Genomic DNA, 72,089 nt, shown 5'->3' with positions numbered 1-72,089 from the left:
GATTGTCATGAATGTGTCACTGTTTTCCTCCTTCACTGGGAAGGACCGATGTATAGGTGACTTTATTATTTTAAGGAAAAAAGCAGCCAGTCACTTTTTTATGTATTTTGATTTAAGCTAATCCTGGTTTCGGACTTTCACCCGTCTTCAGTTTGCATAACATACTCTTAAATAAATTAGGTTTATATGGTGTCACGGGCAGTGCTGCAAAATGGTTCAAGTCATACCTCGCTAACAGGAAGCAAAGGGAGACAGTGCAAGGGACTAGTGAATTAAGTCATTAGTCATCATCAGAATGGGAAGAGATTACATGTGGTGTCTCACAAGGATCCATCATAGGTCCATTGCTTTTTCTTGTGTACATTAACGATCTCTCATCAGTTACACTGCCAGAAGCAGAGTTCGTTTTGTTTGCAGATGACACACGTATTGCAATAACTAGTATGTCGAGTGCAGTTCTAGAAAGATCTGCTAATGATATTTTCATGGATATTAATAAATGGTTTAAGGCCAACTCACTGACATTAAACTTTGAAAAGACTCACTATATGCAATTCAGAACGTTGACAGTCTTAAATTCCTGGGATTACAACTTGATAATAAATTCAGTTGGGAGGAGCACACCAAAGAAGTGCAGAAACGCCTTAACAAATCTGTTTTTGCAATTCGAGTGTTAGCAGACATAGGCGACATAAAAATGAAAAAGCTTGCATACTTTGCCTACTTTCATTCCATAATGTCATATGGTATAATATTTTGGGATACCTCTTCAAGTCAAACAAAAGCGTGTAATACGTATTATTTGTGGAGACTGGGTATGCTAACTACTGCCTCTCAGTATATTTACTCCTTAATGAAATTTTTCCTAAATAATATATCTCTTTTTCCAACAAACAGGTCAGTTCATACATACAATACCAGGAACAAAAATTATCTGCACAAGGACTTAAAAGCACTTACTTTAGTTCAAAAAGTGGTCCACTACTCAGGAACACTCATCTTCAACAATTTGCCAGCAAACATAAAAAATTTTGTTACAAATAAAGATCAGTTAAAAAGGAGCCTGAAAGACTTACTAGTGACCAACTCCTTCTACTCCATTGACGAATTTTTTAATAGAAACAAATGATGTATTGTATATACTCATTCTATTAGTATAGTTATTTCGGCTTTAAAAAAAAAAGTGACATGTTTCACATCCACGAGGATCTCCTCAGCAAGGATCTATGGAACGAAAATTAATCTAATCTAATATAATCTAATACGTTGTTAAATGTTCAGTCAGTACGTCGTTACAACATCGACAGCAAAGTGGATGCTACAGCTGCTCTGTGCAAAATGAAAAGTACACCTAATCAGCAATATATCGTAAATATACAATACTCGAAGTGTAGTAGCTGAACACAATTGTAATGGTTATGTTACGCTACTAGAGACCATCTGCAGCCATTCATGGACTTCTTGTTCCCAAACAACGATGGAAGTTTTATGGACGACAGTGCGCCATGTCACAAAATTCTGGACAGCTCAAGACAATGATTTGACCAGGCCGCCCAGATCGCCCGGCATGAATCCCACCATACATTTACGGGACATAATCGAGAGGTCAGTTCTTGCACAAAATCCTGCACCGGTAATTATGGACGGCTACAGAGACAGCACGGTTAAATATTTCTGAAGGGAATTCCAACGACTTGTTGAGTCCGTGCTACGTCAAATTGCTGCTCCACACCTGTAAAAGTAGGACCTACGCGATATTAGGAGGTATCCCATGACATTTGTCATATCAGTGTAAACGAGTGCCGGAAACCGCCTGAAAGTCATTCTTAGGCTTGCAGGTGCACCAGACTCGGTCATCAATCCGTCGCGTGGATTCGAACCGGCTATGGCTCACCTTACAGTCTCACAATTTAGCGCTCTGCGCGACACGCTGCATGGGCAGGTAGCTAACCTGATCAGCCAGATTGTACCTAATATGTCCATATTTGGCAAGGATAACAACGGCGAGGCATCGTGACATGGAAGCAATAAGGCCTTGGTAGATCGCTCGAGGGAGCAGGCAGCACATCAGCACACACAAGTTACAGTGAAGTCCGGAGAGGGGGCCGATGAGCAATGACGCCATTTCAATTATATCCTAGATGTGTTCGATCGGGATTAGATCTGGCGATATGGGTGACCAGTATATCAACTGGAGCTCGCCACTGTGTTCCTCGAACCACTCCATCATTCTTCTGGCAGTGTGACATCGCATATTACACTACTGGCCATCAAAATTGCTACACCAAGAAGAAATGCAGATGTAAAACGGGTATTCGTTGGACAAATATATTATACTAGTACTGACATGTGATTACATTTTCACGCAATTTGGGTGCATAGGTCCTGAGAAATCAGTATCTAGAACAACCACCTCTGGCCGTAATAATGGCCTTGATACGCCTGGGCATTGAGTCAAACAGAGCTTGGATGGCGTGTACAGGTACAGCTGCCCATGCAGCTTCAACACGATCCCACAGTTCATCAAGAGTAGTGACTGGCGCATTGTGATGAGCCAGTTGCTCGCCCACCATTGACCAGACGTTTTCAGTTGGTGAGAGATCTGGAGAATGTGCTGGCCACGGCAGCAATCCAACATTTCCTGTATCCAGAAAGGCCCGTACAGGATATGCAACATGCGGTCGTGCATTATCGTGCAAAAGTGTAGGGTTTCGCAGGGATCGAATGAAGGGTAGAGCCACGGGTCGTAACATATCTGAAATGTAACGTCCACTGTTCAAAGTACCGTCAATGCGAACAAGAGGTGACCGAGACGTGTAACCAATGGCACCCCATACCATCACGCCGGGTGATAGGCCAGTATGAAGATGGCGAATACAGGCTTCCAATGTGCTTTCACCGCGATGTCGCCAAACACGGATGCGACCATCATGATGCTATAAACAGAACCTGGATTCATCCGGAAAAATGACGTTTTGCCATTCGTGCACCCAGGTTCGTCGTTGAGTACACCATCGCAGGCGCTCCTGTCTGTGATGCAGCGTCAAGGTTAACCGCAGCCAAGGTCTCCGAGCTGATAGTCATACTGCTGCAAACGTCGTCGAAGTGTTCGTGCAGATGGTTGTTGTCTTGCAAACGTCCACATCTGTTGACTCAGCGATCGAGACGTGGCTGCACGATCCGTTACAGCCGTGCGGACAAGATGTCTGTCATCTCGACTGCTAGTGATACGAGGCCGTTGGGATCCAGCACGGTGTTCCGTATTACCCTCCTGAACCCACCGATTCCATGTTCTGCTAACAGTCATTGGATCTCGACCAACGCGAGCGATACAATAAACTGCCATCGCGATAGGCTACAATCCGACCTTTATCAAAGTCGGAGAGGTGATGGTACGCATTTCTCCTCCTTACACGAGGCATCAAAACAACGTTTTACCAGGCAACGCCTGTCAACTGCTGTTTGTATATGAGAAATCGATTGGAAACTTTCCTCATGTCAGCACGTTGTGGGTGTCGCCAGCGGCGCCAACCTTGTGTGAATGCTCTGAAAAGCTGATAATTTGCATATCACAGTATCTTCATCCTGTCGGTTAAATTTCGCGTCTGTAGCACGTCATCTTCGTGGTGTAGCAATTTTAATGGCCCGTAGTGTATTTCGTTGGACAATGCCACCGCCGTCGGGAAACATTACGTCATGAAGGGGTGCACTTGGTTTACAACCAGTCTATGATACTCCTTGGACGTCATGCACGAAGTCCACTTGACCCATGGATGTCCAAGTGAATGTTTCCCAGAGCGTAATGGAACCGCCGCTAGCTTGTCAGCGTCCTGCAGTACAGGTGTCAAGGAGCTGGAAGACAACGGATTCGCGCCCTACCATCGTCATGATGAGGAAGGTATCGGGATTCATCAGACCATACAACAATAATTCGACGTCTGACCCAGCCGTCTCGTTTACAGCCTGATTGGAATCCAGGCAGGGAGTACACGTAAGACCAAAACTCGCAATACCTCAAGAAGACGGCTGGGTCGGTCATCGAATGCTGTGCATAAGATGGGAACAACAACTCGGCAAAACACCCAGAAGCACACCGCCAATAAACTATGCCCAGAAAACCTGAGATATCACGTTCTGTACGTTGCCTGTCTGGTGCGGCACACCTGTTTCTGCGAGAACTCACACAGATTAATTTTACATCTATGGGCAATGTTATATGCGGTCGTCCTCCACGGTAGCTCTGAGAGGCATATTTCATAGCTGGAACCTCTTTTTCAGTGTGATCTTACGGATCAATGAAGGACGAACGCCAGACTACCTTGAAACATCGAACTCTCTTTGGCCACTTTCCATTTTCCAACAACGCACCTTCGTTTTTCACTGAAAAAATGTTGTTTTCCAAAATTTTCTACTGTTTTCACTCAATGAATCGTTGTGTAAACAGTCAGTCAAAACTGTTTAGTAGTTCCAAGAAGATGGATTAGTGCACACACGAGTCTATACTGTATTTTGGCACAGATCTAAAAGTTATGTTACATATGTTTCTACACATTAATATGTATTCTTCAGTGTTAATGGCACATTAGCTTAGTTTCCTTGTACCCTTTGAAGCTAGGTGCAAATATGTATTTGTATTATCCAATTTATGACGCATACAGGTTATTCCATTCCGCTTTTTACTATCCGTCTGGTCCCGGCGGAAGTTCGAGTCCTCCCTCGGGCATGGGTGTGTGTTTGTCCTTAGGATAATTTAGGTTAAGTAGTGTGTAAGCTTAGGGACTGATGACCTTAGCAGTTAAATCCCATAAGATTTCACACACATTTTGAACATTACTATCCGTAGTCACACGAACAGTTTTTTTTCTGTTGGACAAGTGGCAACTAGATAAGTAACAACGTGTTGACATGAAACAGAACCTTATTCTTTCTCTAATTGAGCTATTTTGCGTGCTTTAAAATCTACATCGTCGACTTGAGATTACACCCTCGTCTTCTTTCTTGCCTCCCATCCTTCTCTGACGTGATTTTATATGTTCATACACTCCTAGAAATGGAAAAAAGAACACATTGACACCGGTGTGTCAGACCCACCATACTTGCTCCGGACACTGCGAGAGGGCTGTACAAGCAATGATCACACGCACGGCGCAGCGGACACACCAGGAACCGCGGTGTTGGCCGTCGAATGGCGCTAGCTGCGCAGCATTTGTGCACCGCCGCCGTCAGTGTCAGCCAGTTTGCCGTGGCATACGGAGCTCCATCGCAGTCTTTAACACTGGCAGCATGCCGCGACAGCGTGGACGTGAACCGTATGTGCAGTTGACGGACTTTGAGCGAGGGCGTATAGTGGGCATGCGGGAGGCCGGGTGGACGTACCGCCGAATTGCTCAACACGTGGGGCGTGAGGTCTCCACAGTACATCGATGTTGTCGCCAGTGGTCGGCGGAAGGTGCACGTGCCCGTCGACCTGGGACCGGACCGCAGCGACGCACGGATGCACGCCAAGACCGTAGGATCCTACGCAGTGCCATAGGGGACCGCACCGCCACTTCCCAGCAAATTAGGGACACTGTTGCTCCTGGGGTATCGGCGAGGACCATTCGCAACCGTCCCCATGAAGCTGGGCTACGGTCCCGCACACCGTTAGGCCGTCTTCCGCTCACGCCCCAACATCGTGCAGCCCGCCTCCAGTGGTGTCGCGACAGGCGTGAATGGAGGGACGAATGGAGACGTGTCGTCTTCAGCGATGAGAGTCGCTTCTGCCTTGGTGCCAATGATGCGTGTTTGGCGCCGTGCAGGTGAACGCCACAATCAGGACTGCATACGACCGAGGCACACAGGGCCAACACCCGGCATCATGGTGTGGGGAGCGATCTCCTACACTGGCCGTACACCACTGGTGATCGTCGAGGGGACACTGAATAGTGCACGGTACATCCAAACCGTCATCGAACCCATCGTTCTACCATTCCTAGACCGGCAAGGGAACTTGCTGTTCCAACAGGACAATGCACGTCCGCATGTATCCCGTGCCACACAACGTGCTCTAGAAGGTGTAAGTCAACTACCCTGGCCAGCAAGATCTCCGGATCTGTCCCCCATTGAGCATGTTTGGGACTGGATGAAGCGTCGTCTCACGCGGTCTGCACGTCCAGCACGAACGCTGGTCCAACTGAGGCGCCAGGTGGAAATGGCATGGCAAGCCGTTCCACAGGACTACATCCAGCATCTCTACGATCGTCTCCATGGGAGAATAGCAGCCTGCATTGCTGCGAAAGGTGGATATACACTGTACTAGTGCCGACATTGTGCATGCTCTGTTGCCTGTGTCTATGTGCCTGTGGTTCTGTCAGTGTGATCATGTGATGTATCTGACCCCAGGAATGTGTCAATAAAGTTTTCCCTTCCTGGGACAATGAATTCACGGTGTTCTTATTTCAATTTCCAGGAGTGTATATTTACCGAAGGTTACAGAACGAAGTTAAGCACGTTAAGAGCTGATACAGTGAACATAAAATATTATGTAAATATATGCTCAATGGTTTACAAGTTACAGCTATGTGTAACTTTCAGAAGTAGGACTGATGGTAACGAGTGTCCGATAGATATCAGCTTGCGTTTCGCCAATCTCCTTTTGCAGCTTATACAAATATGAACTACCGCCCACCTCACTCTGTTTTGTGGTTTGTGCAAACGGGAAATGCGTCTGGATACCATATCCAATTAGCATCACAGCATCTACGTACAAGATCTGCAAAATACCTTGGTGTCGTCGGTGGTAATTTTGAAGATGTTCTGTAAAGCGTCATTAGAAATAAAACACAATTAGGAATCTTATGATGTATATCCATGTGTAACCAAGTGTTATCATCTCGTAAATCGGTACCCTCAGTTTAACAGCGGAAACCACATAAAACAGAGCATATGCTTTCGTGCTGTTTTCCTTCAAGATATTTCATGCTAGTACATCTGAAATAACGTTCCCATGTACCTAAGTTGAAAATCCGTCTTAGCCTATTGCTTTAGCTCTTGTTTCATACAATACCTATTCTTCCTTTATCACACTTGGAGTTACATGACTCCATTCCATTTGGTCGTGACTCACTTCGGGATACAGAAGGCACGGTAAAGCCACTTACTGATTGCCTCGGAACGTGGCTGTCTGGAAAGACAAGTAACTGTTGTCCCCGCCTACCATCAAAACTGTCGGTTTATTTGTCTGAAACCTATATCAGGTATTATATTAATTACATAGCACTCGCTCTACGTAAAGATATTTTCATTATTCATGCGTCTAATTATTTTAGGTGGACTCAAACCTAATATTAATTTGAACTCACGTCGAACGATATAATACACCGTCTGTCCAAAAAGTTCCAAGAGTGTGTTTATTCCTGGCGTATAGGCGACGTCAGAGCAGTAAATACGGTGGCAGCTTGAACTAACAACTATACACAACGTACGTCCATTCGACCAGACAATTGTGAACAGGCAGTGTTAAGTAATGGACGTGCGGCCGTAGTGTACAAAACTTGTGTAACGAACCACAATGCTGCAACGTATCTAAATCAAATGTTCGTAACATTTTCCAGAATGTTTTGGAGAAGTGAAATGTGTTTGCAAAATTTCTCCCACACAATAGGACTGTTGATATTTCTAAAAATATGGTGAATTCGATATATACAGATACTTTTAAAAAATATCATTTTCGGCCCTCTATACACCGAGGAGTAGTATCGATACATCGATACATCTACGGGAAAAATATCGACGCACCGGACTACAAAAATATCGGCTGCACATTGTAAATACACTGCCGGTTTTAGAACTGTATAGTTAAGTACAGATTTATTAGTAGATATTCAGCACATCAACAACCTATCAGCTTTCTTATCCCCCTTAGAACAAGAATTGAAAGAAACCGATGCACATTCACGCTTGGCGATAACCACTTTGCTAACAATGGTAACTGCATGTAAGTGGCACAATAAGTGTACACGTGAGCCTTGTAATGGCTGTAGTTTTATATCTGTTGTTAGTTTCCATGCCATCTACAATTTTAACTGATGGATTTTGGTGTCTACCCAACATATATTTCTGTTTTGTTTTAGTCACGCCGGCCAGAGTGGCCGAGCGGTTCTAGACGCTTCATTCTGGAAGCGCGCGACCGCTACGGTAGCAGGTTCGAATCCTGCCTCGGGCATGGATATGTGTGATGTCCTTAGGTTAGTTAGGAATAAGTAGTTCTAAGTCTAGGGGACTGATGACCTCAGATGTTAAGTCCCATAGTGCTCGGAGCCTTTTTTTTTTAGTCACAGTCTTATCTTCACACCAAATCTTAATTGCATCTTCTTACACCTTCCTGAAGACATTTCCCCATGCTTTCTTTAAATCAATTTATTATATCGTTTCTACATTATTGTTTGTTTGGCATTCGCACGTTCTCTTATATAGCGCCCTCTTTCAGTTGGAGACTCTCCATTCTTTTGGATTTTTCGTACTGGCAACATATTTCGCTGTTTGCTTAAGTACGTCTGTCAAGCAAGTGTTGCTTTAGCCTATGTCTGTATGATCTCGTAACTGAACATTTTGAATTATGTAATTTGGTGTATCTCACTTTTATGCATTAAATCTTCGCAATCTACATATGTCTTAGTGCCTGATGTGTTCTTTTCTCTGTATCGTACGATTCTACGATCTCTTGCTCTGCAAAAGTAGCTTAGCAACGTCATATTTTATGTAATTTTTATTATTACAGTGAATGTGTGCAACTTTGCGACCGAGGTATTATTTTGTGAGAACAGCGTGCTCCAGTTTTTTGTTTTTAAATACTGCATTTCGGGTCAATATTCAACGTATAGTTCTACTGCAATGTGTTCTTACAGTGCTGCCATTAGTGATGTAAACTACAAGTAGGCCCTTCGTGCATTAAACATGAGCTGGTCATAAAGCCATGTTACTGTAAGGTGGAAAAACGTATTTGTAAATTTCTTGAAAACTTTCTGTTGCTTCTGATAAATTTGAAGAGCTCAGTAACGGAAGACAGTTGATGTAAGTAAGTTACATGTGCAGATCATAATGTGTAAGAGTTAAATTTTACGAAAAATTTCTTCAGCCATTGGAAATCACAAAAAGTTATTTTCGTAGATCATAGGGGTAACTTCGTGATACCACACATACCTACAGGAAGAAGTGCGGCAATTGAAACTGCAGAAAACAAATCTCATTAATGAAATTGGGGACATTTGTGAATGGTTTAGTAAAAAATGTATAGTTTTATTTTGCGTTATAACTTTTTTTTCTAAATATAGCATGTATCTGCTCAGACTATGTTATTGAATATGTCATGACCTTCTTTTTTTTCTCATACCACTGAACTTGTAATTGTCCTACAATTTGAATTACCTTTCTCAGAGGATTTTATGTTAAATGTAAGTTTAGTGACCGGTTTTTTCTCACACGTTTCCACTGAACAGGTGTGGGAATAAGTGTGTAAAAGTTTTGTGTTATTACTTCACTTAGTACATGTCACTTTTTTATTCTTATTTTATATCTGTTAGGATAGAGCAGTATATTAGCAAACGTTGTGACAAATGTTTTTCAGTATAAAGCTGTAATAAGCTCAGGAAACATGGCAAATTTATTACAGAGTTATAGCTGTGTGTCATAAAGAATCACATCGTCAGTCCATCGTTGTGACAGATGAATTTAACTCTACTACCCGCGTCTTAGACTTCATGTCACAGTGCACTGGACTCGCATTCGGGAGGACGATGGTTCAACCCCGCGTCCGGCCATCCTGATTTAGGTTTTCCGTGATTTCCCTAAATCACTCCAGGCAAATGCCGGGATGGTTCCTTTGACGGCCGACTTCCTTCCCCGTCCTTCCCTAATCCGATGAGACCGATGAACTAGCTGTTTGGTCTCTTCCCCCAAACAACCCAACCCCAACCTCATGTCACAGTGCTGTCTTGAGCTGGGGGGTAGCTTTATGACAAATAATATTTCATATTCCAAATACCTCATTGGACATAAAAGCTTTAGTTCTGTCATAATTAAACGGTAAAGATTTTAAAATACTATATACGTGTAAATTAAATGTCGCAGTACATATTTGTACACGTTATGTTACAAAAGTGCTAAAAGTGTCACAAAGTTACCCACTCTTATGGTACTGACACAATTAATTTAATTTTTAGTTCGTTTTGTCTTTGCTAAGTCTATTTCCTATTTTTTTTCTTCTGAAACAAATTATTAGGGTTAAACATCCTTCTGATAAAATTATCGTATCCCATTTGTTGTTATTTTACTGGTCTTTCAACTATATTTACCTAACATCAGATCCAGAAGTAATGCTACATATTGCCCCCAATGAAAGATAATAGTACAAGTGAATTTATAAGTTCCATGTCATTCTCTACTTAGATAAACGTCGTGTAGCGAGGTATGGGTGCAGTAAGATCACTCACTGTACTACTTACAATATTCGCATGGCCGGGACAGAATAGCAGCATCTCTAGAAATCGCACGTGCTAGCAACGAGTCTTCCAGAAAGCTAACCATTGATAAACTTGCCTAACAGGGCATGCAGTGTTTGAAGAGACACATGAGCACCTCTAAACTTCAATAGAGATACGATGACAGCAGCCTCGTGCCAGGTCTAATTTTCCTAACTCTTATCCTGGAATCAGCCTGATTAGCTTGTATGCTAATCATGTGACAGCATATGTGTCAAGTTTCAAGTCAGTATCGTCATATAGCAGTCAGTTAATGGAGTCATAGTCCCTGAGTCACGACTCTGACAACAGTTCGAGTTAGTGAGCAGCCCATGGATGCTTGTTCCCCATACAGCGGTTCATATTGATATGAGAACTATCAGATGCATAGTGTGAACGTTTGGATTCGACGTTGGTGACTACCCCGTCCGTTGCCTTGAACCCTCACTAAGGTCTAATTAAATGGTCTTACCTCCAGTTCTCTGCTTTGCAGCCGATGTAGTGGAATTGAAGTACAATTTTCATCGGTGGGCACATATTCTAGGACGAAACCATTTTCCAGAGAAAGTTGTAGAATGTCAAAAAAAAGTCTGATGGCTAACTACATGACAAAAAAAGTTAAGCACCCCGAAAGGGAGAAGGAAGCTAATTGAAATTTAATCAGTGGAGAGGATTTTTGATGTTATTTAAGTGATTACAAAATCTACTCACATTTGCAAAGAACTTAGCAGTATAAACTCAATTATCAGTACGACGTTGCAACCTCTGGCGTGGATGCATGCACTGGTTCGGTTGACCCTTCTCCTGAGGTAACTGGTCCTGTTTCAACTGGTCCTTGATATCCAGGATATCACGGATACTAGAATATACGGTAGAGATCACGAGGTGTATGCGCAGTAGCAAACTGCGCCGCTGACGTCAGAGTGAACCCAACCAGCGCTCTATAGGCAGCAATTGCCATAACATATTGTGTTGAAATTGCATTTAGGAGCGAAAACAAGGTTGTTTACGGCATTGTGAATTTTTATTAGTGACTAGCTACTCAGTACAGAGTTTTGACATAATCAACAGTGTACTGAGGGACTTTTTTAGGGAAAGTTTTTAAGTGAAAAGTAATGGTTTGCTGCACGATCGCAAATCGTACTAAGCATAGCAGACAAGTATACTATGTCTTCAAGATGCAATCAAGATATTATTGAGAGATAGTTTTCCATAGTAAGAGGAAAGAGGAAATTCTATGACCACCCTTTGCCTACGACCGTCTCCCAAGAATGAAGTCTTTGATTTGAGGCATAATGCGAGCGAAATCCTATCAAGTAATACATGCACGAACGAGAAAGAATTTGATACTTTCAGCGCTAATACATTGGCGGATACTCGAGATACGACTGTAGAAGCATTATATTCTGAGAAGAAAAACACTCATTGTCTATAGGAAAATGAATGTGACAATAAGGAAGTTGACAAGATTGTTTCAGAGGTGGGATCAATTTTTGAAAATTGCACCGAATACGAAGGGGAAAATGTTCCTGATTTGAAGGAAAGTGTTGAGCTGTTAGAGATAATTCCAGAGTATGTTGCTTACAGAGTTGAGTGCAAACACCTCGAATTAGCACATTGTTGTGTATCCTATACGTCAGATGAGTGAAGATTTTCAAATTATCTTTATTGTTCTTATGTTGACTGCCAAGAAATGATTTCTTTTTTCGTTGCTCGTTGGAGTAATTTTCATGATTAATTGATAACATCGAATGTACCTCTTTGAATGTAAAGGAGATGCGTTCCGCGAGAAAACAACTTACGACTATGAGCCTCGTTTTTGTGCAGCATTTTTCCTTGTTCTGCATCGGCAGTATTCAGACGTGTTTAAAACAAGTGGAGAAAATACTGAAATATATTAGTTTTAATCAATTAGAGAATATTTCTTTTAACTTATTTCACCACATGGACGTCTTATAATCTCCAGAGACGAAATCTGATACCTCGAAGAAAAGAGCTGCAAATAAAGGCAGCATATTATGTTACGACGACAGTATATGTTCATAATAAATTTTGGTGGTGAAGTGTAGTAAACCCCGTCCACAGGTCTGCTCTATATTGGAAATTTACGTCTGTGTTTCACAAAAGGAAATATAATATGCACTGAAGGTATAGACATGCGTATTCAAATACAGAGACATGTAAACAGGCGGAATACTGCGCTGCGGCCGGCAACACCTATATAGTGTCTGTCGCAGTTGTTAGATCGGTTATTGCTGCGAAAATAGTCGGTTATCAAGATTTAAGTGAGTTTGAACGTAATATTCTAGTTGACGCACGAGCGATGGGACACAGCATCTCCGCCCGCATCTCGTGGTCGTGCGGTAGCGTTCTCGCTTCCCACGCCCGGGTTCCCGGGTTCGATTCCCGGCGGGGTCAGGGATTTTCTCTGCCTCGTGATGGCTGGGTGTTGTGTGCTGTCCTTAGGTTAGTTAGGTTTAAGTAGTTCTAAGTTCTAGGGCACTGATGACCGTAGCAGTTAAGTCCCATAGTGCTCAGAGCCATTTGAACCATTTTGAACCACAGCATCTCCGAAGTAGCGATGAAGTGGGGTTTACCCGTACGAACATTTCACGAGTGTATCTTGAATATCAGGAATCTGGTAAAACATCAAATCTCCAACATCGCTGCGGCCGGGGAAAGATCCTGCAAGAACGGGACCAATAACGACTGAAGAGAATCGTTCAACGTGACGAAAGTACAATCCTTCAGCAAATTACTGCAGATTTCAATGCCGGGCCATCAAGTGTCACCGTGCGAACCATTCAACGAAAAATCATCGATATGGGCTTTCGGAGCCGAAGGCCCACTCGTGTACCCTTGATGACTTCATGACACAAAGCTTTACGCCACGCCTGGACCCGTCAACACCGACATTGAACTGTTGATGACTGGAAACATGTTGCCTGGTCCGACAAGTCTCGTTTCAAATTCTATCGAGCGGATGGACGTGTATAGGTATGGAGACGACCTAATGAATCCATGGTCCTTACATGTCAGCAGGGAACTGTTGAAGCTGGTGAAGGCTCTGTAATGGTGTGGGGCGTTTGCAGTTGGAGTTATATGGGACCCCTGATACGTCTAGATATGATTCTGACAGCTGACACGTACGTAAGCATCCTATCTGATCATCTGCATCCATTCATGTTCGTTGTGCATTCCGACGGACTTGGGGAATTCCAGCAGGAGAATTCGACACCCCACACATCCAGAACTGTTACAGAGTGACTCCAGAAACACTCTTCAGAGTTTAAACGTCTCCGCTGGCAACCAAACACCACAGACATGAACATTAGTCAGCGTATCTGGGATGTCTTGCAACGTGCTGTTCAGAAGAGATCCCCATCCCCTCGTATTCTTACGGATGTATGGATAGCCCTGGAGGCTTCATGGTGTCAATTCCCTCCAGCACTACATCAGATATTAGTCGAATCTATGCCACGTCATGTTGCGGTATTTCTGCCTACTCGCGGCGGCTCTACACGATATTAGGCAGGCGTACCGATTTCTTTGGCTCTTCAGTGTATATTACGAACAGCTAAGGAACCTCCGAACAGCCTCAGATGTAGTGTTCTTCAGAAGCGGAAACCATCACAAAAATTAACTTCCCTCTTTCTACGATATTGCTCCCGCATAAAACATTGGTATGGTCAACTAACTGACCAGGTAAAATTTTCATGGAATAACTGATTTTAGACAATTTCAAGAGGATTTTTAAGGAAACCAACTGAAAATTTTATTGGATTCCCTTTAAAAATGGCAAGAGAATTTCAACAATTCCACATCAGTTTCATTGATCGTAACCCAATAGTATTTGTAAGGTTAAAGTACATTATAAAATAGAAGTATCCAGGAATGAAGGACTTTATTGCAACGTATTTCGTAAGGACACACATTTTCGTCGGAATGAAAGCTATCAACAAGGAAAAAATACAGTTTGTAAACGAACTGAAAAAAATGAAAAAAAATTATCATTAACTTTCCACAATAATTCGAAGGCGACTGCCGAACGATTCTACTACCGCCAACATACATAGGGCCTTCAGGCCCTCTCTTATACTGTGAATGGTATATAGTACACATACCTCTTTTTCTTAGATAGTAGTTACCTAAGAAATAACAATAATTTTAATATAACAAGTAGTAATAAAATGACTTGAATGTACGTAGAAAAATTTTAATAAGTGGTACTGACTGTGATCTAGAAAAATTAATTATAACGGTATTATTACTACTACTGCTCTTGCTGCCATTAATAACAATAATCATATTGATAATAATAATAACGATGATGATGATGACGGTGGCAGATATAAAAAGAATTGATGGGCATACAAGATAGATATTTTCTGATATAGCGCGTTCTGGGTAAGGGAAATTTAAGGAGACTGTACCAGATAAGAATATTGGGAAATGAGGAAGACCTGGTTGGAAACAAAGCTGTAACGGGGTAACGAGTGAAAAACATTGCCAAAATGAAGAGACAGGATGATTGAATACATATCCTAACATTATGGAATAATTAACATTATAGTAGAGGGAGCTGTATAGGGTAAAAACTATAGGGGTAGACTGAGATTAGGATATATGTGACAAATAACTGGGAACGTTGGAAGTAAGAGCTACTCTGGGACGAAGAGGTTGACATAAGTGGTGGACCCATCCGAAGACGGATGGTCAAAACAAAAAGATGTAAAAGAAGTAAATAAATGAAAACCTGCCATATAATGAAATAAATGCATACAGAAATACAATCAACAGGTACACTAAATAAATAAATAAATCTAATGGAGTGTCGTTCCTAACATTCATCGACGTGATTTTGACCTAGAATGAAATTGTACTCAAACTTTACGAGAGGATTCAATAACGTTCTTTTGATAAAAAATCGAACTGCACACATTAGGAGTGATGATAGCGTTAGTCTTCTCCACAAATCACCAGTCAGGGCAATGGTTTCTTTTTTCAACGATCGATGACTTGGCGGAGATCTTGGTTGCAGAAATCTGTGTTTTGGCTATTCGGGAAGTTTTCTACCTCGGAAGTCACCTCGTCGTCGTTCTCGAATTGCTTGCCACGCAATGATTTCTTCATCCGAGGAAAGAGGAAGAAGCTACTGGGTGGAATGTCTGGAGAAAGGGCAAAGTTTGGTAGCCCAAACAAGCTGGATGTGTGGCAGTTTCCCGTTCAGAATAAAACTGGGGCGTTGTCATGGCGCAAAAATGCGCCCATGGAAAGCTTCCCGCAGCACTCCGCCTTGACAGCTTATCGTAACCGCGACTCGAGAATTCGGTAGTAAGCTCCTCTCCTAGTTTACGCCTTACGAACATAATCTGTTAGCAACTGATCGTAGCAGTCAGAAAAGCATCACCTTACCCAATGATGGTTAGGTCTTCTTCTTTTTCGGCTGTGGTGGTTCCACACTTAGCCACAACTTGCTTTGCTCCACTATCTCGGGCTTTTAGTGCTACACACTACTCTTGTCGAAGGTGACTAGGTGGTTGAAAACCTCAACTGAACTGGCCTGACACAGCAGCAATGTTTCCTCCACTGTGTCGGCTCGATGGATTTTGACATGAGTTCGAGCAGTCAAGGAACCCTGCGCGTGGCTACATTTGTCAAGTTAATTAATGTCTTGTGACTAGCGCCTCCCGTCGGATAGACCGTTCGCCGGGTGCAAGCCTTTCGATTTGACTCCACTTCGGCGACTTGCGCGTCGATGGGGATGAAATGATGATGATTAGGACAACACAACACCCAGTCCCTGAGCGGGAATAGAACCCGGGCCCTTTGGATTGACATTCTGTCGCGCTGACCACTCAGCTACCGGGGGCGTCGATGGGGATGAAATGATGATGATTAGGACAACACAACACCCAGTCCCTTAGCGGGAATAGAACCCGGGCCCTTTGGATTGACATTCTGTCGCGCTGACCACTCAGCTACCGGGGGGGACATTTGTCAAGTTTAAAATGTGGCGTAAGCTGCCGAAAACAGAGTCAGGATCCATTTTCACGTTTTCTACTTCCACATCTGCAAAAATACTCCGCAAGCCACCTGCCGTCGCGTGGTGGAGCGTACTTCTGGTACCACTAACTGATCCTACTTTTCCAGTTTCACTCACGAATAGCGCGTGGGAAATATAATTGTCAATAAGTTTTTGTATTGGCTTTAATTTCTCGAATGTTTTCCTCATTGTCATTCCGCGAGATGTTTGTGGGAGGAATATGTTGCCCGTCTCTTCCCGGAAAGTAGTATCTCGAAATATCAGTAGTAAACTTCTTCGTGATGCACAGCGCCTCTCTTGCAGCATCTGCCACTGTAGTTTGTCGAGGTTCCACGTAATGCTATCGCGCCGCCCAAAGGATACCGTGGCGAAACTCGCCACACTTCGTTGGATCTTCTCTTTCTCTTCCATCTACATCTACATACATACACACTCCGCAAGCCACCGTATGGTGCATAGCGGAGGGTACCAAGTACTACTACTAGTGATTTCCTTTCCTGTTGCACTCGCAAATAGAGCGAGGGGAAAACGACTGTCTGTAAGCTTCCGTACGAGTCCTAATATCTCTCAGCTTATCTTCGAGGTCCTTACGTGAAATGAACGCTGGCAGCAGTAGAATCGATCTGCAGTTGGTCTCAAATGTCGGTTCTCTAAATTTCCGGAATAGTGCTTCGCGTAAAGGTTAGTTGTGTTTAACGTCCCGTCGACAACGAGGTCATTAGAGACGGAGCGCAAGCTCGGGTTAGGGAAGGATGGGGAAGAATATCGGCCGTGCCCTTTCAAAGGAACCATCCCGGCATTTGCCTGAAACGATTTAGGGAAATCACGGAAAACCTAAATCAGGATGGCTGGAGACGGGATTGAACCGTCGTCCTCCCGAATGCGAGTCCAGTGTGCTAACCACTGCGCCACCTCGCTCGGTCTTCGCGTAAAGAACGTATTCTTCCCTCTAGGGATTCCCATTTGAGTTCGCAAAGAATTTCCATAATACTTGAGTGCTGATCGAACCTACCGGTAACAAATCTAACAGTACGCCTATGAATCGCTTCGATGCCTTCCTCTAATCCGACATTGTGGGGATCCGAAACACTGGAGCAGTACTGAAGAATGGGTCGCACTAGCGTTCTATATGCCATCTCCTTTATAGATGATCTACAATTTCCTAAATTTCTCCCAATAAAACAAAGTCGATCATTCGCCTTTTCTACTACCAACCTGACCTGTTCATTCATTTCATATCGCTTTGCAATGTTACGCCTAGATGTTCAAATGTTCTAATGCGTGTGAAATCTTATGGGACTTAACTGCTAAGTTCATTAGTCCCTAAGCTTACACACTACTTAACCTAAATTATTCTAAGGACAAACACACACACCCATGCCCAAGGAAGGACTCGAACCTCCGCCGGGACCAGTCGCACAGTCCATGAGTGCAGCACCCTAGACCGCTCGGCTAATCCCTCGCGGCTACGCCTAGATATTTAACAGATGTGGGTGACCACAGTGGAGAGATCTGTGCCACATAACCACTACGTCATATGATGGTGCCGTGCTGTTGTGCACTTCGACCAACTCAGCATGGATTGACGTAGCGCTGTTCCCTTTAAATGCAGAAAACGAAGTAACTCATGATAATCCGTTTTGTGCATAGGTTGCGCCATTTAATTTTCGCACCTCTGTTGGTATGTCACGTTACTGTGGCACAAGGATTGCAGTGTTTACCAGGACTGCAGATATGTATCTGCTGTCAAACAAACAAAATAATGATGTAACTTTATTTTTTCGATGCGATAGTCAAAAATTTATAACTGAGCCTGCAAGATTCTTGAACATACTCTCAATTCGAATATAGTAAAATTGCTTAGACGGAAAAGCTCCTGTCCACAAATCAGCACAGTTTTATAAAGCGTCGCAAGTGCTAAAGTCAGCTTCCCCTTTTCTCACATGATATCCTGTGAACTATGAATGAAGGGCAACAGGCGGATTCCATTGTCCTAGATTTCTGTAAAGCATTTGACACGGTGCCACAACGCCGACTGTTAACGAAGGTGCAAGCATACGAAACAGTTTTCCAGGAATGTGAGTGACTCGAAGACTTCTTAAGTCATGGGGTCCAGTATGTTGTCCTTGACGGTGAGTGTTCATCACAGACAAGCGTACCGTCGTGAGTGCCCCAGAGAAGTGTGACAGCACCACTATTACTCCTTATATACATAAATAATCTAACGGGCACGGTGAGCACCAATTTGTGGCTGTTTGCTGATGATGCTGTGGTTTACGCGAAGGAGTCATCACTGAGTGACTGAAGGAAGATATAAGATGACTTAGCCGGCTGCTGTGGCCAGCGGTTCTAGGCGCTTCAGTCCGGAACCGCACTTCTGCTACGGTCGCAGGTTCGCATCCTGCCTCGGGCATGTGTGTGATGTCCATGGGTTAGTTAGATTTAAGTAGTTCTAAGTCTAGGGGACTGATGACCTCAGATGTTAAGAGGGTTGGGTTGGGTTGTTTGGGGAAGGAGACCAGACAGCGAGGTCATAGGTCTCATCGGATTAGGGAAGGATGATGAAGGAAGTCGGCCGTGCCCTTTCAAAGGAACCATCCCGGCATTTGCCTGAAGCGATTTAGGGAAATAACGAAAAACCTTAATCAGTCTGGCCGGACACGGAATTGAACCGTCGTCCTCCCGAATGCGAGTCCAGTGTCTAACCACTGCGCCACCTCGCTCGGTCTCAGATGTTAAGACGCATAGTGCTTAGAGCCATTACATAAGATGACTTAGACAAAATTTGAAGTCGGTGTCATGAATGGCAGCTAGCTCTAAATGTAGATAAATGTAAGTTAATGCGGATGAGTGGGAAAAACAACCCCATAATGTTCGAATATAACACTACCAACGTGCTGCTTGACAGCGTCACGTCGGTTAAATATCTAGGTGTAGCGTTTCAAAGCAGTATGAAATGGAATGAGCACGTAAGGAGTGTAATAGGGAAAGCGAATGGTCGACTTCGGTTTATTGGTAGAATTTTAGAAGAGTGTGTTTCATCTGTAAAGGAGATAGCATATGGGTTACTAGTGTGACACATTGTTGAGTGTTGGGACGCACACCAGGTCGGATTAAAGGAAGACATCGAAGCAACTAAGAGGCCGGCTGTAATTGTGTTACCGGTAGGTTCGATGTCAGTATTACAATGATCCTTCGAGAACGCAAATAGGAATCCCTGGAGGGAAGGCGAAGTTCTTTTTGAGGGATACTATTGAGAAAATTTTGACGACTAGCATTTGAATCTGCCTCTAGAACGAACCTACTGCCGCCAATGCGCATTTCGCCTAAGGACCACGAACATAATGTAAGAGAAATTAGGGCTGGATGGAGGCGTACGGACAATCGCTTTTCCCTCGCACTACAGCTCCACAGCAATGGAAATGACTAGAAGGGATACGTAGTACCCTCCGCCACGTACCGTACGGTGGCTTGCAGAGTATATATGTAGATGTAGGTGCACTCTGCGTGTGAGGTCCTGTCATGCTGTAGAGATCGGTATACAGTCGGTCACGCTTACTGATTCGGGTTAACTGGGAATCCAGTTCCGATGTGCTGAAAGCTACGCAGTGAAAGCGCGCACAGTGAAGAGGCGCCTGGATATAAAATGCAGCGGATGATGGGCTAGCGTAGCAGGTACAGGCCGCGTGACAGCGTGCTAGATGGTCGGCGGCCGCAGAAAGTGTGGCTATCGCAGGCCAGCGCCCCGCAGCGTAGGCAGGACCGCATGACGGATCGCCCATCGCGCTGCTGATTTATCTCCCACAATCTCCGCCGTAATTATTCGCTGGAGAGCCCTTGAGAAGTAAATCGTAAGACATGGGGCCTTGGAGAGAATAGACCCCACCCTACGGATGGACGACACACACACAAACACACACACACACACACACACACACACACACACACACGACAGAGAGAGAGAGAGAGAGAGAGAGAGAGAGAGAGAGAGAGAGAGAGAGTTTCACAGAAACGCAGAAATCATCCAGTCCGGTTTAGGAAAACTCATTTCTCTTCATTAAATGCTGAACGATTAAAGGCTGTGGCGCTATTCAGCAAGAACCGCTCGCTGTAGCTAAAGCGGAAATATTCTATTGCGGCTCCTGCGTACTCGAAGGGACATTAAATCAGTACTACTTTCAATTTTATGCACACCCGTTTTGCAGGATTACACGCATCGCTAGGTGCAGACAAGTTTGATTTTATCAGCAATTAGAAGCAGCGTGCAATGTACGACGGTACTAGCGTCTACGTTGTGTACTTCACGTAATGTTAGTCACACGTAACTCACCAGTGTGTTATGGTAAGCTGTAGCTCTCTATCTCTCTACCTCTGTATCCTGCAATTCCGAATCTAGGGTCTTAACACGGTATTCAAAAGTTGTTTCTCGAAACTATATGAGAAAGAGAGATAGACAAACATGCAGACAGACAGACAGGTCAAATTACAACCTCGACAAATATTCTGATTGAAAAAAAAACATGTAAAGAAGTCCCTAATCAAAACACGTATACTAATAAGAATTATGGAAGGATGTTTCCATGGATGTAGTCTGTAATATAATTTCGTTATCCATTATGGAAGAAATGTCGATTACGACATCTAGCAACAGGTTCTTTGACACTAACCTGAATTTATGTCATGTGAACTCCATTATTTCTTATCCGTAAGACATATTTGTAACAACTGCATATATTTATGACAACAGCACAAAATTTCTAACTGTTTGCCGGTTCCATAGACAGCGTACAATCCTTCAACAAATTTTATTTTAAGATTCTGGTAGGAAATCCATATTTAGAATGATGAAATAAGGTTAATTGGTCACCCCATATTTTTTCCACCATGAAACGAGGATGACTGGCTTCATGGCGAACCTACTCATTTGGCTTGTTCCAAAATTCTATCACGTATTAACAAAGTGAACTGTTGTGCAATATTTAAATTTAATTAATCGTCTGTTTTGAAAAGTCATTTTTATTCAACCGATTCTAGAGTACAACAGATAAAGTTTTACAAATACTAATGTAACCCAAATAGACCAGCTGAAATAATATTACTAAAATCATAACATTAATTCCTCCACAATTTCGGAAATATAACAGACTCGCAAAATCTAAGACCAGTTTTGGAATCAACACCAAGATTTCATTAATATGAAACAGTTTACACATCAATTCTCAATCGTTTTAAATATTATAACAATTTCATTTATTTTATTTCACTAAGATGGCAAGCAAGACTGTGGAAAAAATTGTGGACTCAAGTATGGTTGCTACTACTTTAGTATACATTCAAACAAATTTAATATGAAAAGTAAAAACTACTTTTAGCTGTACTAATGTAAACTGAAATTGCGCAAGCCTTCACGAAGCTTAATTCTACTATTAAATATATGTTTATACTTCGTTTTTGTGACCTCACATCCCTTCAACTGCCGGAGAGAGCGAAGTCTTTAAATAGATTCCTCAGAGCGACCAAAAGGAAGTTAAGGATGACCTGATGTTGTGGTAGGATCTGCAGACCTTCAACATGTTTAATTTCTATGAATTACGTCCAAATGTAGGTTGGTAACAGCGTATAAAACTGCCCGATGCTAGCTAGCTGTTACTATGTAAATCTTTTGTGACTCGTTTACGTAATACATGTTGTGCTATGAAGACATGCTTTGACTTATAAATGAATACCCAGCACCTACTTACTAAAACCTGATAGCACAAGTGAACTTTGGGACCAGAATCCTGAAATTGACTGCAAACATCAAAATTCGTCACATCACATTGATGAAACCCACATTTGTGGCATGATTGATTGGGGACTCAGACTTTATTTTTATCGCCGCCAAGGATAGGAAACGAAACAAGCCCTATTATAGGAATAGATGAATATGAAACGTATGTAATTCCGGTAACAGAGTATACATATGCTATCCAGGCTGACTGCACGACTCATCGGCACCGAACGACTTCTGCTGGGATACATCCTCCAACACCCGACAACTGACCACACCTACACAAAGCCAATATGACACCGCTTCGTGCAAGATTCTCAATTCTTCGTCCTAGATAAGAAAGACAATTCTGAAGAACAGATAAGACATGAATGACATTTTGACGCGACGACACATATACACAACCAAATCCAGCTACACAGCTCCCTCTCTCTTCTAAGTCACAAAGTACAATACCAGCGAAAAATAAGATAAAATAAACTGCTCAACTTAATACGGAACGAACCACCAACTTGTCACTTTGGTCCTCGTAAAGAAAACGACCAACAGGCGGCAGTCCGCAGCTCATGGTCGTGCGGTAGCGTTCTCGCTTCCCGCGCCCGGGTTCCCGAGTTCGATTCCCGGCGGGGTCAGGGATTTTCTCTGCCTCGTGATGACTGGGTGTTGTGTGATGTCCTTAGGTTAGTTAGGTTTAAGTAGTTCTAAGTTCTAGGGGACTGATGACCATAGCTGTTGAGTCCCATAGTGCTCAGAGCCATTTGAACCATTTGAACAGGCGACAAACACATTTCTACAAACATTGATGTTGTCCACCGCCAAAACAATGTAAAAAACGCCACGTATTGTAAAGTACGTGTGAGCGTCCTCAGCTACTACTGTTAACTGCTAAAAAGTTCTTCAGTTTCTATTTTCTTCCCTTTTAATGTTTATTCGAGTTCTACAATTATTAGTTCCTGTTAAAATATTGCCAAGTTTATTGTTTTGCTCTAATGATAGCTTTTCAACTCATTTCACGTTTTTTTCTGTATTGCGTTAAAAGCAATATCATCTACATGTAATTAGAAGCTGATTATTTATCCATATACTCACGAGCAATTTAATTCGATACACATTCAGTTGCATGTAGCACTTTAATACCTTCCTTCTTCCTGACGACAGTTGTTACACACTGTGGCATGGTCGCCACGAGACTGTGAGGTCATTTGGCAGGCAACCCGATCCATGACCGCCAAACTGTCGCACACAACTCACGGAGATTTGGTGGAAGCTAGGACCACTGTACGCGCACGTCACTCTATGACGTCTCAGATGTGCTCAATCCGACTGAGGTTAGGTGGCCTGGGAGGCCACACAAACATTCCCATGTCTGCCCTTAAAACATTCTGACAGGATTCTGCAGCAATGGGACTTGCTGAGGGTGCGGGTTGTCTACGGGACGCCGCAGGCGAACGCACGGATACATGTGACAGAACAGAAAGAACCATAGCGTCTGCAAGGTCCCATTTTGTCTCATATAAACGTCACGCATACAAGAATACTTTCAACACCGTCCCAAATGGTACCCCGTTGGCTGAAGGATGGATCCCTTCATTTGGTTTTCGACACATTCGTTCAAAATGGTTCAAATGGCTCTAAGCACTATGATTATATGATAGCGGAACAAACACTGGTAGCAGTTACTTCTGTAAAATATCTGGGAGTATGCATGCGGAACGATTTGAAGTGGAATGATCATATAAAATTAATTGTTGGTAAGGCGGGTACCAGGTTGAGATTCATTGGGAGAGTGCTTAGAAAATGTAGTCCATCAACAAAGGAGGTGGCTTACAAAACACTCGTTCGACCTATACTTGAGTATTGCTCATCAGTGTGGGATCCGTACCAGATCGGTTTGACGGAGGAGATAGAGAAGATCCAAAGAAGAGCGGCGTGTTTCGTCACAGGGTTATTTGGTAACCGTGATAGCGTTACGGAGATGTTTAATAAACTCAAGTGGCAGACTCTGCAAGAGAGGCACTCTGCATCGCGGTGTAGCTTGCTCGCCAGGTTTCGAGAGGGTGCGTTTCTGGATGAGGTATCGAATATATTGCTTCCCCCTACTTATACCTCCCGAGGAGATCACGAATGTAAAATTAGAGAGATTAGAGCGCGCACGGAGGCTTTCAGACAATCGTTCTTCCCGCGAACCATACGCGACTGGAACAGGAAAGGGAGGTAATGACAGTGGCACGTAAAGTGACCTCCGCCACACACCGTTGGGTGGCTTGCGGAGTATGAATGTAGATGTAGATGTATATGTAGATGGACTGAACATCTGAGGTCATCAGTCCCCTAGACTTAGAACTACTTAAACCTAACTAACCTAAGGACATCACACACATCTATGCCCGAGGCAGGATTTGAACCTGCGACCGTAGCAGCAGCGCGGTTAAGGACTGAAGCGCCTAGAGCCGCTCGACCACACCGGCCGGCTGACATATTCGTACAGTGCCAATAGCGTTAACCAATATATGCCGTGATTCACCAGTCCAAGTGATATTTTTTCATGTACGGAGTGGTTAATGCCAGTGTTCCTTCGCCAATATTAATTTCGGTGGCCTACGATGTGTGGTAAACAGAGATACATACGAGCAGTAGTGTCTTCCGTACTCCTCTGCGTGGTCACACACTCGTTGAATCTGCGACTGGTTTGCTGCAGCGGGTTCTGTCTATCCGCCGCAGCCCTGTCGACGAAACATTGTTGCTTAAAGATGACTGACCCTGGTAGCGGCTGTTTTTTCCTAAATCGATCTATTCACGCTACATCATTGACGCGCTAATACCTGAAAAGCCTGAACATCTTCAGTGATAAAGTGTCCCAGATGTAGGGCACCAACATTCTGGCAGCGCTGTCTGCGTATTACCCATCCTACTATCAGCTATTGCATATGGCCATTACAGGTCTGAACCATTCCTTGTCACGCTGAACAGCTCCGTTTGCCATAGCAGTAGGTTCCACCTCTGTAAAGAACTGGACCTGTATGTAACTATTCAGTATCTTTATTCTGGTCTTAGCTTTCTGATCATGGTTATTTTGAAACCTGTATGTTGATTATTGGAAGCGATATTTATCCTTTTTGTAAATTTTATTTTTTTTATGTATAAGCACAATTTTTGTGCCTTATATTTTTTACTTTCATTCATTTTATTACCCAGAAATATTTCTCAGTCTTGCCGAAGACTAAAATTGTTACTATTATCGTGTAGCTACTTTAACTTGAACTGCATGCAGAAAAACATACAAATAATAAGAAAATTTTTATGATAGGACTATCCACCATCTTAAGAGAAGGGAAATGCATGATTAAAAAACTGGTCAGATAGAGTCAATGAGAGAGAATGGATGGTGAATATGAGAACGGGTTTAAGTGTCGCCAGACAGAAGACAGCTTCCTGGACACAACACTCGTAACAAAACTGAGCACCTCTTGTCTGAATAATATTGATAAAATGTACTCTTTGATGTTCTCATCCTGATCAGTCCTACCAACCAGTTACATACTTCAGATGGTTTTCTACCATTACTGGTACCAACAAGTTGCTGGTTACTTATTTGCTGTGATTCGCGTAACATGAACACTATAATTTAATTTAGAGATTAATTTTTCCTTATTTTTTATAAACACCCGTTAACCAATATTTTAAATTGTGTCATAATTAACCATGTATAGCTATAGAGGAAAAGAGCAGTTATTTGGTTTAAAAAAATGTGCAAAAATTCAAATATGTCCAGTAGTCCGGTTATTAGAGAGCAACTTCCATATGTATCGAAACGATTGCTGGAGATAAATACGTAAAATTTTGTCGTCCACCAATTGCAAATACTTTCCCGTCCTCAGTGTACCATTTGTATTGGAATCATTAGAAACAGAATTTCGATTAATACATAGATCATTGCCACTTCCAGTACCTGGTGTTGTCAATTTGTTAATCCTTAGACAGCGACATGAAGTGAGGTTTTCGTTGCATTCTTGGTTCCGTGGCCTTATAAATATAAATAGCTTTTCTTAGTTGACTGAAGTGAAATGTCTTGGTTTCGTCTGCAGTGTTAGGAAGTGACTCACAGGAAATACCAGAGCAGGAGACTGTCTCCTGTAGTTGAGGATTGCCCAATACCACCTCGCAGGGCTTTCTGTGTAAATGAACACTGCACGTCAGAAAGAAAACCAATTGGTTTGAGATGTACATTCCTAAGCTGCACATTCCAAAGCTATCTTCATGTACAGAAACTTACTTTCTTAAGTATTTCATTTTTAAATTGCAACCTATTACTTCCCAGGATACCAATAATGTAATTGATTTTGTTCTGCGTTTACAGTTACACTTCATTAATTTATGACAATATTGCCGAGACAAATTAAAAACAAAATATTAACAAGTATGAAAAACCGTTAAGAAGTGCACCGCTGATACGTTTCCTAACCTAAAATTTTCTGCTTGTAGTGGACCTAATAGGGATCTGACACTGGTACTGCGTGAATTATATTCTGTCGTGTTATTTATGTAAATGAGGTAGATAAAAATGACCATTTGTGACCAAACAGTCTCGCTTATTTGGCGTGTGTTACAACTGATGCAATATTAGAAATGGTCATTTCGTTTTATCTAGCTGATAGTGACAAAATAGACGTAATCAAATCGAGGAACGACACCAGTCTTGGGTACTATTCGTATTAACATCTTTTCCAGTGTTAGACATTTTGATTTTTCATGTAGCAAAACGTTTGACGAAATTTGATGAGGTAATAGATTGAGGTATGAGATAGATTATATAATGGTAAGACAGAGATTTAGGAACCAGGTTTTAAATTGTAAGACATTTCCAGGGGCAGATGTGGACTCTGACCACAATCTATTGGTTATGAACTGTAGATTAAAACTGAAGAAACTGCAAAAAGGTGGGAATTTAAGGAGATGGGACCTGGATAAACTGACTAAACCAGAGGTTGTACAGAGTTTCAGGGAGAGCATAAGGGAACAATTGACAGGAATGGAGGAAAGAAATACAGTAGAAGAAGAATGGGTAGCTTTGAGGGATGAAATAGTGAAGGCAGCAGAGGATCAAGTAGGTAAAAAGACGAGGGCTAGTAGAAACCCTTGGGTAACGGAAGAGATATTGAATTTAATTGATGAAAGGACAAAATATAAAAATGCAGTAAATGAAGCAGGCAAAAAGAAATACAAACGTCTCAAAAATGATATCGACAGGAAGTACAAAATGGCTAAGCAGGAATGGCTAGAGGACAAATGTAAAGATGTAGAGGCTTATCTCACTAGGGGTAAGATAGATACTGCCTACAGGAAAATTAAGGAGACCTTTGGAGAAAGGAGAACCACATGCATGAATATCAAGAGCTTTGATGGAAACCCAGTTCTAAGCAACGAAAGGAAAGCAGAAAGGTGGAAGGAGTATATAGAGGGTCTATACAAGGGCGATGTACTTGAGGACAATATTATGGAAATGGAAGAGGATGTAGATGAAGATGAATTGGGAGATATGATACCGCGTGAAGAGTTTGAGAGAGCATTGAAAGACCTGAGTCGAAACAAGGCCCCCGGAGAAGACAACATTCCATTAGAACTACTGACAGCCTTGGGAGAGCCAGTCCTGAAAAAACTCTGCCATCTGGTGAGCAAAATGTATGAGACAGGCGAAATAACCTCAGACTTCAAGAAGAATATAATAATCCCAATCCCAAAGGAAGCAGGTGTTGACAGATGTGAAAATTACCGAACTATCAGTTTAATAAGTCACAGCTGCAAAATACTAACGCAAATTCTTTACAGACGAATGTAAAAACTGATAGAAGCCGACCTCGGGGAAGATCAGTTTGGATTCCGTACAAATGTTGGAACACGTGAGGCAATACTGACCCTACGACTTATCTTAGAAGAAAGATTAAGGACAGGCAAACCTACGTTTCTAGCATTTGTAAACTTAGAGAAAGCTTTTGACAATGTTGATTGGAATACTCTCTTTCAAATTCTGAAGGTGGCAGGGGTAAAATACAGGGAGCGGAAGGCTATCTACAATTTGTACAGAAAGCAGATGGCAGTTATAAGAGTCGAGGGGTATGAAAGGGAAGCAGTTGTTGGGAAGGGAGTGAGACAGGGTTGTAGCCTATCCCCGATGTTATTCAATCTGTATATTGAGCAAGCAATAAAGGAAACGAAAGAAAAGTTCGGAGTAGGTATTAAAATCGATGGAGAAGATATAAAAACTTTGAGGTTCGGCGATGACATTGTAATTCTGTCAGAGACAGCAAAGGACTTGGAAGAGCACTTGAACGGAATGGACAGTGTCTTGAAAGGAGGATATAAGATGAACATCAATGAAAGTAAAACGAGGATAATGGAATGTAGTCGAATTAAGTCGGGTGATGCTGAGGGAATTAGATAAGGAAATGAGACACTTAAAGTAGTAAAGGAGTTTTGCTATTTGGGGAACTAAATAACTGATGATGGTCGAAGTAGAGAGGATATAAAATGTAGACTGGCAATGGCAAGGAAAGCGTTTCTGAAGAAGAAAAATGTGTTAACATCGAGTACAGATTTAAATGTCAGGAAGTCGTTTCTGAAAGTGTTTGTATGGAGTGTAGCCATGTATGGAAGTGAAACGTGGACGATAAATAGCTTACACAAGAAGAGAATAGAAGCTTTCGAAATGTGGTGCTACAGAAGAATGCTGAAGATTAGATGGGTAGATCACATAACTAATGAGGAGGTACTGTATAGAATTGGGGAGAAGAGGAGCTTGTGGCACAACTTGAGCAGAAGAAGGGATCGGTTGGTAGGACATGTTCTGAGACATCGATGGATAACCAATTTAGTATTTGAGGGAAGCGTGGAGGGTAAAAATCGTAGAGGGAAACCAAGAGATGAATACACTAAGCAGATTCAGAAGGATGTAGGCTGTAGCAGGTACTGGGAGATGAAGAAGCTTGCACAGGATAGAGTAGCATGGAGAGCTGCATCTAACCAGTCTCAGGACTGAAGACCACAACAACAACAACAACAACAACAACAACAATAGATTCCTTTGAAGAAAGTAAGCACGCCTTGTAAAACTGTAGCAAGATTAAAGAGAAAAAAATGCTGGGACGTAGGGATTGAAGAAATGTGTAATGTCTTGCTTGTCTCTTGTCTTTACTGGTTTTATGTTTCCTATATTAAATTTTGTGCCACACAAAAGAGGAAGTTATTAGCTAATAGGCAACACAAAGTGCAAATTTCTTAAGAGTTCTTATCCTCCCGGTCACAAATAATCCCACATCAGTATTAATTGTGAGCTTTTTTTAAGGGGGCTAGGATGTCAAAGCAGCCGACTTGGTGTAGGAGAGGCACCACAGGACATTTTAGTTCCCACTGTCCTGAATTTACTCGTAGGTTTGATGGCTTTCATTTCAAAATATACTCGTTTGAATCCCACAGAGCGAAATAGTGACGTGCGTTAGAAGAATATACTCGTTAGAAGAATGCTGAGTGAATAGGTGTGACACTGCGCTTAAGACCAAATAACATGTCTTACATTTCCTCGAATATATATTTTTTATATATCAATTTCTTCGGACAGATGTGAGCTACAAAGTGAACATATTTTTCAAAAATCGTTTTTTTAAATTTTTGACGTCCTATCTCAAAGACTCGGGGGGGTGGGGGGGGGGGGGCACTATCAATCTTTGCCCTGCTTTGGAAATATCGTAGATCCATCTTAAGTCGCTGTATACAGTAATCGCAAAATGTATGACTACTGTAAGATACAACTGCCTTATCACATGGGCTGCAATCATACACTACGAAACGTATTCACCTGTTCCCGCGTTAGAATTTTTTTGGATTTACAATTATCTTCTAGCTGTCCGCAGCTCGTGGTCTTGCAGTAGCGTTCTCGCTTCCCGCACACGGGGTCCCGGGTTCGATTCCCGGCGGGGTCAGGGATTTTCCTGTCTCGAGATCATTCATCCCCATTACGGTCGGAAGAAGGCAATGGCAAACCACCTCCGCTAGGACCTTGCCTAGTATGGCGGTGCGGGTCTCCCCCCGCATCGTCCGCTACGCTCCTCGGAGTATGGGACCTTATCATCTTCTAGATTTTCTACTAAATGTTAATTACCTGCAAGTTAAACTGTACTTCGCACCAATTTTCTACTCCATCTCTACATTTAATGTAGATGTCAGGGATTTTCCTGTCTCGAGATCATTCATCCCCATTACGGTCGGAAGAAGGCAATGGCAAACCACCTCCGCTAGGACCTTGCCTAGTATGGCGGTGCGGGTCTCCCCCCGCATCGTCCGCTACGCTCCTCGGAGTATGGGACCTTATCATCTTCTAGATTTTCTACTAAATGTTAATTACCTGCAAGTTAAACTGTACTTCGCACCAATTTTCTACTCCATCTCTACATTTAATGTAGATGTGCATAAACAACGTTAATGTGAAATTTTCATGGCCTGGTACAGAGATTACATTATTATCAATAAAATGTTGTTTATTAAGTTTGTACACATTGCAAAACATACAAATTCAAGTGCCAACTAAATGGCTCGAATCTGCGAAGTGGAAAAGCGTGTGTTACAAAATTCTTTGTTTCTGGCTTTTTACTACAATAGTTCATCCAGTGTCGGTCAAGGTTTACAAAGACTTGGTTCCTTTGAGTTCTATAGTTAATAAATGGACGGCTGAAGTCACTCTCTGCTCTTGAAAATGGTTCGCTTGATAAACGTACCTAAACTATAACATCAGATGAAAACATCTAGAAAGCTCAAATATTGGACGTTCTGCGGTTAACATTTTGCGACTTAAATGTTATTCACCTATTCCATCTCGACTGTTTCTTTATGAACTTAATTTTATTCAGTACCTAATGCTGGCCCACTTCGACTGTCAGTTTCCCATAGCGACCATTGAGCGTCAATATTCTGAATGCGCCTACACGCTCTCACTGATTCTGTTTACCTGTGGTACTTGAAAATAGTCTTAATCCGAAATTGGTCTGTCGTCTGTATTCTTTGAATAAAATATGGTAAATACAGCAATAAACAGTCGAAAGGAAATTGATATTCTTAACATGTAATAAGTCTACAACTATGTTACCCCATGAGATGAAAATGAAAGACATGATACCGTAGGCATAACAAAAGGAAGAGTAATGTAAATATTTGAAGAATATTTAAATATGAGCAAATTTTGTGCCAGATGGGTTTTGAATCTTTTGAATGTTGTCAAAGGCATATCTAGAACGTTCCAAAAATATAACAGTTAATGTATGTGTTAATTTGATTCTGTGAGTGAGACGTTGGTACATGTGGTGTGTGTACTATAAGACCTTCGGTACACACACCATCAGATTATTTGACTTATCGCTCTAACGAAGTAGGCGAGTGTCCGAAATATGTCTCGTGGTCCTAGCGTGGCGTGTTTATCTTCTGCCGTTAGGTCAGACGATAGAAATGCCACTTGCACGCTTAGAGTAGCAGATTGACGGTGACCAACTTTAAACAGAACTTGATTAATTTTCACACACATTTATTAAAATAACAAAAAGCATAGACATTACGTAACTTGAGTCTGGATGCTGTTTACAATTGACAATCTGAAGTTCCTTTGGTCTTGATATGTTAATCTTATTCTCACATATCTCTGATATTTGACAAAGTGTCTATTCATTTATTTTCACGGCTATGTACAGGAATATGGTAATCTTATTAGATGCAGACTGAAACTTGACTATAGACTGGTACAGACTAATGCAGACTGGTACAGACTAGTGCAGACAAATGCAGACTTACTAATCGGAGGTCTGTACACTCGTTATAATACCTCGTGCGTTCATGTATCACTACGCGAGTGTGGTCCGTGAGGAGAAAAGGTTCTACGTTAGCAGCAATCTCATTGGCTGCGTTACATATAAATACGTGGATCGGCGGAAGCAGAATTTGGTCCGTCTCTAACGCAGCACCATCTCGTAGTGCGGGGACAGACGAGCGCTGCGCCTGCGTTGTGCTTAGCGGGGCGTGCTCTGGTGGGAAAGTTGTGTACGCGCTGACTATGCGGAACTATCTACACAACAGTACATCACAACACGCCAGAAATAAATTAGTAATCAAAGCAGTGGATGGAAGTCAATTTCCTGGAACTAAAATATTTGTTTCATCTATCAGAATGGTATGTGTTAACAGGGCTGTAAAAACGGAAGAACAATTATTCGTTACCTTGAAAATACTGAAAATATACTAGCAATTACTACAGAGGGATTTTGCACCAAATGACTGATAAACTGAGTAAGAATAGGCCAAGACCGCAAAACAGAATACTTGTACCAGCGCACACTGTTGTTTCGGCAAAGAAAAAATTGAGGGAGTTGACGTACGAATTTATCCAACATCATGAGCATTTGTATGTCGTTCAGAACCATAGTCAGAAAATGGTTATGAATATTTGCCCCACTTGTGGAGAGTCTTGGATGGCTCGTTAAGATGTGATTCAAATTAGTCCGAATTTACCGAGACTGGTTAAATTCAGAGGGTTTCTCCTGGATGTAGGGCAGTTTCAGGCACTGTGGATGACGGTTTCGTTGCCAGTAGCGTTTCCGTAGCGCACTCTTCCGTCTGATATCAGAAAGTGGAATTTGACTCAAGATAGGTAACCCCTATGTAGGAGTAGATCGTATTAACCCAGTAACATTTCGTATGGATTCGTTAAGTAGTACATCTACCTTTTTCACATACGAACTATTAATCCAGACAGACGCACCGCACTCTACTGTTGAATACATCAATATGAATGCCATTACCCCCAACTAGTGCTACAGAGCTTATGAAGAAGGTTATTTCTGCCTTTGAACTTAGCAGCTGATCGTGTCAAATTCTTCTTAGAAGTAAGTGTCCTGTCTAAAGGGATTCAAAAGTATTTTGGATGCATGTTATGACGAAACGTGACTCCCTCAAAATAGACACCAAGGGCTCTGTGTGCTAATCTCGTGAACAGACGAAAGAATGTAACTTCTGTTTTATTTGAGTTAGGTTGTAACCTCCATTTACGGAAGTGCTTGCTTAAGATGTCTAGATCAGAAGTTATGATTTGTTTAGTTGTCTCGAAAGTTTTGTGTTGAATAGCTATTGCCCAATCATCCGCATGGCCAGCCTTACTGGACTGTGTTAGAGGAATATCAAATATGTAGAAATTAAATGTTAACGGTTAGAAAGCGTTTTACGTTCAGTGGATTAGCCGAGCGGTCTGAGGCGCTGCAGTCATGGACTGTGCGGCTGGTCCCAGCGGAGGTTCGAGTCCTCCCGCGGGCATGGGTGTGTGTGTTTGTCCTTAGGATAATTTAGGTTAAGTAGTGTGTAAGCTTAGGGACTGATGACCTTAGCAGTTAAGTCCCATGAGATTTCACACATATCTGAACATTTGAACCATAGTCGTCATAGATGGATGTTTCGCAGAGATTCAGGAATAACACTTTAGCGAAGGATTACGTCCACTGAAAAAAAATTGTAAAAAGTTCATTCAACTAAAAGAGCTCTATTTCGGAATATTAGTACATTTTTATCATAAATTTACACAAATGTTTATTTTACCTCGATTATTCTCGTATTAAAAGGAAGAGTAGGATTTAAGTTTCTCTTCGATGACGAGAAGATTAGAAAGAGGGCACAAGTTCCGTCTGAGGAAAAGTGACGAAGAACTTCGTCTGCGTCCTTTTCAAGGGAACCATGGCAACACTGTTTAAGGAAAACATAAATCTGAATGGTGAAATACATTTTCAAATACTTGTCGATACTGTCTACTCTTACTTGCATGTATTGTGAATGATGCCGATCCCATCCCACTTTGTAAGGTACTCCCGACGTTACTTTTGCTTCTCACGGCGTCTCAAGATTGACGACATATTGGATACCCTCTGTTTGAAAGACAACAATCACGACACATCCATTTTGCATGTCGTGAGCCACTTTAAGGTAAACTCAATTTCCCACGATCTCAGCTTTCGTAGACGATGGTAGCTTCTACAGAGTTACCTTCTTGTCTTCAAAAACCATAAGTATTTGTGAACAGATAACTTATTGCGTAACTGCAAAAAATATCGAAATCAATGATGGAGATACAGAATTATGCATTTTACTACGGATGCCGTGGTATTAAAATCACTGTAGCGCATTTGGACAATCTAGGATATAAATTTCTTCTATTCTATTTCGTCATTCACTATATCTTCAGAATCAGTCTTGATGGCATGATATAGAATGTAGCGTCATAATGGCAGCTTCGCATCTCCATTGTTAAAGTTCCTTTACGTAGCAACGTACATAATTTTGACAGCCAGGATGACTCTATGCATTTTTGTGTTTATTTAGTGCAGTACCGATGACTGTGTGGTTTAAGAGCGCTGGAGAGGCGAACCCTGTTCACAATGACGCACTGTGATATTCCATTTCTAAAATAATAATTAAGGTTCTGGGCGTAGTCCTTATTTCGGATGTCACTTGCAGCGGTGTATATTAGTCAACGGTGCGTAGTTGGCGCAATGAGAAATTTAGTTGTTCATTCGTAATAACAATGTGACGGTGACTTCAATGAAAGGTTCGGAGGCTTCTCACCGGGGGACCGACCTGTTTGTGGCGGAGCGTTACCTCCCCCCCCCCCCCTCTCTCTCTCTCTCTCTCTCTCTCTCTCTCTCTCTCTCTCTCTCTCTCTATCACGACCGGCCGCACCCACCCGCTCCTTCTACCTATTGCTTAAGACGTCAAGCGACAAATTCGATAGCTAAGAGTGGAGACTTCTCATCTGACTCTCTGACAACTTACGTGCGACGCTTCCACTTGTCGTGAACCGCAAAGCTGTCCCTGCATGGGAAAAAAATCTTAAGGTGATGTGGTAAGCAGAAAATAGAGCTAATCAGTACAGCTAGGAGCCAAAGCCCTTCTACTAGTCAATGGTCATTGTGGATGTTGCGAGGATCACGCTCTGATGTCTTGACAAAGCCTTACTTGAGGTGGTCAAGCTACTGCCATTCTCTCCTTTCTTATAGGGGGTAAAGTGGAGACTTGTGTCCTGTGGTTGTCATTGATCAATAACTTCATAGCAATCTGCTTGTGTTTTTAGCGATGCGTATGTAATGGGAAGAAAGGACAGGTTAACACCCCGTAATTGTACAAAGCCTCTCCCTCTCGAATAATACGTAGCGGGGCACCAAGCTTAGCGCACCCATGTGATGGAATGAAAACTAGTAACACTGTCACCCGCTCTCATTTTTATGAATCACTTGCAGACTGAGAGATTTGGAATATAATTCACAAGGGGAGGCCGCCAATTGTGAAATTCAGATTCGATTCATACTGCGCATAATAAAAGCTCATGGCCAGAGGTGTAATGTGGCAAAGCACCAAGATGCACTTCTCAGCCGTTGCCGAGAAAATCGACAGTTAAAAGAAACCGTTGCGGTGAAATACTCTCGACGATTAGTAACTTTCTACAGCGTCGTGGCGCAGCGATAAGCGCTCCGGTTCGTAATCCGAAGGTCGCCGGATCGAATCTCGCGCCATGCAATTTTTTTTATTATTAGTTTTTTGTAATTCAAATATATATATATATATATATATATATATATATATATATATATATATATAAAGTATTAATGAATTGCTTATGCATGTTGGGTTGGTGAAGGCGGATCTCTCTCCAATTGTACCGCCTCCATTTTTCCGTTTTTTTTTAACAGGGTGTACCAAAGCTCTCCCGTCCGCACTGATTTTCGACAATGTTACAAGTTGCGCTAGGGACCGCATCTACCTTCTTTCGAAGATAGCAGGCAACTACGCTGTTATGCGGCGGCTCGTTTCGGCCCATTCAACATCTGTCATTCAAGTGTAACGAGCGAGTAACGGAGTTTATATTTCATACCCGCCACAGCAAATTAGTGTTCGTGGGGTCTCTATTCTAATTCGAACGTTTGACTTACGCTATACGTATTCGTTTAGGAATATCGTTTCTACGTCTTCCGTTAACTATGCGTGGTTAACATTATGAAGACAATTAATAACATTTGTGAAATACAACTTTGTTTGCGGAAAACATAATGATGTTCGAAGTCGCCAGTTTTTCCACGACAAACGACTTTCAACAACTTATTATATGCATAATTGTTGCAACTGATTGCCGGGAATTATATATATATATATATATATATATATATAAGCTCATGGCCAGAGGTGTAATGTGACAAAGCACCAAGATGCACTTCTCAGCCGTTGTCGAGAAAATCGACAGTTAAAAGAAACCGTTGCGGTGAAATGCTCTCGACGATTAGTAATTTTCTACAGCGTCGTGGCGCAGCGGTAAGCGCTCCGGTTCGTGTATATATATATATATATATATATATATATATATATATATATATATATATATATATACTTGAATTATAAAAAACAAATACTAAAAAAAAGAAGGTTGCATAGCGTGAGATTCGATCCGGCGACCTTCGAATTACGAACCACAGCGCTTACCGCTGCGCCACGACGCTGTAGAGAATTATTAATCGTAGAGAGTATTTCACTGCAACGGTTTCTTTTAACTGTCGATTTTCTCGACAACGGCTGAGAAGTGCATCTTGGTGCTTTACCACATTACACCTCTGGCCATGAGCTTTTATTATGCGCAGTATGAATCGAATCTGAATTTCACAATTGGCGGCCTCCCCTTATCAGTACATTTGGACACTGGTTGATGAATTTGAATTTTACAGCATGAAAAGCATTTAAAGTGACAAACTCTGATATGTTGCACGGGACACCAAGACAAGCGCCGTATTTTGCCTGTTACATATCTCTTTATTTGAATAGGCATGCCTGTACCAGATTCTTTGCCTCTTCACTGTACATCAGCGAAATTACCTACACCGATACATTAATATGTCGATATCAAAATCACAATATCGAGTGCCGATATTTTATATTAACATTTTTCGCAATTTTCGGTAAATATTTGAAATTGTTCTTTTGAAACTGTAGCAGAACATAATTTTACTTTCGCTATGTGAAGGAGTCTTATTACTTTTTGAGCTTTCATCACCACTTCAGTACCTCCTTCACTGAGTGAAGCAAGTATAGATAACACAACACAAAAGAAGTCCAGTTGCACTGTGTGTGTGTTTGGGGCGCTGGGGGGCGGGGGGGGAGGGGTAGCGGTATGACAGGAAAAACAAGATTTCAAATGTGAAGAAACAGCACACCAGTTGCTTTAAAAACTAGTGTGTTATTGCTTCGCATCGACGTTCTTCATAACAGTTGCTGAAAATGACGAACAAAAATCTTAGTGACATGATTGGCCTTAGTGGTGGGTGGAGATGTGTGAGGCGAAATGCTGACGTAATTGGCGCTTGACGCTAACAACAGAAACTGTAACGTTTAGCTTCACCACGTAATTTTGCTACATCAACGTGAAAAAATGTTTATTTCGACATGTAGCCAATGATAAATTAAGAAAAGAAGGTATCAGAGGTTACCTGGAACGAAATACTGCATGACGGTGCAAAATGTAAACAGTTGTTAATTAACAACACAACAGTCGACCAAAAAGCTATTGTAGTACAAGCTTTTCATCTGCACTATGTCCCATTTTAACTTAGAGATTTTCTAATTAAGTGGTTTTCTTTCTTGCTTTAAGGGAGATAGGCAGGCTGCTAGCTTGTTGATGTGCAGAATATAAAATAATAAATCAGTACTTAGAAATACAACTCGAAAACCAGCAGGATATTCAAAATGTGCAGCCGACGTTTTTATAGCCAATCGATATTTTTTCTTCGATATATGGATACTTTTTGTCTATATATCGAGAGTCAATAATGATAAATTTTTGAAGTATCGATTTATCAGTTTCCCGATATTTTTAAAAGTAACAACAGTGCATGACGGGGCTGTGGCACAGTTCAATCGTCTTTTGTGTCAATTCTTGAACCGACAGTTTCCAGAAAAGTGTAATGGCAATGGTGGTCCTGTACAACGGCCTGCTCCGTCCCCAGTTTGGACGCTACTGGACTTTTTTGTATGATGAGAGTTGTGCAACCTTGTTTACAAAACCTCTGTTGAATCAGAAGAGGATCTGGTTGCCGGATAGCAGCAGCAGTAGTAGGAATCAAGAACACCACTGCAGCCTTTGACCGTGTTAGACGGAACGTGAACTACTCGTACCTGTGTAACCTCCGTTTACAAGTCAATGAAGGCATTTTTGAGCCTCTAGTGTAACTGAAGTAACTGTGTTGTGACGATCTTGTTGTCTCTTGGTAATAAAGAATTAAAACTTGTTTGTGTTACTTTTTATCACCACAGGAAAACGAATTAGGAAAAGTGAGAGGGAAATCTCAACCCCACTAGATTTTCTCGCTAGTACTCTACTTGTGGGATAAATATTCCAGTTAATCAATTCTGCAATATGGAGGACGATCTACGTATTAGATCAGAGCATCTAAACAACAGAACACAGTTAATCATTTAAAATATTTATAGAATATTCGGCCCTATTTTGTTTTAGAACGAAACAATACAAAAAACTAAACGACACAAATCTACCCTACAAATAATTACATGATCATTTCTATATTTAAAAATAGAAAGCAGAAAGTGAGGCACACAAGCTAATTTAGGGTTGTGCTTCTTGGGAAAAATCAAATAGCCGGCCGCGGTGGTCTCGCGGTTCTAGGCGCGCAGTCCGGAACCGCGCGACTGCTACGGTCGCAGGTTCGAATCCTGCCTCGGGCATGGATGTGTGTGATGTCCTTAGGTTAGTTAGGTTTAAGTAGTTCTCAGTTCTAGGGGACTGATGACCACAGCTGTTAAGTCCCATAGTGCTCAGAGCCATTTGAACCATTTGCAAAATCAAATAAATTATAATTCAGTTCACTTTATACTGTAAAAATAAGCGTTGGTACGTACTGCTTACTCTAGAAAGTATTTCGTTATGACGCATTCTTTATGGTGATCAGAGTTTTCGGGTTTCCCACCCGGCTGACCTGTACGGCTGTTAAAGACTGTTGGTTCAGGGCGCAGTGTTTTCGAAATTCTTTCTGCAGTAGTGCCGCTTGAAGGTAATGAGGAGGATTCAAAAATAACCGCAATGAGAAGTGATACCAGTTTTTTCTTGGATTGCAGAGAGTTTACTTTTACAACTCTACCCTGAAATCCTCTACAGCAGGCCAACAGATCAGACTCACGTGAGTTTCATCGAGTGACGCAGTCGTGCTTGCTTTGTGCGTAGGAAAAGATCCAAACCCCAATTGTTGGCACACTCTTTCCATGTTTTCGTCAACACATACATTCAGTTTGCTATCAACTTGCAGTTATGGCTGGAGGAAAAGTAGGCGAAACAGCATCAGACCATCACACTACCTCCAGCGAGTTTCATTGTCTCCGAAACATGCTAAGAAATATCACCAGGTCCGCCCACACCATCTAAGTGTGACATCAGAGTGGCTCATAGTTCTATAAACCTTTTTCCTCTGGCGTCACGAGCTCCATCTTATAGTAAGCTAGTTCAGGCATCAGCACTACCATGAAAAGCGACTCCTGTCATGTCCCGACTGATCTTTCTGAAACTGAGCTTTATAGTTCAGATAATGATAGTTCTTTACCCTGTCTGAGAAGGATACCTGATGACTGATTCGTACCATGCGCTTTAGATTTTGGCGATCTTTATCCGTTAATTTATTAGATTTCCGTAACAATTTCAGCTTTCAGTAACATCGAAAATAGTGGACATGGGAACAAATAGTACGTGCTATGATATCTCTTTTACGGATTGCCCTTACTGAGCAGCAATAAATCGCTCCCCGATCGAGGTCGTATAATTGTCTCCATTGGGCATTGACCCTAACTGCGAACACATGTCTGATATGCATGTCTAGTGCCTTCTCTAAGGTACTGTGACTTTGACCACATTGTTAATTCACGTTTTATCTTCATTTGCAGTTACATGTTACTCTGTGTTACACTTCACGGTAACTTCTAAAAGGATGAACCCAAACTGCACCGCCAAAATTTCAGACTTTGTTAAGTGATACTTTGAGTATTTTGGTATGGTAGACCCTACACGGTACAATGCAATTATGTTTTATTTGGTTTGTTTCCCTAATTACTTTTGTTTACGTGAAAATAGCTTCACAACAGTGTAAAAGCCTGTAATACGCAATCACCAAAACGCGAAAATTTCCAATCCTTTGATGACGCTTATGTGAAGATTCAAAGGTCCGTCACTAATAGAACAGCGCAGTACAGCGTCGTTGTGCCATTGTTCAATAAAATTTACTGATCCCATACATGAGGTACATATGGCTAACTCTTCGTCGGTAAACCTATCCATACCGTTGCGTATCACCGTTAACGCCTCTACAACTAACACTGGCGGAAAAACAAACCTGAAACAGTACTGAGGAGCACTGAATGCAAGTTGAAAGTTCACAGCAAGTGCCGTGAGTGCATGGAACAAGTTTGTTTCCAAACAAAACATACTGTGCATACTATCATCATTTGTACTGTTGTGCAGATAGTTTCAGTTCAACACTGATACAAAGACATATGGAGGTGAGAAATCGGACGCAATGTAATTACTAGACAACAAGCCACAAGCCCCTTATACCAAAACACTCAGATAATATCCCCGAACAACCTTCGAAATTTTGTCGATAGCGTTATGTCGCTTGCATAACACTGTGGATTGTCCATTTGTTTTCTCCGAGGTATTTTACGACACCTTGCTTGTTCTGTTCTCATTAACACAATTAGTCTGTTTTTCGGCCTTGAGGTCCTTTGGTCCATTCTCTTCAAAGCCAGTAGGGAGTCTGGGCAAAGCATACGAGTTTTGTTATCCGCTCCCTTTTCACATATTCTTGCTGCAGCACTAAAGCCCAAATATATAATTTACATCTTTCGTGCTGAAAACTATGGAACTGTAGTACGACATTCCAGACATAAAGCAGGGAATTTTGAAAACCTGTAAGTATAATATGTGAGTAGACTTTCTCTGCAAGGGCATTGTGGCAATTCTATCACTTCTTTCCAGTTTCCAATTTTTTGTAAACTTTTGGTCTCTGCTTTGAGATCAGAGATCCTCTCCGATTAATTGCTGCAGCGTTATTCGCAATTTCGATGCCAGTATCAGTCAAAGCTTTTTTTATTTTCAACTAGATATTTTTATAAAAAAATCTTTTCCGAGTCACACTGAAAATGCGGACGTCGAACGATTGATGCGAGAAGATTATAATTATCTAAAAAGAGTCAAAAATTGTTTCATTATTATTGTTATTTTTTTTGTCAGTTGATTTGATCTACCATCTGGTGTCTCTCCATTGTTGTAAATTGACACTACGTAGAAAAATGCTCATTGGAACGGACTGCATAAAAGGCCCATGTGTCATTGGTATCATTATTCGCACGTTTACTCAAAGTCACCATTCTTCCTGCATCCTGCCTTTCATTTCATAAATCGATTAACTAGGAGCCCGCATCTCGTGGTCGTGCGGTAGCGTTCTCGCCCTTGTGCTGTGTAAGTTGGGGCTGATCTTGGCTGGACCATGTTAAGTTTGTCACCGTTCAGTAGAAATTGCCCACTAGCATCGATGAACGTCATTTATCTTTCACATTTTCCGAGACAGAGAGGGTGCTCCGGAATATTATTTTGCAACTATGTAGACATCAGCGGCTGCGATCTGAAGACATTTAGTAGAAAGAAGGAGAAAAGGTTGACATTTAACATTCCGCCGACATCGAAAGAAATAAGGCAAGACTTTTTTAAGTTTCAGATCGATTTCATCATACATGAATCACTGGATCATTTGGAGAAGTTATGAGAATTGAAGCAACCGTGGCCCACTTAGCAAGCCATAATAAGGTAATTTTGCAAGTAAACTAAAAAAAAACACCAAAAAACTGAATGAGGATGACCGGATGGTGGTTTGAGCTCCTTTCCTACCGAATATGGATTCCGATGCCTTAATCACTGTGCCACCTCAGTCAGCCGATCGTCATCGAGAGCATCAGAGACAGCGAGGTAGTTTAGAGGAAACTGCAGGTAGACAAAATCACAATAGCCAGACGCAGATTTGAGCCACACCTCTCCAGAAAATGCACCCACAGTGTAAACTACTTTGTGAATTAAGACAATTCCTTTTCGTAACTATTCCCACGATTACGTCACTTTACATCTACTATAAGACTGTTTTGCCACTAATGTTATTTCATCTGACATACTCAGATAACAGACATTCTTTTCTTAGAACAAAATCTAGTGTTTGTATACATGCCGAGTTAACTGAGTCGAAAGAATTAACTGACAGAAGTTCCGATTTTTCAGGGGTTACTTCATGGCCCTTTTGATGTGACAATGAGGAAAGAGAAATAAATATAGTCCCGAAGTCACCATAACTGCAAAAGTGTTGCCGGTGCAGGATTTTGTGCACGAGCTGACCTCACGATTATGTGCTATAAAAATGTTCGTTGAGGTTCATGTCGGGCGATCTGAGTGGCTAAATCGTTCCTTCGAATTGTCCAAAATGTTTTTCAAACCAAAAGCGAACAGTTTGGCCCGGTGACATGGAGCATTGTCATCCATAAAAATTCCATCGCAATTTGGAAACATGAAGTCCATGAATGGCTGCAAATGATCTCCAATTAGCCGAACGCAACCATTTCCAGACAATGATCGGTTCAGTTGGACCAGAGGACCCAGTCCCATGCCATGTAAATACAGACCACATCATTATGGAGCCAATACTAGCTTGCACATTGTCTTGTTCACAACTTGGGTCCATCGCTTCGCTGGTCTTCGTCACAGTGCCATCAGCACTTACCAAGTGATATGGGCCTCATCTGACCAGTCCACGGTTTTCCAGTCGCCTAGGGTTCAACAGACATGGTCACGAATCCAGGAGAGGCGCTGCAGGCGATTTCGTGCTGTTAGCAAAGGCACACGCGTAGGTCGTCTACTGCCATAGACCACTAACGCCATATTTCGCCGCTTTGTCCTAGCAGACACATTCGCCGCACATCCCACATTGGTTTCTGCTGTTATTTCAAGCAGTGTCGTCTGTCTGTTAGCAATGATTCCACGCAGACGCCACTGTTGTTGGTCAGGTGAAGGCCATCGGCCACTGCGTTGTCTGTGGAATGGTAATGCCTGAAATTTGGTATTCTCGGCGCACTCGTTAGATTGTAGATCTCGGAATATTAAATTCCCTAAAAATTTCCGAAAAAGAATGTCCCATGCCTCTAGCTCGAACTACCAATCCGCTTTCAAAGCCTGTTAGCTCCCGTTGTGTGGCCACAATGACGTCGGAGACCTTTTCACATAAATCACATGAGTACAAATGACAGCTGCGGCAATGAACTGCAATTTTATGCCTTGTGTACGCGGTACTACCGTCATCTGTATATGCGCATACCGCTATCCCATGACTTCTGTCACCTCAGTGTATAATCCATGCCAGTTTTAATGACCAGTAGTGTATGTGGGCGGTGTCCTACTCGTGTTAGCCTTACAGCGGCTGGAGCAAATCCATAGTGAGGAACGAAATAGATCCACAAAGATGCATTGTTTGCTTACAAGCGAGCGGTTCAAGAGATATTCTGGTAGCAAAAGAAGAGATCGACAGATGTGCTTATATCCCTTTAGAGTAGCCACCTGTCTATATTACTTAGGTTAGTCTCTCCAAAGAACCGAGTACGAATTCTAATCACATCTTTATTACGATACGCAGGTTGCAAGTGGATGCGCCATCCACTTTAGTTACCTCTTTAATGTCTCTGCCAATGACTGAAAGAACTTTTATACTGCGAGCTGAGAACGCATGAGAGTTTTTCCATTTTACGTTATTTTCATACATGTTTCTGAGAATTGTCAAATATTTTATTTCTCTGTAAGTTAGAGCTTTCCCTCCTTTATCATATACGAAGATTTGGAAAAGCCGTAACTTGTTAACCACGTAGAGTTTGTGTTGCTCATTGCAAATTTATTTCAGAGGACTGAAAAATTTCTAATTTGTTCGTTAGGCATACTGAAATTGCGGTGTGACCTCGTAAAACTTGTACTGTAACCAGTCGTCTGTCCGTCTATTGTATCACTACAAATTATAGATTAAAGTCCTTCGTCGCGTGTCCGTGTGTGAAGGCTAATACCAGGAATTGCTGTAGAGATTTGTATACGGTTTCCACTGATAGATAGATTGATTCACAAGGCAGGTTTGTGTATGTAATATATGACCGCTTCACCATTAAAGTTGTCCGGAGGGTAGACACTTACTGCTACCCGTGTAAAGGCAAGGCGCGTCGCTAGTTGATAATCAATGCACTTTCCAGAGACGGGCAAGACTTGATTTTCTCGGTAGAACTTACCTACTAATCTGCTGAGTTTAATGTCACTCAGCTCACGGTGTTAATTCTCCAACAAAGATTATGAAAACTTACCTCGATTTAAAAGGTCCAGTAAACTTACCTTTTTTAAAAAAGTCCAACATTCGCGAAAATGAGCAAGGAAAACAACTTAATCGTTAGAGCCAATAGCATTAGAATATGGTTCAAATGGCTCTGAGCACTATGGGACTTAACATCTGAGGTTGTCAGTCCCCTAGAACTTAGAACTACTTAAACCTAACTAACCTAAGGACATCACACACATCCATGCCCGAGGCAGGATTCGAACCTGCGGCTGTAGCGGTAGCACGGTTCCAGACTGAAGCGTCTAGAACCGCTCGGCCACACCGGCCGGCAGCATTAGAATAACAATTTCGAATTAAGGTACACGCTTGAAGCAAAAGCGCTTCTCGCTTAATGCATGCAACAAACTATGTCTAAAATAATCGTCATGTATACCAAAAAATCAAACTTCTCGTATCATCAAACTTACGATTGAGTATTAATGTCTGACAGTAGGCTGGCCAAGAGAACCATATCAATGAACATAAACACCCAGAAATAGGGAAATGAATGTAGACTTATTGAAAAAAAAACGTAACAAGCAAATGCGAATAGGATTTGCGCTCTGAGGGATATGTACAAACTTAATTATGCATACAGAAAGTTCATGTACAGATTTTGACAAGAGAGTGTGCGAGAATCAAAATATGTGACATTAATTACCTTATCTTTTGATTATATTGACATAGAAGCTTAAATTTTTTACACCGCCAACGGACCGCAGATAAATTTCAACTTGGTACCTGGGTAAAAGGTGTCTTAGTAGCCCACAGACAGACTGATAACAAATTACAAAAAATATTTTTGATGTGATATAATTACAAATTAACAATTATCTGATTTTTTTTACTTTACACGTACTATGAAACCTTTTTTCTTGCCAAATTTAATGTTTCCACGTCAACGGCAAGCATCCGATCGTCAGAGCGCGGAAGCGCTGTAACAATTATGTCTGAAAAGGTGGCACGCAGAACCGTGGTTTGGGGGTCTTGATGCTCGGTCCCTATGGGGTAAGAAGTTGTTGGTTTATCCCGGACTAGCAGCCACTTGTACAGCCATTCGAACATCTGTCTTACTTAGCTATGTTACGGTATGTTAAGCGAGGTTCAAGTAACGAAACGGTGCTGGCGCCCAGATAGACTTTCGGAACCGATTAACTGCTTTTGCATAACATTTTATTAGTCTGAAACTAATGCTCAACTAATAGCACCATTTGCACGTATGCTGTTCGGATTTTGCGTGCAAAAACAGTCACCTTTAAAGAACTCCGGACTCACCTTTAAAGAACTCCGGACTGGTTCAAATTTGGTCCAGCGGCGTATCAGGTCTTGTTCTAAATCGTGCTTCGTTTGGATTTTACTTGCAAAAATCACGTTTTTTGGGAGTATTCTGTGCCACAGCACTTCTGTTCTTTAAACTTCTACGAATCGGTCTAAACTTTGCACGAAGGTAGATAAAATGGATAAAGTGAAAACGAATTTTTTTTATCCAATATTCTCTATCCGTTGTCCAGATACGACGGTTTAAAGTCGAGCTAATTGTAGCACGTAAAATTCGTTGTTACGTGAACTGAATGTGCGGAGCCGGAGTAAAGAGGGTAAAATAAACAAAAAGTGCATTATTACGATAAAATTGAAAACTCACATTCAAAAAATCTAGCTTCATTCGGATTTTAGTGCAAAAAACACATTTTTGCGAATTTTCTTACGCGTGACAGTTATATGTTTCAGACTTGTGTGAATCGGTTCAAATTTTGAAAGAAGATAGACAATGACATATAATTAATGGTCGTTAGTAACATGGTTCGAAAGACAATAAAAGAAACCTTTACCGGATCAGTCGTCGCCCAAGTTAACAAAAATCTACGACTGTTGCCAAGCTATGGCGATCTAATGTCAAAATCATGGCTGAGAAAAGTTGGGAACCAGAATGAAAAATATTCCTACTGTAGGACACAAAAGGCAAATATGTGCTGGGCAGAGTTACGGATATAAAAGAAGGGAACTAGATTTTCAACTTAACTAGCAGCTTAAAACACATTTAACTCAACACATATTGACGTATTCGCGGTTTTTTTACTAGTTTACCCTGATTCTCCAAAACAGTTAGCTCTCTTAGATTCACCCTTGTTACACGTATGGTGGGAGGTGCAAGAACTAGGGGTGAATCTAGAACAGCAAGTATCGCAGAGTGGGGATGCATGCATCCTAAACTTTAATAAGCCGTTCTGTCGTATTGCACGGAATGACAAATGCCATATTAAACTTCCTGGCAGATTAAAACTGTGTGCCGGACCGAGACTCGAACTCGGGACCTTTGCCTTTCGCGGGCAAGTGCTCTACCATTCTGGAAACATCCCCCAGGCTGTGGCTAAGCCATGTCTCCGCAATATCCTTTCTTTCAGGAGTGCTAGTTCTGCAAGGTTCCCAGGAGAGCTTCTGTAAAGTTTGGAAGGTAGGAGACGAGGTACTGGCGGAAGTAAAGCTGTGAGGACGGGGCGTGAGTCGTGCTTGGGTAGCTCAGTTGGTAGAGCACTTGCCCGCGGAAGGCAAAGGTCCCGAGTTCGAGTCTCGGTCCGGCACACAGTTTTAATCTGCCAGGAAGTTTCATATCAGCACACACTCCCCTGCAGAGTGAAAATCTCATTCTGTAAATGCCATATTGGATGACATGTACCACGTTTTACGGCGTGATACTATTTATCTCGTTCCTTTACTTAACACGATGCATTATATTGGAAGAGACGGGTACTATTACTAACTCGCCTTTTTTGTGTTACGATGTGAGCATTTTTGTTTTTGGTGGGAGTTGATGAGTGAGTTTGAGAGCATCAAAATATGTGACATAAATGGTCGTAGCTTTTTTGATTTCACTGTACACTCCCAAGGGACAGTAGACATTAGTATTTGACATAAAGTTCAACCTGATATTTCTGTCCGTTCCTGAGTGAAATGGGTCTTAACAGATGGACAACAAATTGATTGCATACGGGATCCGTTCCAACTGATTGAGGAACCCTAACAATAGAACCATACTTTATGCAAAAATGCCAAAAAACAATCCTTAACAAGGAAAGGTTGAAGATGAGCGTCAGGAAGCGAAGGAGGACGCAGCGCGGAGAGAATGTTAAGTGTTTCACGTGCGGCAAAGCAGGCCACACGACGGCTGTGTGCCGCCTAAAAATAGGATCGAACACAAGCCTGGGGTCACGGGAGCGTCCGGGCAGTGCAGCGCCGAGAGATGGTCTGTCCGGGATACGTGAGTGCTCAGTGTTCATCGGGGAGCGTAAACCGCAACCAGAACGAGGAAAGTGCCAACCCAGTGATCACATAATGTTACGCCTGTCCTGGATATGGCATGTGGGATGTGGCGCTGCATTAGAAGCAAGAAATCAGACACGCATGGCTGAAACTGTGGAGCCGCAAAGTTCTTTGTAAATTTTACTCGATTTTGTAATCCCTGGAATAACATCACAGATCCTCTCAACCCGTGAAGTTTTATTTCGTTTCTTCCTGAACTCTGAAAGCTGCACCTTTTTTACTTGGCAACGTACAGGGTGATTTTTTCCACGGTGTCAAACTCCAGGGATTGATCGATGACAGGATACGGAACAAAAAAGGTCTAATGAATTTACGTCCGGAAATGCGTGCTTTCCATGCTAGAGACCATTTATTCAATCATACATTGTTACAGAGACTGTGGTCTAATACGCGTTTTACCATGCAGCCACAAATGGTTCAAATGGCTCTGAGCACTATGGGACTTAACATCTGTGGTCATCAGTCCCCTAGAACTTAGAACTACTTAAACCTAAGTAACCTAAGGACATCACACACATCCATGCCCGAGGCAGGATTCGAACCTGCGACCGTAGCAGTCGCGCGGTTCCGGACTGAGCGCCTAGAACCGCTAGACTACCGCGGCCGGCATGCAGCCACAGTTACAGTACATGTCGATAATGGTTTCCATGTGCTTCAACGCATGCATGTACGCACCGTAGCGTGTTCTGTCTCACACGTTCACAGCGGCCAGGCTGCATCCTAAAAGTGTCAAAGACAGCATGAAAACGCTGCTGTAGTGTCTCCACATGTGGAACGGGCTCTGCATCCACGATACTTTTGAGATGACCCCATAACCAGAAATTGCACGGGTTGAGATCCGGTGAACGAGCAGACCATGCAACTGGACCTCCTCGTCCGATCCACCGACCACAGAAAACACGATTGAGGTAAGTCCAGACATAGACGGTGAAGTGGGCTGGAGTACCATCTTGTAGCAATCATATAACCCTTCGAATCATCAATGGTACTTCTTGCAGCAGGGAAGGCATGATTCGCCGTCACACGACAGGGGTTCCACATATTATACCACAGATGACTGTTATTAAAGTTAAAGATACTACTCTGCGTACAGGTTGCCTCATCTGTGAATGGGATGAATGACACAAATACCGGAATCGTGATTGCATGGTGAAAAAAAAAAATGGCTCTGAGCACTATGGGACTTAACATCTGATGTCATCAGTCCCCTAGAACTTAGAACTACTTAAACCTAACTAACCTAAGGACATCACACACATCCATGCCCGAGGCAGGATTCGTACCTGCGACCGTAGCGGTCGCGCGGTTGCAGACTGATGCGCCTAGAACCGCTCGGCCACTGCGGCCGGCATTCATGGTGAAGAAACCAGTGACAAAACTGCTCCCGATATGGCAAGTCTATCGCTTGTAACCCCTGCACGCGTTGTAAGTGATAAGGACAGTAACAACTGTCATGGAGAATGTTCCACACGGTCGTCTAGCTTACCCTGTACTGGCGGGGCAACATACACGGCGGTCACCTTCCACAGTGTTAATAATATTTTCCTCCAAGTCTGGTATCCGAACATTTCGGGTGCGTCCTTCATGATTTCCTGCATCGTGAAAAGACCCTGTCTCAGAAAAACGGTGAAACTCTATTGCAAACATCAAATGCTGTGGTTGTTGTCGGTGGGGATAGGTCTCCTGACACAACCTTGCTGCCAGCCGCCCGTCGCCGTTTGCCATTCCGTAATTAAACACCATGTCGGCAAGCTCTCGATTCGAATACGGAACCATTGTGTACAACGCTGTATCACATCCGCTACAAGGTGAGTCAGCAAGAGAAGTGAATCTGACACAGCATTATCAGTTACTATGGCAGAAGAGTATACTAGGGCAGGACGTATGGGGAACAGTCCCACTCTCTAGGAGGAAACCATGCGTACTGTACCGGTGGCTGCATGGTACAGCACGTATTAGAACTCGGTCTCTGTAATAAAGTATGATTGAATAAATGGTCTCTAGCATGGAAACCATACATTTCCGGATACAAGTTCATTAGACCTCTTTTGTTCTATATCCTCTCATCGATCAGTCCCTATAGTTTGTACACGGTGGAAAAAATCACTCTGTATAGAAAATGAAGTAAATGGACTGAAATGAGAACTCCCCAGTCGTGCAGTGTCGGGCAGTATATTAGTAATAGTAAAAGCATCCTACGTAACCGCACAGTACTGTGTGAAGAAAATAATGCGTTCCCATACAGTCCGGCAATTTAGAGTCTGTTTTATGTGGATACTACATTGTCGATACTTTAAAAAACAACTGAATCAGAGACATCTACCAAATATACTTAACTAGAAGCGTTCGGGGGCCATCCTGATCCATAAGTACTTCACCAGCGCCCACACCTCAGACACACTGGTCGGAGAAGTGTCGAAGGTAGCCCATATGTGCTTCACAAAATAGAGGTCACGTGACCTGGAAAATGTTGATGGTAAGATGTGTATGGGAGGGCACACAAACAACCTCATATTTGTAGAGCCTTTCTCTATCCATTCCGGGACAATTCGGCAGCGACTGAACCAACTGATGCGCATGATCGAACATTCCTTCCAGTATCGTCTGCCGAGGAGAGGCGCTGGCAGCCGTGCCAGGGACCAAATTTTATGAAACGTATGAGGGCGATATCTTCACATATGTGTGAACGGTGCCGTGTTGGCAATCAGAATATATCGCCTCATATGGCTTTCGACATCACCGGTGTGTGAAGTTTATTGCAACTCACCTCGTCAGGCGGACCTATTTGTACACTTAATGTGTTGGTCCAAATGCTAGACGGCGAACTGTTTTCACAAAAGCGTTAGAGGCGATTGTCCCGGCTCGCGTGGAACAATTGCCAACAACAAGACCCACAACATTACTTGTGCTATGTGCGTTTCTAGGAGAAGTGTGTGATGCAATAGGGAACAAGTAAGAGTACTCCAGTCACTCACAACGGCATTCACTTTAAGCAGCTGTCTCCGTGAACACACACACACACACACACACACACACACACACACACACACAACGATACCATCACTTCTTATTTTACCGTCCGATACTTGCTCATCTTTGTTATGACAGCTGCTATGTCTGTTGTGCCATGTTATGCCTTTTTCTCACCATCAAACTGGTTAAGGAACTGGACACGGAGGCCATTTAGGTTTTCCGTGGTTTTCTTAAACAGTTTGAGGGAAAGATGGGGACGGCACATATCCTTATCCATCCATGTCCAAGCCTAATTTGTACTCCGACCCGAATGTTCTCCTTCTCAACATAACTGTAAACCACAAATCTCCCATCCTTCGTATCTCATTCTCGCTAGCTTTTTACAGAGATTGGTATTTCTGATTCTTTGTTGGTCACAAATTTTCAAAATGAAATTTAGTACCAGTTTCCTGTTTGGAATGCAGATTTTCGCCAGCTGCAGAGATTGCACACGTGACAAGTTCGGTATCATCAGCATTATTTCCTCACCTACTAGTAAAAAGGTTTTTGCAGGACCATACAAGGTACGTTTCCACTCTTCCAAAACTCCTGGAATACCTCTGGAAAACTTATACATCCAGAAACTTACACATCCATAAATTTGTGCAGGAAACCCCCATCGCAGCGACATTCCCCACTCTAACTGGGCCGTTGCGTCGTTTCTACGAGCATGTACTCCCTTTCCTTAACTTGTAAGTTATCCACATCCTAAAAAATGGCTCTGAGCACTATAGGACTCAACATCTGAGGTCATCATTCCCCTACAACTTAAACTACTTAAACCGAACTAACCTAAGGACATCACACACATCCATGCCCGAGGCAGGATTCGAATCTGCGACCGTAGCAGTCGGGCGGTTCTGGACTGAAGCGCCTAGAACCGCTCGGCCACCGCGGCCGGCTATCTACATCCTGCCACAATGTACCTTTAACGATCACCTACTTTCTGTACAGGAAATTCGTGCAAGAATCTGTGAAGCAGAGTAAGACGTAACTGTCGTTCTGAAGGAATGCTTTCAAAGGTACAGTTTTTCTTTTGTTTTACTCATTAAGAGGAAAATCACTGTTTTATTCATTATGTGACAGATTTAAACTGTGAGTCACTCATCTTCATATTTATAAAACTAAACTAAAGTCTTTCCCAACAGACCTCGGAAGGCCCAACGGTACTGACCAACTGGCTTTTCATCCTCTGCCAATAGGCGTCACTGGATACGAATATGGAGGGGCATGCGGTCAGCACACCGTTCTCCCGGTCATTGTCAGTTTTCGAGACCGGAGCCTCTACTTCTCGATCTAGTAGCTCCTCAGTTTGCCGCACAAGGGTTGAGTGCACCCCACTTTCCAACAGCTCTCTGCAGAGCGAACAATCAGCCATCCAAGAGCTAGCCAAGTCCGACATCGATTAACTTCGGTGATCTGACGGGAACCGGTATTATCACTGCGGCATCTTCATGTTTATGAACAACAAAAAGGAGCCAATGCAAGACTAGCGAACTAACTGAGCATTATAAAATACTTTTTCCTTTTAATTATAAACAAAGCTGATTGCCCGTGTGTGCTTTCTCGTGGTGTATGGAGCAATATACCTGCTATAATGTCACAGGTTCAAATCACAGTCATTGCCTCGTGTTTTAGTTGTGGAAGCGATTTATTTAATTCCGCAAGGTCAGGTGTGTAGCACCTCAAATGAAGAGGTAGCAGTCAGGAACCAAGCGGCTACTACGGTCGCAGGTTCGAATCCTGCCTCGGGCATGGATGTGTGTGATGCCCTTAGGTTGGTTAGGTTTAAGTAGTTCTAAGTTCTAGGGACTGATGACCTCAGCTGTTAAGCCCCATAGTGCTCAGAGCCATTTGAACCATTTGAAGAGGTAGCAAAACTGATTGGCTAGTGGCCGATGAGGCATCAAATTGAAAGTAAGTAAACAGCTTTCCTTTTATGTGTTTTAAAAGATTAAATTGAGTAATATTTATCGTTAATCAGCAGATCATTATCTGAGCTGGAGCAATGATCATTACCATGGGAAGATTATAAATCATCTTCCATTACGTAACAGGATTTATACTTCGTAATATTATGGTAGTTTAAATTGATGATATGCAGTAAACGTATACTCTTTATTTGCATCGTAAAAATGCTCAGCGACTAAACAAGGAGTTAAATAAATTGCAGTTTGTCTGACCATGAAATGATCCATATGTACTTGAAATGCAGTCGTCTAGGTCGTCCCTCTAGAAAATTGCAGATGATTAAACTTCTTTTTCCAAGTCACGTAGCTTCGCCCTCGAGGTCACTTGAATAATGGAAAAATTGCTTGCTGGTGTGCTAATAGCGGAAACGCTAATTAATATGGTACTGGGGATAGACAATCACTACTTCAGTTCACGGGCAATTAACCCAGAAGAGCAGACAGAGGGATGGTTGCCAGGAAGCTCTTCAAAGAACAAAGAACGAGCCTCACCCGAACTGCCTTTCACTTATCAACCGTGAAGGAAGGGGGTGAGTATCTGCCGTCGAATCCTACGGATCATAATATGAATCGATTAGCGTTGCACTGATCCACGAGAAAAAAATGTCCAGCAAAATAGCCCATGACGACAACGCTTCTAAATAGTAGCAGAATTTTAGAAACTATACAGTCTTCCTCGGTTTCTTCTAAGAGCCTTCATAGGAGGAAATACGGACCATTACTGATTTTAAATAACATTTTACAAATTCGTTAATGAGTAAGAGTCAAGAAAATTTACGTCCAGCCAAAACTTTTGTAGTACGCATAGATTTAATAATGGCGTTTACTATTGTTGTAACGTGCTGCCTCACATTTTGAAGCATCCAACTATTAACGCTGTTTGAAAGTTTTATTGTGTATTTTAACTGTTGGTACCGTGATGATATGAACATACACCTTCCTCTTCCTTGTATTATGATTTATATTACTGACATGAAGCATACTATTCTAGAATACGCCCATTCTTTAAACATCTGCAGGCTGCGATTAAGAAGTAATTTTGAGTCAATTACCTAATTGAAATTTTTTTGGGAAACCAGAAAGATTTCACAGTGATATTTTCTATACTGCAGAAAGATTTCTTGACTTCATGAAGGACTGTTTCCTCGATAGTACCGTCCTTTCTTTTTACCACAAATAATTTTTTGCCTTGTAAATTATAATATTGGTATGCTCGGTTAGCCACACCAGCTAAGACAAAGGTACATTATTAAACTGATCTCCAATTAAAAACATGCCGTGCTGTTGGTAGGAACTTTAGCATTTTTATCGTTTTGAATGTCTAATATAATAAATATAAATTTAGATAAATTAGAAATGCAAGTTCACAGCAAATCCTAATGCAAACCAGCTGTACTACATGATTATTCTGTACAGGAATTAAATGCCCTATAAATGCAATCGGTATTTTATAAATGTTAAAGACGAACGGCGCTATACATGACTTTCTGGGCTACCATTAATGCATCTAAACAGTAACATTAAATACTTTCGATGTACACAAAATGAATTTTATATTATTTGTACGTTTTGTAGGCTCACCTCAGTACATAAGCAACGTAAACTAAGTATAACAGAAATGCAACTCGGCATGTTGTCTACTATTTGCTTCAAATCTCCAACTCTTCTGATAATGTGAAAGGCTTCCCTCCCCAGGCATTCTGATATCGCTGTAGAGCGTGCTAAATGTTAAGCAAAACGGAGTCATAGTTGCTTAATAAACAGAAATGACAACGCGACGTCAAGTTGATGAAGCACATCAGCCAAATTGATTCCTGAGTGTTTCTCAAAGGTGACAAATAGTGTCCCGTATCCCAAGGAGTAGAAACAATTTTAAGCATGTTGTCTCGCGGTGGACGTTGCTGAAGGCCACATAAAACCACTGTATAGCGCTGCATACACTGAAACGTTCAAAAGAGCTAACACTAGGATGTCTCTGAACAGAAGCTAACAACACGACGAAGTAGAAACAGGAGAATATTAAGCAAGATAACAAGTATTTAAGGATAAGGCACCAACTTGAATTCTCCGTGTTGAAGTTAAATAATGTTCCAAACTTCCCAGGAAAATAAAAACCTTAACATCATCCTGAAAGTTGGGAAGTTGTATTGGACATAACTTTACTGTTCTAGGCGTTAGTACTAGTGGAGGTAGTATATCCTTGCCTTAAGCCATCTTAGTATAGGCTCATACAGCGTGGAATTCCAAGGACGATGCAGCTTGACATTTTTCACATCTGCAAAACACTACATAAGGTAAAGGTTTGGTTAAGCGCAAATAAAAAACCATCAGGGTAACGAGTTCAGAATGTACGGATAAAAAGGTAACAGGCACTTAAATATTCATTCTTATTTTTCGTTTCAGTTGTTAAAACAGTGAAATGGACTTTCCGGGGTTTGTGATGGAAAATGTACAATATTACTTAGTGCTGAAACGTGTAGTATAGTTACGTAATTGCAATCAGTGTAAATATTCCAAAGTTTGCTTTTCTTTACAGTGTTTTCAATTTTGTTATTGTATTGTTTCATATTATTTACCTATAAACCTCCGACAGCCACGCCCCAGGGAAATAACTTATAGTAGCTCCCAGCAGAGAAAGTAGAGAAAAGGAGTAATAAGATTGCCATAGCAGTGGTGGCTCAACTTAGTGGCTAACAGGAAATAAGTGCTAGTAAACTAAATTTGGAAATTTGTGGAAAGTGAAGATGACACTAAGCAAACGTCTGTGAAACAAGTAGTTGTGACAGATTTATGATAACTAGGTCACTATTAGCATGAGTAGCGAGCCTGCGATTCCAGCCATATGAAGTAGAGTAACCATTGGAACTATCAGCAAGCAGCTTTAGGAGGAAAGGTACAGCACGATTACAGAATTTACTTTCATTAATGTTCATCACCTTTATTAATCGTAAATTTTAGCAATAAGTCGGCGTCACTTTCTTTGGGTAAGTGATAATTGGTCCTCTGTTGGCGCACTCGTTAGTACTTACGCACTCATGAAATAAAGTTATTCAGTGTAGATGACAGAGCACGTTGGATTTCATGTAGTGGATCATTTATATTAATGGGCCTTTGAATAACTACGATACTACGCGAAAAATACCTTTAGCCTCAATTGCAGTTTATACACATAAAACACTCCGTCTACAGGCCACGAGTGGCCTACCGGGACCATCCGACCGCCGTGTCATCCTCAGAGGAGGACGCGGATAGGAGGGGCGTGTGGTCAGCACACCGCTCTACCAGTCATTATGATGGTATTCTTGACAGAAGCCGCTACTATTCGGCCCAGTAGCTCCTCAATTGGTATCACGAGGCTGAGTGAACCCCGAAAAATGACAACAGCGCATGGCGGCTGGATGGTCACCCATCCAAGTGCCGGCCACGCCCAACAGCGCTTAACTTCGGTGATCTCACGGGAACCAGTATATCCACTGCGGCAAGGCCGTCGCCAGTTTATACACATAGATCAGTCAGCACTAATAACCGTATTTATTAATTAAGCTTACAACAGCGGAACCTGAAGTTGGTGGGGAAACTTCAGTGTACCGTGACTGAAAAGTGAACGTTTATAACCCCTCCCACCAATTTTCACTGCCATGGAATATATGGTGTCACAAAATTACAAGTGCAGTGTCGTCTGATTGGGCTGGCTTTCACCGACCATGGCACTGGCTGCTAATAGATATCGACTACACATATTTCAGTAGTTTTCGCTATACTCGGGACGGTCGTGACAAATACGAGGGCGTACCGAAACCTAATGGGTCCAAATTTTTTATCCTGTTTTCAACATCGGTTGGGGTTTTACATGTTATCCATATTACTCGGTCAAGTCTCTCTCTTCGCCGAAGTAAGTTGAAACCCTCTGCCGCTAGACGGCTCCGAACTGATGAGTGTAACATGGGGGTATGTGACGTACTTACGTCGGTGAATGAGAAACCGCGCTCTGTAGTCGAGTTCTCACCGCAGGAAACATTCATCCACACATCGACCATCTTCAGCATGACAATGCCAGACCACACACGAGCGCTGAGACATGTGCAGATATACCGACGCCTTGGGTTCACCGCCATCGATCAGCCTCTATACAGTCCCGATTTGGCCCTATCCGATTTTCATCTGTTTCCAAAACTTAAACATCACCTTCGAGGACTTCGCTTTGATGGTGATGGAGCTGTGCGAGCAGAGGTGAGGTTGTGGCTCTGTTAACAACGTCAAACTTTCTACACTGACTGTGTCAACGAACTGGTCTCTCGCTGGGAGAAATGTGTTCGTCTGCAGGGTGACTACGCTGAGAAACATTAGGAGATGAAGAATAAAGATGTAGAATGTCAATAAAGTTTGTTTCATTTAAAAGGCTTTAAGAATCTTCACATGAGAAATTCGGATGCTTTACTGTCAGCACGCCCTCGTCGATTTTCTGATGAATTCTGAGATACTGTCTCGTCTTCTAAAAAAGTCCAGCGACGCATCCTACTTTGTATTTGTTGACTTCATTGTTCATTTTAATCTGTGTAAGCACATACGACAGACATAGTTTCCTAGTTAACGAAAAATTACATTGATGGAGAAATATTTTGATTTCATGACACTCAAATTGGTTTTGTCTTCTAACTGTACACTTTATTACAGGTTCAAAAGCAGTAACGTCTATTGATTAATGGATCACCTCTTAATGTCTCGGACAACTTTACTAAATGTCAAGCTCTGTCAAAGATACAGTAATTTCCACAGTAGCATTGCTACAAGCAATGTTTTACTAACCACTACAATTAAAAACATCAGTAAGACTTAAACTGACGTAACAATCAATATTATTATTCGCTTTAATGTGGACATTCCTATATTTTTATAATTTTATAATGATAAATATTTTAAATAGAAATTTCCATCTACACTCCTGGAAATGGAAAAAAGAACACATTGACACCGGTGTGTCAGACCCACCATACTTGCTCCGGACACTGCGAGAGGGCTGTACAAGCAATGATCACACGCACGGCACAGCGGACACACCAGGAACCGCGGTGTTGGCCGTCGAATGGCGCTAGCTGCGCAGCATTTGTGCACCGCCGCCGTCAGTGTCAGCCAGTTTGCCGTGGCATACGGAGCTCCATCGCAGTCTTTAACACTGGTAGCATGCCGCGACAGCGTGGACGTGAACCGTATGTGCAGTTGACGGACTTTGAGCGAGGGCGTATAGTGGGCATGCGGGAGGCCGGGTGGACGTACCGCCGAATTGCTCAACACGTGGGGCGTGAGGTCTCCACAGTACATCGATGTTGTCGCCAGTGGTCGGCGGAAGGTGCACGTGCCCGTCGACCTGGGACCGGACCGCAGCGATGCACGGATGCACGCCAAGACTGTAGGATCCTACGCAGTGCCGTAGGGGACCGCACCGCCACTTCCCAGCAAATTAGGGACACTGTTGCTCCTGGGGTATCGGCGAGGACCATTCGCAACCGTCTCCATGAAGCTGGGCTACGGTCCCGCACACCGTTAGGCCGTCTTCCGCTCACGCCCCAACATCGTGCAGCCCGCCTCCAGTGGTGTCGCGACAGGCGTGAATGGAGGGACGAATGGAGACGTGTCGTCTTCAGCGATGAGAGTCGCTTCTGCCTTGGTGCCAATGATGGTCGTATGCGTGTTTGGCGCCGTGCAGGTGAGCGCCACAATCAGGACTGCATACGACCGAGGCACACAGGGCCAACACCCGGCATCATGGTGTAGGGAGCGATCTCCTACACTGGCCGTACACCACTGGTGATCGTCGAGGGCACACTGAATAGTGCACAGTACATCCAAACCGTCATCGAACCCATCGTTCTACCATTCCTAGACCGGCAAGGGAACTTGCTGTTCCAACAGGACAATGCACGTCCGCATGTATCCCGTGCCACCCAACGTGCTCTAGAAGGTATAAGTCAGCTACCCTGGCCAGAAAGATCTCCGGATCTGTCCCCCATTGAGCATGTTTGGGACTGGATGAAGCGTCGTCTCACGCGGTCTGCACGTCCAGCACGAACGCTGGTCCATCTGAGGCGCCAGGTGGAAATGGCATGGCAAGCCGTTCCACAGGACTACATCCAGCATGTCTACGATCGTCTCCATGGGAGAATAGCAGCCTGCATTGCTGCGAAAGGTGGATATACACTGTACTAGTGCCGACATTGTGCATGCTCTGTTGCCTGTGTCTATGTGCCTGTGGTTCTGTCAGTGTGATCATGTGATGTATCTGACCACAGGAATGTGTCAATAAAGTTTCCCCTTCCTGGGACAATGAATTCACGGTGTTCTTATTTCAGTTTCCAGGAGTGTATATTTATAAACATGAAATCAAGTACACAGGGTGTTTCTACATTAGCTAAGAAAGTTTATGTGTTTCTGGTGGAAACCGCGTACGTATAATTTCGAATAGGAACTAATATATAGGATTGTAGGACAAAAATGTTACAAGTGCAAAGATACAAGTTGAAGCGTTCCGCTCTCCTGTGTCTGAGAGATGGTAAGTGAAAAATGAGTAGTACATTAGCGTGGCTAAGATAATTATTACATTAGTAATCAACTATGATATTGTTCATCTTGAATAACCTCTTTTTTGATGGGACATAGAAAACTTACTCTTTCGTCTTCATTTACTTCTTGCCAGTTGGGGTGAAAAGTGCTTTATAAAACAGTTTATTTATTTAGGGCTTAACTACCATCGATAGCGAGTGAGTAAGGAACTCATCATTAACTGAGACAAGTAACGTCAGGCTAGTGAAGAAACAGCGGCTCAAGGAAGCACCCTAGTATTCGTCTAATCGATTAAGAAAAATCATGGCTAACCCAAATAACGATGTCTCGATTGGACCTTGAAGTAGGTTCCATTAGAAGATAGAAAACCAGTTAGACACCACAAAGTCTAGATCCTTATGCCTAAAATGGAATCCAACATGCACAATACCTTCAGACGCCAAGGATACCATAAACATTATTCAACGCTATTCATAAGTATGCGTTATTGAATTTGACACGATAAACGGTGTTATTAAGCGCCAATTTTCAAATGACACGGATACCATTCTGAAAACAATCATAGGTATCTTTCACCTCTAGTCAACGGAAAAATAATTAAGAAGTTGAAGACATACTAAATACATAGAGGGTGCACATATTTTATCGCTGACGAACCGAAAACGAGCAATGACAAGCTAATGGCGTGTTTATCTACTCACGTCCTTACTGGGCAAAACGTATTGTCAGAGTTGTGCTTATTTCGATTTCATCGGGCATACATATTTAACTATTGATATGTCATGTGCACGAAGAGATTCGCGCCATTAATAAACTCAGTAAAGCAAATGGGTGAGTGTAGTGGTGCTATTTGCGATGTCATCGGCGTTTTGAACACGCTCCGCATCGTGTTTCCTAGGTTGGGAAATTCATCCGCGGTTTCCAGGGAGGGTGCGCTGCATGTTCCTGCATGTTATGTGTTGTTGATTTTGGGCGACAGGAGTCAACTCTGTGTTCGACCAGATTAAAGAATTATTAATGCGCGCAAAATGTGCCAGTAAAGAATGTGGCTATTGCTTGTATCGTGTTCGCCCGTTGGAAGAAAAAGCCAGTATTATTGCTTTGTTAACATAAAGCGTTCCGCGCCAATATTGGCGACCTCGTTGGCAGTATTAACAAAGGAGGAGTTTTAATGTGCGTCTCGTAGTTAACGCCGATTTCCACTAGCCATGTTTCATATCGTCTTACAATCCTCAACATAAAGGCATTTACCACATCCATATAGTCTGTCGCTCATGAAAAGTAAAGGATAATGTGTTTCTTCCGTAGTTGTTCAAGGTTTGCGTTCGTACGGCAGTGAGAGTCTATTAGACACTGATTTAGAAATCTCGTAAACTCTGTGACATATCCACAATACTATTTACGCCTCAGAACAGAGAAGATGAGAAATTGTAAGGTATGCGACACTCAGCATTCGTTCTCAAGTGCATGCCCGTTATGCACTAATATAATAGAAAAATACGGATTACTTTTCTCCAATAAAAGATTTCTGCATTGTTTAAATCAGGGCACTTTTTTAAAGAGCAAGAAAAAGCGAGAATTATAGAGTTCTGTAAGCCTAAGCCCTTACAGATATTATGAAAGACGTAAGCTGGAAGACAAACATGCATTAAGTAATTAAGTGATAATGGGGCATTTTAACGCAAAAGTTGTATAAATACTAAAGAAAGATTCTTAAGTGGGAAATTTTGGTACAATAACAGAAACAACACAGGTGATACATTATTTTAATTTGGCGAAAGGAGAAACATTGTTGTCCTTAACAGCTACTTTCAGAACAAAAAAATTGAAAGTGGTTTTGCAAGAAGTAAATAGAACTAAAATGAAACTACTTACTAAACAACAACGGTATGTTAATGGATGTGACGTCTCAAGCCTCTTCCAAATCGTGAACCAGAAAGATCCAGAACGAACAGAACTAGAGAGAAACAAGTTAATGAGGCAGGAAATCAGAAGTGCGGATTAGAGTATTTTAGAGTAGGTAGGTATACCAGATTGATTTAAGCAGCAAGTGTAGCTTTTGAGTAAACAATGGTTATCGTTTAGTATTTTATCCATACCCACCAACTTTGGTTATGTATAATGATTGTCTCGTTATATAAAGATTATAGTGACGTAAGCGAAAGGGGCGTTATTTAGCAAAGGTTTAATCAAATGAAAAACGGGTATTTTATATACTATGCTAAATAAAATAAAACTATTGGTAAATTCCCCGACACAAAGTGAGATGGTACAACGAAAACTCAATAAGAAAAACATTTGAAAGCAATAACTATGCAAGGAAAACTAAACAAACTTGTAGACTTCACACTTTATCAGTTAAGATGACAGACAGCACAGTAAAAATCAATAGAGAAGGGACTGTATTGTACAAAACTTCGAAGATTTCCTTTAATGTTTCTACAGTTCAAAATTTTAATCAAACAATGAAAGTTAAAAATTAAAGCAGTGACATTTCGAAATTAATGTAATACTGAGCACATAAAACCATCTGATGTGTAGCTAATACAAAAGGAACATGTAAAACTGTTTACAGAACGTCTGCAAAAAAAACCAAGTCCCTGAGTTCGGAATACTGCTGTAATTGTTCTACTTTATATCAACGGCAGTGACAAGGAAAAAAAATACAGAACTGTCAGCCTCGTTTCAGTAATGTAATACAACGTTCGTTACACACACACCAAGCTTAGTAGTCACAGTGCATCTGACTGCTATGAGGAGGAACCGGGTTCAAATCCTGGTACGGCGAGGGATTTTTCCTTGAAGTGTTTGTGTTTGTGTGTGTGTGTGTGTGTGTGTGTGTGTGTGTGTGTGTGTGTGTGTGTGTGTTGTGCCGCGAGGGATTAGCCGAGCGGTCTAAGGCGCTGCAGTCATAGACTGTGCGGCTGGTCCCGGCGGAGGTTCGAGTCCTCCCTCGGGCATGTGTGTGTGTGTGTGTGTGTGTGTGTGTGTGTGTGTGTGTGTGTTGTGCCGCGAGGGATTAGCCGAGCGGTCTAAGGCGCTGCAGTCATAGACTGTGCGGCTGGTCCCGGCGGAGGTTCGAGTCCTCCCTCGGGCATGTGTGTGTGTGTGTGTGTGTGTGTGTGTGTGTGTGTTTGTGTTTGTCCTTAGGATACTTTAGGTTAAGTAGTGTGTAAGCTTAGGGACTGATGACCTTATCAGTTAAGTCCCATAACATTTTTTGTGTGTTTGTGGTTGGGGGAGGCCGAGGGGGGGGGGGAGAGAGGGAGAGAGAGAGAGAGAGGGAGAGAGAGAGAGAGAGGGAGGGAGAGAGAGAACTGTAACGGGGTCCACTTAGACTCGTGATTCTATTGAGAAGATATTTGAATGAAAAGTAACGACTCCAAGGTCTCGGAACCCAACGGCCGGGAAAGCTGGGCGCTGACCCCATGGGCCCCCAAAAACCAACAGCATAACGCCGTACGGCGAAGAATGAGATCGCAGCCGGTCCCCATAATGCGGTATTATGGGCATGATCTAGGAGTTAGTTTTAGATCCATACTGACTTGGACTTTTAACGTGAAAACCGCTAAAAAAGAAATATTCAGAAAAAAGGAAGCCTTCGTGATGAAACGTACTAGGGAACACAGAGAAAAATAAAAGGCTCACGAAACAGACCGGCGACGAAGACGCATCTTCCACTCTAATTAGAAGCAAACAGGCGTTTCAAGAAACAGGGAAACAAATAGATGGTCACGTGATCAGTGAAATACATTCCTCGATTACAAAAGATAGTGGAAGACTTACAATACGACAGGCAAACTGCAGAAAACGTTTAACACTAAAATAAGATCTAACAATGTAATTGAGAGATTCAATAGATGCAAACTCAGCAGGTTCGAAAAATTAGAACGCCAGATGTTGAAGGCTAATACTAACAAAAAGGCTGGCAGCAAGTACGCCCTGAAAGCAGCTATCAAAATGATTTCTCTTAAGAGCAATGAGAGTGCGATCTACAAAGTCACCAATATAAAAAAGAAACAATTTACATAGTTGATAGCACACGAGCTGACGAACAGACAACCAGGAATCTCGAAGAGAGAAACTGTGTTCTAATCAATGACTACCTCACCCGGAAATGGACAGTACACTGTAATGAGACTCACTGATTGTTTAAAATTGTTTCAGATGGTGACCCAAACCAAAACTTTGCCTTTGGAAATGGAGTCCAAGCTCGGATTCTGGAAGGATGTAAGAGGAAATCAGCCGTGTTTTTTCTAAGGGAACACTAAAGCGTTGGAAAATTATATCACGATTGATGACTTGTGATTTGAGCCCCATTCCTATAGTGCATAGGCACCAACTAATCCCACTTCGCGCTCAGTCTCATGATAAAAACTGAAGGTGATAGACGCTGTCTTTCTTACAGGAAATTTAAATGACATAAAAAGGAAAAGTTATCGAAAACGAAATAAGAAAACGTAGGACTATGCAAGCAAACAGCCAGGATACACAACAGGAGCAAAATATTTAAAAAAAGTTAGAACAAGAACTAAGTAGTCCTTCGTTCTGTACTTCTTGCAATGTAATAATGCATTCATGGAGAAGATGGAAGATTGAACTGCAACGTCTCGTCAGCAGATAGGTTATTAGAGACGAAGCGCAAGCTCCATTAGACAAGAATACGGAAAGTATCTGGTACTGATCTATACTAAGAAAACCTCCCACCGACGTCTATAATAAATTTTGGGAAATAGCAGGAAATCTGAATAAGAACTTTCAGTGGATACTGAAGCTCAATTCCTGCAACTTACAAATGCTCTCTCTCAACCAAAGCGCCTTCTCGGTCGGTAAATATGAAGAAAGCTGCTTCGGTAGTTTAACAGCCAAACTGGAACCATGTTCTCACTTGTGTCACGTGGCAGTTCTTCAGAGCTGAGAGCAACGTTTAATCTGAAGTGCAACCGTTCAGAGTGGATACTGTGATGATTTTGTGTGAAGTAAACTTCTACGTTTGTTCTGCAGAGAGGGCGAAAAGGGGAGGTTCGACCTCTCTGATACAGCCAAACCGCTTGGTCCTCCAGAAAAATGCGACGCAAGTAGCCAGGTACGGCGCACAATTGACACAGATAAGCCATTTTCAAAGGAGTGTGTGTGTGTGTGTGTGTGTGTGTGTGTGTGTGTGTGTGTGTGTGTGTGTGTGCAAATAATATAGGGAAGAATGGTTAAAGTTTGAAGCCCCGTTGGCTTGGAGGTCACTAGAATTGGAAGCAATAGCTTAGCTGCACTATGATGAAGCAGGAAACTGGTCTCGATCTTATTGAAGAAACTAACTATACAGTGGTTTGAAATCGTTTAAGAAACATTCGGAAAATCCGTTATCATATCTGTGGATTCAGTTTATTCAGTTCGTCTGGGAAATTAAATAACTAAAATGCTTTCCAAAGGGTTATAAATTTGGCCCAGAGATATTGAAAGAAGCGTTTGGCAAAAGAAAACAATCCTACCGTGAGGATCGCCAAACCAGGAGAAGCGAAGGGCTTCGGACAGTCTATTGATAATCAGAAAAATAGGAAAGATAAACAATGATAAACATGGACCAGTAAGCAGATATAACAGTTGATTTATTAAGACAGGTAATCTTCCCAACGCATCACTTAGAGAGGATCACATTTACGAACGACGGGATGTCAGGACAGTAGTTAGTGAAATATGCGACTGTAAAAGGCAGAAATATATCTCGAGAGGACGCTGTGAGTAACAAAAACAATCACTAAACTACACCTTAAGCACACATAACGATGAGAAGGTAGAAATTTAAGTGTTTAACGTCAAGTCGACGTAACTAATTGAATTCCTTGGGATGATCATGAGAGAAGAAATATGACATAGCCTTGTTGATAGACTCGTCATGTTATCCCCCTGAAATGATTGATGGAAATAATTAAATATACCATGTCAGAATGCTCCAACGGAGATTTGTAGTCCAGTTCTTCTAACAACACACGTGCTACCTTCAATAATACGCCCTCCCGCTCAATGACCTGGAGAGTTGTTGGAATTAAATGATAATACATGTGCTAAGAGGTTACGTTATTGCCGTCCTTATGTGAGTTTTGCATGGTTTTCGCAAGTCATTCCCCTGGAATGTCTGGATGATTCGTGCTGATAAGTCTATGGCTGACATCTGATGGTTTCCTTGTCCATTAATAAAACCTGTTATAACGAAATTGCATTGCCCGAGCTCCCACAGCGTGAAGTCAGTGATATTTGAGTGATACTTCCGCCGTTTTAATGTACAACTACTTTATTTTACATTACTATCATGATTTCGGCCTTGAAGCCATTACCAAGTACATCAATTTTGGGTATGAACAGACTTTGTTAAGTGGAGTTAGTGTCGAGGTCCATTGAACTGGGAGTCCTAGCGTGTACATAAGCACAAAATCAACGAAAGTTAAAAATGTTTCATTGATTTTGTACTTATCTACACGCTGGCACGCCACTTCAATAGATCTAGATGCGATTTCACTTAAAAAGGCAAAAATTGTTATTGATAATAGCTTAAGGCTGAAATCAAGATAGTCATGTAAAATAAAGAACTTATATAGTCAAATGGCGGAAATATCATTCAAACATTATTACATGACTGTGATTCAAAAATATGAAAACATTATGAATTCGGCGATGTGTCCATAGACTTTGATTACATAATGTAGACTCCACAGGTTTTATCAAAGCAGGACGTAGCAGCCTCATTGGCCTAATGAAGTGTTGCATACTTATCTAATTTGAACTACATTCCTTTTCTGAGGCAAACTGGCTCACAGTTATTGTAATTCGCCTGTGACGTCTTTCCAATTGATGCTGCACCGGAATTGACGTCATATTTTTTTTGTCATCAGTCTACTGACTGGTTTGATGCGGCCCGCCACGAATTCCTTTCCTGTGCTAACCTCTTCATCTCAGAGTAGCACTTGCAACCTACGTCCTCATATATGATATCATAAATGTTCGATCGGGTATAGACTTCGGATTTATTGTAGCTCAAACAGTATGTAACGTAACTGATAAATGGAAAATTACTCTTAATGTGGAAAAATGTTCATTAATGCAGATGAGTCGGAAAAATTATTCTATTTTGTTATAATTTAGTATCAGCAGTGTGCTGCTTGACACAGTCACGTCGAGTAAATGTCTAAGACTAACGTTGCAAAGCGAAATGAAATGCAACGAGATGTAACGTCGGTCATAGGGAAGGCAAGCTGTCGATTACGATTTATTGGGAGGCTTCTATGAAAGTGCAGCTCATCCATGAAGGAATTGTTCTGTACCCCTACAGAACAATTATATGCCCATTCTTGAGTACTGACAGAGTGTTTGGCATCCCCACCAGGTAGGACTGCAGAAAGACATCAAAGCAGTTCAGAGGTGTGTTGGTAAATTTGTTACCAGGAGGCTCAATTAACATGAGAGTTTTACGGAAACGCACCGTGAACTCAAACTGGAATGCCTGGAGGTAAGAAGGCTTTCTTTCCTCGAACCGTTATTTAGAAACTTTAGAGAACCAGCATTTGTGACAGACATCAGAACGATCGATCCAACTGCCACCAACAAACATCTGGCATAAGGATCCCGAAGACATGATAAGAGAAATCACGGCTTGTACGGTATAATACGAGTACAAACAATCGTGTTTCACTCGCTCTATTTGCGAGTGGGCCAGGAACTTGAATGGCTAACAGGCGTACAAGATACCCTCTGCGATGCACAGTATGCCATTGACGTATGGAGTATGTATGTAGATGTAAATAATTCAAGTAGTCCGTGATCATATATTCGATTAGTACACAGGCCTTGATTTCTTGATATCATTTCATTGTGTTACAAGTAAATCATGAAGACGCATAGGACTAGAGCTACGCTCTGCCAAAACCACGGCTTTGTAATTTTGATACACTACATAAATGACGCAGTAAACGGTAGAATTACCACCAGTATTGGTAGTGTTAGTAGGGAAAGAAACATAAGCACAGAAACTGGGAGCCGACGGCTCTTTCTTTTTTTTTTTTTTTTTTTTTTTGCTTGTTTTGCAGATAATTAGAACCGCATATCTTTCAGTAATAATCTATTGTTTTTTTACATCTTCTCCTACTATGAATTGGATTTTATAGGTAATAAAAATTAATTGATCGCTTAGCTTTACCGCATTTATGCAACCAAATCCATTACGTTTGATGGAAGTACAGTTTACATGCACAAAAATAAAGAAATGTATATAACTTTTGTTGCTATTTTGCACTCAGTAGAACGTTCTTCATCATGATCAAAGGCAAGAGTTTCTTGTTGTTATTGATAAACACGAAAGTTGTTTATAAATAACAGAAACATGTTTTACATAAATTCGATGAGGTATTGAAGTGATGTTTGATATATTTTTGTTTTGCAGGTATTTTTATTATATTTTTTCCTTGAGGAAATTACGCTTTTTAGTGCTGCATGATAAATCTGTATTTTTTTCATTTCTTTTTACTACAACATACCTCTGTTTCATGTTACAAACCAACAATTCTCGAATAAAACCTGAATTAAACACTGAAAATTTCAATTTTGCTATAACTATGGTTTACTTTGAAGCAATTGACAGGGGGATACCTATGTCGAACAAAAATGATCCGTAGGTTAAGGGTAGCCTGCCATTTATATCTCCTCGCTCAGTTTCTAGACGGTTCAACACTTCCGGTTTCTACAGGAAACTCATAGGATGCTGATAGCATACACAAAGAAAGTGATCGTTATGAGGTAATGCCAGATGTATATGCAACACACCTTCCACACAGGTAATGCCTGTACCACCTTAGCTGACCAAAGTTAGTACGAAGCCTACTGTAGCCTATGCTTACTTACGATAATCTACAGTAGACAGCAGTAGTTTTACAACTCTACATAGGACTAACCCTGGAGGGTTTGAACGCCATCTGACAAAGTCATTATGCTTTTTGCAACATAACGATACACACTAGTAATAATAATTTTAATTATTATGTATTTCATGTGTCATCGATGGCCTTCAGTGCACAAAAATTGTTTGAAATTATTATTTTTTTCTTCCATTCAAAACGATATGAATGTAACTGAAAAACTCTTCATGTCGTAAACAGGTCTGAGGTTTGGTGAAAAGAGTGTAACATTTTCGTCTAACGTTTGTAACAGTGTCTGTAATTGCCTATGCATTGTGCATCAATAAAATAAAGGAAAGTAGAGAAACAGAGATATACACAGAGCCGAAAGTCCGACAGAACGACGGTGCAGGAAAACAGGGGGAAGAGCGAAATAAATAAATGTGCCTGAGGGCGAGCAGGTCGGAGGGTCGCGGGGGCGTTATGTCGCCGGCGAAAGAATAGGCGATACCAGATTAAAGGAGCCGGCAGGCGGCAGCGGCGCCAGGGATGTACAGTGGCGACGGGGCGCAATCAATAAGCACCACTATCGCTGCTCTGCTGCGCGCTGCCACTGCTTAGCTAATCACTCCTGCATATGTTTCCCATTGCTTACATGTGTATTGTCATAAAGATAGTAAGTCTTCATAACTAGGCCTAGAAATTTTCTCTATAAATCAGGAACATTTTATCTCTTTTCGAACCATGTTCCTATTAGGCACTGGAAATATCAAAATTACCTAGAATGAAGACCGAATGCGTTAGTTGTAAGAACTCATGGACCTTAATTGTAACAGTAACGGAAAAGAGTTAAACTGAAATACTTCTAACGTGTAAGCGAGGTGGAGCACTTGTTAGCACACTGGACTCGCATTCGGGAAGACGACGGTTCAATCCCGTCTCCGGCCATCCTGATTTAGGTTTTCCGTGATTTCCCTAAATCGCTTCAGGCAAATGCCGGGATGGTTCCTTTGAAAGGGCACGGCCGATTTCCTTCCCCATCCTTCCCTCACCCAAGCTTGCGCTCCGTCTCTAATGACCTCGTTGTCGACGGGAAGTTAAACACTCATCTCCTCCCCCTCCTCCTCCAACTTGTAATATAAAATTTTATTTATAATTTGATAAGAATTTATTATAAAAATACACTACTGGCCATTAAAACTATTAAAATTGCTACACCAAGAAGAAACGCAGATGATAAACGGGTATTCATTGGACAAATATATTATACAACTGACATGTGATTACATTTTCACGCAATTTGGGTGCATAGATCCTGAGAAATCAGTACCCAGAACAACCACCTCTGGCCGTAATAACGGCCTTGATACGCCTGGGCATTGAGTCAAACAGAGCTTGGATGGCGTGTACAGGTACAGCTGCCCATGCATCTTCAACACGATACCACACTTCATCAAGAGTAGTCACTGGCGTATTGTGATGAGCCAGTTGCTCGGCCACCATTGACCAGACGTTTCCAGTTGGTGAGAGATCTGGAGAATGTGCTGGCCAGGGCAGCAGTCAAACATTTTCTGTATCCAGAAAGGCCCGTACAGGGCCTGCAACATGCGGTCGTGCATTATCCTGCTGAAATGTAGGGTTTCGCAGGGATCGAATAAAGGGTAGAGCCACGGATCGTAACACATCTGAAATGTAACGTTCACTGTTCAAAGTGCCGTCAATGCGAACAAGAGGTGACCGAGACGTGTAACCAATGGCATCCCATACCATCACGCCGGGTGATACGCCAGTATGGCGATGACGAATACATGCTTCCAATGTGCGTTCACCGCGATGTCGCCAAACACGGATGCGACCATCATGATGCTGCAAACAGAACCTGGATTCATCCGAAAAAAATGACGTTTTGCCATTCGTGCACACAGGTTCGTCGTTGAGTACACCATCGCAGGCGCTCCTGTCTGTGTTGCAGCGTCAAGGGTAACCGCAGCCATGGTCTCCGAGCTGATAGTCCATGCTGCTGCAAACATCGTCGAACTGTTCGTGCAGATAGTTGTTGTCTTGCAAACGTCCCCATCTGTTGACTCAGGGAACGAGACGTGGCTGCACGATCCGTTACAGCCATGCGGATAAGATGCCTGTCATCTCAACTGCTAGTGATACGAGGCCGTTTGGATCCAGCACGGCGTTCCGTATGACCCTCCTGAGCCCACCGATTCCATATTCTGCTAACAGTCATTGGATCTCGACCAAAGCGAGCAGCAATGTCGCGATACGATAAACCACAGTCGCGGTAGCCTACAATCCGATCATTATCAAAGTCGGAAACGTGATGGTACGCATTTGTCCTCCTTACACGAGGCACACAACAACGTTTCACCAGGCAACGCCTGTCAACTGCTGTTTGTGTATGAGAAATCGGTTGGAAAGCTAATCATTTGCCTAACACAGCATCTTCTTCTTGTCTGTTAAATTTCGCGTCTGTAGCACGTCATCTTCGTGGTGTAGCAATTTTAATGGCCAGTAGCGTATATAGGTTGAGTGATTAGTCTGTTCCGTGCAGCATATACGTAACATTCGTTGTAGTGTGGGACGCTTCATTAACGTACAAACACCACACACCGGGTAAAACTTTTCTGTTGGTTGGTAGTAACATTGTCTTAGTATTCCTTGGGTTTATTATACGCTGCTCGTCCTTAAATTTATAACTCTAGGAAGGATAACAAATAACCATATTATACCTGTTTATAGTAGTACAGTGTAGTAATAAAGTAATTAAATCTGTAAGAGATTTGGGGGTATGCGGAGTGCGAACATTAGTGGATAGAGTTGCCACCTCTCCTTTAACGCAGCTGACCTACAAGTCAATCGCAGTTCGGATGACAGACGCGGGTAGATCATTCATTGCTATGAGGGCCTTCAGTAAGTAATACAACATTTTTTTCTAGACCACTTTCGGTTGAAAAGAATGTGGAATTTGTTGTGGAACATCGTGAAATATTCCCGCTGGAGTCCCCATAGTTTCATGAAGTTCCGATTTGTGGCGGCGCTACAAGTAACCTTCACAACGGCGTGTGTAACGGAGGTGCGTTCCAAGTATTTGCCATTGAGTTTCTTTTGGCGGCAAAGCAGAGCATCACTGATATTCATTTGGACTTGCAGATTGTTTATGGTGACCTGTTAGAGAACAAAAGTAGGGTGAATCATTGGGTGAGGCGTTTGTAATCATGGCAACAAGGTCGCGCAAACTTGTCCGATCTCCGACATACCGGCCGGCTGCACACAGCTGTGACTCCTCCAATGTTAGAAGTTGCGGATACTCTCATTCGCGGTGATCAACGGATCACAAAATAAGGCCTCACACAAGTCTGTGAACCCGAAACGAGCTCACAAAGCTGCTTTGGACTGTTCTTCCTCATCCACCCTACAGCCCGAACTTCGCAGTCGACCAATGTAGTGGTACTGTGCACGCATACAGGCCCTCGTAGTGAGGTTGCTTAAGACCGTCGCATTAATGGAGATTATGTTCAAAAATAGCCAA

General features: G+C 42.2%; 1 non-coding gene across 1 annotated transcript; it reads left to right on the top strand.

Moving 5' to 3' along the window:
- Window positions 1-47,316: 47,316 nt before the first annotated feature.
- Trnap-cgg (transfer RNA proline (anticodon CGG)) lies at window positions 47,317-47,391 on the top strand. The gene has a single exon. It is a non-coding gene; the product is annotated as a tRNA-Pro (tRNA).
- Window positions 47,392-72,089: the final 24,698 nt, after the last annotated feature.

Source organism: Schistocerca serialis, chromosome 3, assembly GCF_023864345.2.
Source record: "Schistocerca serialis cubense isolate TAMUIC-IGC-003099 chromosome 3, iqSchSeri2.2, whole genome shotgun sequence".
NCBI lineage: Eukaryota > Metazoa > Arthropoda > Insecta > Orthoptera > Acrididae > Schistocerca > Schistocerca serialis.
Note: the sequence above shows the minus strand (reverse complement) of the source record. Positions and strands in the feature narration are given on the sequence as shown.